This window comes from Neolamprologus brichardi, chromosome 16 (assembly GCF_056152115.1).
Source record: "Neolamprologus brichardi isolate AB-2024 chromosome 16, ASM5615211v1, whole genome shotgun sequence".
NCBI classification, from domain to species: Eukaryota; Metazoa; Chordata; class Actinopteri; order Cichliformes; family Cichlidae; genus Neolamprologus; species Neolamprologus brichardi.
This window is the reverse complement of record NC_142119.1, coordinates 25,627,084-25,699,172: the sequence shown is the minus strand read 5'-3', so window position 1 is coordinate 25,699,172 and position 72,089 is coordinate 25,627,084. Positions and strand designations below refer to the sequence as shown.

General features: G+C 38.4%; 1 protein-coding gene across 1 annotated transcript; it reads right to left on the bottom strand.

Moving 5' to 3' along the window:
* Positions 1 to 40,395: 40,395 nt before the first annotated feature.
* Positions 40,396 to 67,409, bottom strand: fign (fidgetin). Its single transcript, XM_035906814.2, has 3 exons — positions 67,255 to 67,409; positions 66,381 to 66,415; positions 40,396 to 47,147 (listed from the first exon to the last, which is right to left on the bottom strand). The coding sequence occupies exons 2-3, from the start codon at positions 66,403 to 66,405 to the stop codon at positions 44,911 to 44,913; spliced, it is 2,262 nt and encodes a 753-aa protein (XP_035762707.2). The 5' UTR covers positions 66,406 to 66,415; positions 67,255 to 67,409; the 3' UTR covers positions 40,396 to 44,910.
* Between the last annotated feature and the right edge of the window lie 4,680 nt (positions 67,410 to 72,089).

Sequence of the window (72,089 nt, the reverse complement as noted above, 5' to 3'; positions counted from 1 at the left end):
TTAGTAATTGGTCTGTTGGGTTACAGTAGTTTCAGGTTTGAGTGATTCTGAGAGTGCTTTAGTGAAGAAATAGCACCCAGTTTCAAAACGCTGTCTTAGATGGCATCCATCATTTGAGCAACAAAATGAATGCATACCTGCTCAGACAAAGACTGCTGTTCCACAGCTGTGGTTAACTGTCACTAGTAGGAAGGTGGAAATAGAAGTTGTGTATAAAAATCACAATCTTTGTGTCATATCAAAAGGGATTACATTGCATTGCATTATAGAATGGCATTCTTAAATAAATCACAAGGTGTTTTTTAACAACATCAAATGGCATGCATTTCTAGATATTGTATTGTAATTTTGAAAATCACACGCCTTTTCATTCATTCATTCAGTCATTCGTTGCACATAATCTCTGAGATTTTAGAGCAATCTGAGCCACCAGAGCAGCATGCACTGTCCAGAGCCTAATCCAGGTCTCACGGCAGTAGTGCGCTTTCTGTCTCTCAGTCTCCCTTTATCTTTTTTTTCCCTCTCTCCTTTTCCTCTCTGTGGTACAGTGACACATACGTACACTTGCACCGATGGTGCACACTTGCAGGGCTTACTCAACGTTCATATAAACCATTACGGCCCTATCTCTGAGAATAATCCACTACTGCAAAACATCAGAGTGCTATTGCCGCACCCACTGCTGTGCCTTACCCCATAAATGGCAGCACACGTTCTGCACCATCTGCCCCCAATGAGAAAAAAAGGGCCACCCTGCACTTTTGGCTTAGTATGTCACTTCACAATATCATTTAATCCGCCAGAGGTCAGTGCTTTGTCCCTTAGGCACTAGTGAAAATGTTAGACCTATTATACAGGCTGAAAAAAATGTGCTTTCATAAATGGTTTCTCCAAATTACATGAAAAATATACTAAACTAAAGCTTCGGCAGCTATGCTCTCTCGCTACCACGTGCACAAAGATTGTTTTGAGCATCCTGTATCACATGTTTCCATTAATTTGCAGGGTCAGAAGTACTGCAGCATCTGTTCCCAGTGTTAGGCCCTGTGTGAATACAGATGCAGTCTCTTGGCACAAGCACCATATGTTGCCACCAGCAAACAGGCAACGAAGTCATTTGATAGTGAATCCGTGTGGCTTGCTTTGCCGTTTGCCTTTGTCCAAGCTGTGACTGCTGATTCAACACGAAGCCAGACTTCTTGTATAGGTCAGCCATCCATTGTTGTTTATCAGAGTAGCAGTGGAAGGAGAATTAGTGGTGATGCATAAAGCTTACACAAGTCATGCCAGGGGACAAATTATATTTATGGATGGCTCACACATACTTGTAGGCTCTGTGTAAATGAAAAGAAAAGATTTTCCTCAGATTACCAAACAAAACAACAACAACAGATCATTAAGATCATAAGTGACATTAACGTCAGTCATCACTCACGCTGCGAAGTAATTGGGATGTATGTAAAACAACCTCAAGTGACATTAAAAGCCTTTCATCCTTTCCTAATGGTAGAAGTTCCCCACTGAGGTCACCAGCTTCAGCAGAATGACACTTTTTTGTGAGAGAAAATGGCTCTCCAAGGCTACAGCAAAATATGATTATAGATCATTTATTTGGATCACTAATGCCAGATGACATGCAAAGGCCACCATCAGTGAACCTTTTCCCACTAAGAAACAATTTACCTTTATGAATAATTAAAATGATGCCAATTAAAATCCAGTGCTGACAAACCCCCCCACCATTTGGAATCACTTTGATGACCTTCAGATTTGACTGTAGATTAATCACTTAATAGGAAATAATCAGCAACTGTTTTATGACTCCTGCTACTGCTGGCGCAAAAAAAAAAGTGCAGAAGGGAGAGGGAAGTAACAATTGTTTCTAAAGAGCTAACTCATTAGCTGGAAACACTCTCTAATATTAAAGTGCTTGTTTTTTGCAGCTCATGATAATGACTCACAGTCAAGTTGGGAAAAGACACGTTATAAAGATGCGATTACTCCAGACATTCATGCTTTGTTTCCTGCTGTGTGAAATCACTCCTATCACATGTTAAATACTGAATATGATATCACTGACACCATTGTATTCCTATAGGAAACTGTGACAGTGAATCTCACTGAATCTCACAAGAAGAAACTTGTAAATGTCATCAAGGTGTGCAGAAAGCTCTAGCTGTTGCAGTGCTCTTGCCAAGTTTGAGGAGGAGCAGTTTGTTCTCACTGTTGTCAAACTGCTGGCAGGATTCAATGGAGTGATTACCTCATTTCAGTTATCCCCTCTGTGATCAAAGGTTACCATGGAAACTGGTGTGTCCCAGCAGATGTGCTGCTGCCCCCTCCCCCTTTGCAATGTAGGCTTCTCAGTATGAAATTATTCTATAGCCCTGCCTTTCTCATATTTTTCCTTTTTTTTGTCATAGCTCACTATTGCTTGTGCATTATTTTACAATTAAAAAATAAACTACTTCTTTTAAGCAACAGCAAACGCTGTATAGATATGATTGATGGAGCGTTAGATCTGTCAGTATTGCAAAATGTCACCAATTGAGTCTCTATCATGCTTAACAAAAATGCCATCTCTTCATGAGCTGTCTGGTTGGCACAGCACACACAAGGGACTCTTACTGTGAGTAGTCTGGCTTCACAGCTCGGTTTCTGGAGGACAGCCAATATAAGGAGTCCATCTCCGCATCTGAACTAACTAATGCATGCGTAGACAGCCTGCGTAAACCATGCACAGGCTATCTTTGAGTAATTTCTCTCATGGATGAGCCAAAAATAACTAAAAATAAAAGCTTAGATCTTTGTCCATATGATTATGAAGATAGACAGCTACATTCATAGCTTTCCCTACGGAGATATACACCCACCAGAAGTGTAAATGCTGGTTTAACAGGTAACAGAATCATTGGGAATGAATAAGAAATTGCTCAAGGCTTCGTCTCTTCCTTATTTGCTTCAAAGAGAAAAAAATACTAACACCAACCACTAAAATAATTTTTAATTATTGCTCCCTTGTGAGGTACTGTACTTCTCTCAGATCTTCAATATTTTCCTGTGTAATATTCTTCTTCTTCTTTTGGCTACTCTCTTTAGGGATTGCCACAGGGGATCATCTGCCTCAATCTCTCCCTATCCCTACCATTCTCCTCTGTCACACCAACGCTCTGCATGTCCTCCTTCTTTACATCCAGAATACATCTTCCTCTTCTCTTCCTGCCTGGCAGCTCCATCTTCAGCATCCTTTGTCCAGTATATCCACTATCCCTCCTCAGCTTTGCCTCCCTAACTTTGTTTCCAAACCACTCGACCTGCCCTGCCCTGTCTGATATACTCACACTCATCCTGGCTGCTCCCCATAAAAATCTTTCAGCTTTGATGCCTCCACCTCTTGTCTTTTTGTTAGTGTTTTTGTTTTCATGTTTCCAAACCAGATATCATAGCAGTGCTGTCTCCTTCACAATAACATACAGGTATTCTGACTTTATTCAATACACTTTCATTCCTCTTCTTTTCAGTACATACCTCCACCTCTGCAGGCTCTCTTTTACCTGCCCCCTATCTTTAGTAGATATCACAATGTCATCTACAAACATTATGGTGCCCAGAGACTCCTGCCTGAATTCATTTGTCAGCCTGTCCATCAAACCCATCTGCCAGTTGTGATTACTACCACACACCTAAACACTGTCTTGCTGTCCTTGCAGTTCTGCACCACCCTCACATATTTCCCTGCCACTCCTAATTTTTTCATACAGAACCACAGTTCCTCTCTTGCAACCCTGCAGTCTGCCTCTCTAGATCCACAATGATACAGTACAGCTCCTTCTGACTTTCTGTGTACTTGTCCATCAGTGCTCTCAAGACATGTTATGTGTAACTCTTTCTTGGCATAAAGTCATACTGCTGCTTGCTAACACCTCTCTTTCTAACCTAGCTTCAAAAACTCTTTACTATGGGACTCCCGCATGACTCATCAACCTTTTCCCTCCCCTCTGTAGTTACTACTACGCTGCATTTCACCATGGTTCTTGGTTCTGGACTAATACACTAGTTGATTCCTCATTCATCCTTTCAGGATTAGACAAACTGGTTAAAAAGTCTGCTTTCCTCTCCTCTGGACTTAGTGCTATTCCACCCTTCATAACTGTCCTCACTTCCTCCTTACTAATTCTCTTCACTCCCTGATTTACCATCTTTCTTTCATCTGTCCTCCCCTTTCTCTTTTCCTTCATTCCTCAGCTTCCCAAAGTACTCCTTCAACATCCTCAGTGCTTCACCCAGTACATTTCCAGTAACTCAGTATTAGTTGTTTCCTTTGCCTTTGCTAGTTCTCTCTCTCTTCATCTCCTACAGATGAACATTTTAATTTGCTTTATTTTGCTATTCCAGCAACTATCACCTTGTCTTCTTTCCTCTGTCCAGAGCATAACTAAACACATTCTTGGCAGTTTCCCTCAACACTTCGGCTGTACTGTCACAGTCTGGCAGAGGTAGACTGTATGTATTATGAAGAGGACCCAAAATGCAGACACCATGAAACAAAACTTAAATGTTAACAGAAAGCGAGCCGTTTATTAAGGCTGGTGAAAACATTACAAAACAAAAGGCAGAGGAGAAGCTAAAAAATAACCTAAACTGGGAGAGCTAAGATAACACAGAAACCCAAAACATGAACACAAGTCTAGAGCACAGAACCTGGAAACATGACACAAAGGACAACAGATGACCCGACAGTAAATGAACAGAAACACACAGACTAAATACACACAAGGGTGATTAGGGGGAAGTGAAAACACATGGGGAAACAGCTGACACTAGTCTGACATAACGAGACAAAGGAACCAAAGCTGACTACACTGACATAGGACACAGACCTTCAAAATAAAACAGGAAACATGAGATGTAGACAAGACAATATAAACTTGAAAACATAAGATACGCAGCATGAAACAGGGAGAGGGAAACTTAAATACAGGGGTAGAAAAACACAAAGAGAAACTAATAAACAAATGAACTTAGCTAATCTAAAGAACTTAAAACATCCAAATAAACTAGAACTCAAAACGCTGGGTCAATAGACCCAGGAATGTGACATGTACTTTCTCATGTCATCTGGTTACTCTTCCCAACCACCCAGAGACACTCTCAGCTCCTCCCTAAACTCTGCGTTCACTTCCTTCACTCACTTAGCTCTGGTATTTGAAGTCATGCTACTAATTATCTGTGTTGCCCAGCTGCATATGCCCCTGTTACCACCTTAGCATCTCTTTCAGATTTCATCTTCTGCATAAGATGTAGTCCACCATCTGTCCACCTTCTTCCCCTCTTATACATCACCCTGGGTTCTTCCCTCTTCTTGAAATATATGTTGAACACAGCAATTCTTTTTGCAAAATCCAATACCATGTATCCTTCTGCATTCCTCTCTGCAAGACCATACCCACCGAACCCCTGTTCACCACCTTTATTCCTTTCACCTATGTCCATAGAAGTCTGCTTCGGTTACCACTCTCTCACCCCCCGGAGATACTCTCTATTTCACACTTCATCCAGCTTACTCCAGAATTCCTCTTTCTCTTCTGACATTCAACTTGTAGGAGATATGCACTGACAACATTCAGCATCAGTCTTCAATTTCCAGCTTCAAACTTATGATCCTGTCTGTAAACATTCTTACCACCACAACACTATTTATATTCTTTTCTTTCAAGATTATCTCTATCTATTTCTCTTCCTGTCAGTACCATGGCAGAACCGTTTGACTCCACCTCCAATGTTCCCAGGCTTGCTTCCTTTCCACCTTGTCCCCTGCACACACAATATATACCTTCCCTCTTTCAATTATATCATCAACTCCCTCCTTTTACCTTTACTCCCTTCATTTAAAGTCTCTCTCATTTCCACACTCTGCCTTTTCTTCTCTCACACTGCCTTTGAGCATGCCTTCCCCCTCTCCTTTTCCTTTGTCTTTGGCCAACAATAGCACAGTTTCCACCCGCACCATGTTGGCCGACAGCACTTGAGGCGGTTGTTGTTAACCCGGACTCCAACTGATATGGAAATCTTATTTTTGATGTTTGATTTGGCAAAGCTTTTAAATTGCCCTTCATGACACTACCCTTCCCATTTATTCGAGTATTGGATGAGTACGGTGGCTTGTGGCCCCCCTGTGGCAGGGTTATCTTACTGTGATATAAGTGGTGAAAATGCAATTCATTATCTTTAGGTCCAAGGTATAAAGCACACAGGGGTGAACTCAGGCTACATGCCTTAGAAGGCACCGGGAACAGAATATATCACTCTCAGCTTTGAATGATTATAGTTTTATGAAGTACAGTATTATAGCTTTAAATGTAATCAAAGTAACACATATTCTGAACATTTACCCAACTGTGTTCTTTAATGCCCAAAATAATTGTGTAGTCTCTACTGAATAGTTTAATGACACTTGCACAGTCTAAACGGTCTAAAGCATGTGTGTGAATGTTATTCCACTCTGTGTAATTAAAGTTGTGCACTGAAACATGACAGTAGTGCTCCAGGCAATGTTGTGCACTGAAACATGTCACTAGTGGCAACAATAAACCTTAAAACTTAAATAGTTTGAGGAAACAAATCTATGTCTGCAGAATAAAATCAATATAAGCTAAGGTTCACAAGTTTAATTATGACAATACATGGATTTAAATTGAGCAGGTTACTGAGTAGGGCGACTGAGAAGATGCACCTCCTGATATGTATAAAGCCACTGAGACCTGGATGTTTGGTAACCTCTTCCAATTTGCATGGTGAATATCAAGAACAAACACTTACACAAATAGCTTAAGTGGAATTGCTGAAATGCCACTCTTATTCTTTGTCTTACTATTAACTTTAACCTAGCTTATAGTTAGGGCTGGATCAAGTGACCTTGAACCACCCTTTAGTCATGCTGCTTTAGGCTTATAACTTGCTGGGGAACCACTCAATATGCTTTGAGCACTTCCACATACCCATCTTTTTACTTCCTATGTCTTTTTTTCTGTTGCATCAACTGTAATCTTTTGTCGATGTTTGAGAACGCTCTGTGTGCCTCTGTCTTCCTGCTTTTCCTTCACCTTCATCCTTCGCCCTCCCTGACCCCGATGATGCCAGAGGTCTCTTCCTGTTAAAAGAGAGTTCTTTCTCCCCACCATCACAAAGCGCTTGCTCACTGGGGATCATCTGATTTCTCTCTAAAACTGTAGGGTCATTACATTACAGTGTAAAGTAAATTTAGATAATGTTGTGAACTGGTGCAATATTAATAAAATTGACTTTTAGGGTAAATACATTTTCAAGGTTGCAGAATGACTGCATGTAGCACTGTGGTGTAAGTGGGAAAGAATGACTCTGTGCTGACATCATGTGGCCACCACAACAAATTACATGTAAGATTTTATTTTAAGTGACATGCTAAACTTCATGCTGTTGCTCTATTAGAAAACCCAGGACACTTGACATAAGCATGTCACCTCACCCAGCAGATATGAATGCACATTGTGGTCCTTTTTTTAAAACAATGAAAAAAAAGTAAAAATGTATCTCTTAAATTGCCAGTGATGCTCATTTGACCCTTTACAGCATATAACTCAGTGCAGTGAACATTAGTGTATTATTTGTACAATCTGTTTCTGTCTTCACTATGAAAATACAAAATAGATCTTGCATTAAAACCTGTTCAGACCAAAGAATGATTTTAAATAATTTTACAAACAGACTCCCCTGCCAGTGGATAATTTGTGGAATTCATGATTTCGTCTGTCTGCTTTTCGTCTGTGTATGGCAAAGAGTTTTTAACAGGATATTATGAATCTATAAGATTTATGGTGCAATTAATATTTAAACTTTCTACATAAACAGACTGTGTTCTAGTATATCTACAAAATCTATCTACACATTTGTGCAATGTAGGCACAGACACTGCACAGTACTCCATTGACCCTTTTAAAAAGCAGCTGAAGACATTTCTCTACAAATGAACTTGTAATTAATTTTTTCCATTGTTTTATATTATTTTATTTCTATTTCTGTTTCTGTTTTTGTGTGATTTTTATCTATCAAAAGCGCTATATAAATACATTTTACATACTTACTTACTTAGATTGTATTAAATTGTTGGCAAGTCATTCATTTTTAGTAAAATTCTTCTTCTTCGCTGTACTCTGACCAAAATCTGGCTCTAAGGACATTCAGTTGGGTATTAGTATAAAAAATGCCTGCAGAAACAGTTTGATGATCCTGCCTAAGATCCTTAAGACAAAGATACACATAATAGTCTCATATCCACGTGCAACAGCCTATGTGGAGTGTTTAAGGTTTCTTCTTGTGTTATAGAAACAGCAATGTAAATGATGCTTATTCATTTTTTAACATTTAACAGACTTATCTGTAGTTAAAATCTGAAACATTTCTTTTCAGTTACACAATGCCTACAGAGGCAGTTTAAGTTTTTTAATTTACAGGATCTGCAAGCAGTGTTAACAGGTTGTGCTTTTTTTTTTCTTTTTCTTTTTTAGTATTTTTTTCTTTTTCTTTTTTTTTTTTTAGCATTTTTCCTGCCATGTAGGTGCAAATGTACATATTAATGAAAAAAAAAAACATGTTAATGAAAAGGCTCTCTTTTTTTACAGTTTGTTTTGGTGCAGTTCTCACATCAGGAACGTCATTCTCACTATTCTTAATCCAGTTCTCAAAACAGTTAAGGCATTTTTTAATAACACAGACTCATGTGTTCAAAACACTAAAACAATTTTGCGTTAAGAGAAGTGATGTTACTGATGTGAGAATTGTGACCAAAGCTGTTGAGAAAAATTGTAAGTGTCTCTGAATGTGGCATCATTGTTGAAGGTAGTCTAAGTATTTCAGACTGCTGATCTACTGGGATTTCTCCACACAACCACTGGCTTTACAGAGAATGGTCTAAAAAGAGAAACTTTCTAGTGAGCTGCAGTTTTCTGGAAGAAAATGCCTGGTTGATGCCAGAGGTCAGAGGAAATGGACAGACTGCTTCAAGCTAAAAAGTAGGGAACAGTAGCTCAAATAATGACTCATTATAGCCAAGGTATGCAAAGCGTCTCTGAAAACACAGCATGATGAACGTTGAAGCAGGTAGGCTATAGCAGCAGACTCCTTTCACTTAATAACAAACGAATTTGCGTGGGCTTACCAAAATTGGAAAATAGGAGATTGGAAAAATGCTGTCTGGTCTGTAAAGCATGAATTTCAGCTGTGACATTTGAAGAGCAAGGTCAAAATGTGGCATAAACAACATAAAAACATTGGTCCTTTCTACGCAGAAAGTCCCTGATGCTGTCATATCAGGATGGAGACGAAAAAGGAATTATTTTTCTGCTTTCCACAACCAGACTTAAGAAGCCTTTGGTTTCACGCCCTCACGGCCAGCATCTATTGCTTCATTTAGAGATTGTTGATTATGAGGCTTTCAGTCATGCATCTTCTACCTCCAAGTAGAGAAGAATTCCACAATAGGGTTGAGGAATGGTGAATACAATGGCAGAAACACCATTATCACCTGCTGGTGAAAAGTTACATAGTCCCAAATCACCACATAAAGTAGCATGTTGGCTCTCACAATCGCCACTTTCATTTTCAGGAATGAGGGCATTTTAGTTCCACATGAATTACCACATGTTCAGCAATAGCAGCACGCTGGCCCAGCATATGTGATCATTTCATGGATAATGTTCATGTAATATCTCCCCACTTTATTCAGGTCAAATCCTTCCTCAACCATGTACACAAAATCATCTCATTGGCCTCCAACTCAAGCCATCTCTTAGCTGTGAACATTAGAAATATTAGCTTAGAAAATAGAGAAAACATGTCTATTCTTACCTGTACAGAGAGGCTGAGCTCTCTCATTGCTCCTGTTTGCAGAAGGACCAGTCTACTGGAAGTGGTGAGGTGGTGGTACTATTCTAACAATACAACAGTTATCAATTTATCAGTTATTATGCAAAGCTGACTTGAGAAACAATTAAAGTAACTTGAAGTAAAGTGAAAACACTAATGCAATGCTGGAAAAACAGTTGTGAGGAGTTGTCAGTCAGATGAGGAATGCAACAACACAAAAACAAAACATTATAAGCAGTAAAGTCTGCATAGAAGCAATAGTGTAGAAACACAGTAAGAAATGCTAATGTGGCTGGTGAGAACGACGTTCCTGATGAGAGAATTGCATCAGACCAATTGAGGAGTAGAATTGTAAAATGGCCTTTGGACATCAGTGTTTCTGCTATAAATAATGGAGGTGGTATCAAAAAAACCCATAAACTAAGCACAAAAGTCTCCGTTGGATGCCTTCACCATTAAATACTGTTTTCCTTGATTTAAGTGATTTGGCAAAAATTAAATCAAAGTTCTCCTGCTGCATATACAGATATTTATGAAGACATGTAAAACAGAAGAGGGCAGTGTTGAACAAGAAATAAAACTAGACCAGTCAACCAGTTTTATTTATGTTACAGTTGCTTCAAATTCTTGACTGTGAGGCATTGCCCATAAATTCCCCTATGATATGAAAAACACAAACAGTTTTTTAACATTTAAAATTACAGTTGTTAACACACAACAGGACACACTTGTGATCTATAGTTCCAGAACACAGGAAACAATCGTGCTGTAATGCTAATATGTTGCTGCTCATAAGACAGTGTCCTACAGTCTACTGTATGACTGATGAAATCATATTAACTAAAAAACAGAGGAAAAAAAAGATCCAGTGAATTACTCCTTTCACTGGATTGCAAAGTATGCATTGCAAAAATTGTGTAACAATGAGCTTAATTAGTTTTTTTTAAACATATTTTTGCAACAAGTGTTAAAATGAAACTAAAAGAAATCTAGAAATTCAATACAAAGCATTATCTATATCTATCTAGACCATATATATTATTTTCTTATTTAATACACCTGGGGAAAATACTGTTTGCCTGCCTGAACCATCCCTTACTATATTCTGCAGATATATCTAGACACCTAGCATTTCCTGCATCCAGGAGAGACATCTGATCTTGTGGCTGGTGAAAACAATGCCTATGCGGGGTTGAGTAATGTAGAGTACGGTAGGAAAAGTAACACCATCCATGGAACAGAATGTAGACTATGGTGTAAATGAAAGGTAGCTGTGAGCAATGGAAAATTATCTGCATTTTTGTCCTCGCTGACAACTGGTTTGTTAACTGCATGTTTTGAAAAATGAACTCAATGTGAAATAGGCCGTGTATCATGATGCATCCAAACATACATTGTGAGGTGACATGATAATTATGTCAAGCTTGAGGATAATAATGGTAATGCTGTCAGAGCGATCTGACTGGAAGGACTAAACCGATGGCACGGTGTCTGCTGGATTGCTACACTGAAAATTAAGAGATGAGAGTTATAAATCTATCAAGGCTTGAGGCTGAGAACCACAGAGACGCTAGATAGAGAGACAGATAGGCAGACAGATATCTTTCTTAGGGAACAGACTAAGTATACTTTGAAGTCTCTAAAATAAAATAAAAAAATACAGAAAGATGGAAGGTGTTAAAAGTCATTCTTAAGTGTGGCACTGATGATAGAAAGTTGTTCTTGTGAGGGGGGAAATGGTGCCATACCTATGTAACATTCATATCATTTGAATTATGAATCAGAGCAGGAAGAACTCTATGTTCTTAAATGATGAATATTTAAAGGATTGAGTATACACATCATCATATTGACAAAGGAAGAATACTAATGTCCTCTTCTCTGAGTCTGATTAGAGGTTAAGCAGAATGCAGACTGCATAATTCATTTTCATTCTTGCATTTTTCTGCCTTTTGATTTGGCTCTTCTTAGGTTTGATAACTTCTTTGTGCCAAAGTCCGGCCCTTTCAAAACTGAAAATGTGGAAAGGTGCGGAATGCTAATGAGGGATAATTGGTGCCATTTGTGTTTAGCGTGTCAAAGTTAAAGATGAATTTCAACTTTCATTGTGCATAATATTTAATGTGCAGGACCTGCTTGTTAATGAGTCTTTTCAAGGCCCAGTAGCAGTTGATGTACATAGACTAGCTGCCGTCCCCACTGACACAGACATTGTCCACAGTTTATTAAATTGAATGTTGTATTTAACTGGTTTGGAGCCAGGGCAAAGTTACATGCTTTTGTACCATTCAAACTCCTCTTTCTGGTGGAATGTGCTTATTTCAGGGGGGGAGAGAGAGAGAGGCTGAGAGAGAAAGTGGGAGTTAGAGTCCATGCAGGTGAGAGTGTCTAACAGTGAGGAAATCAATATGATGTAAATTATTAAGAGCTCAGGAATGCGTCTGACCCCTACTGTCTTGCAGCAGACTGGGCTCTGAAGGCTGGCAGGTGGACGCGAGCTTGGACTCTCCCTCTAACACTCATTAGTGGCTGGAAGCCGGGGCTCCTTGTGAGTGGGAAGGCAGGGATCACAGCGGGGAAGTGATGGCCCAGGCCTCTCACATCCCGGCTCAGCCTTCGCTCTGGCTTTGCCAGCCTCTCCCTGGAAGCTCATTAGTAAGTGCACTGATGCATAAGAGCTAGTCATTAGCTGGGCTTTTTTCCGTCTTCATCTCTCTTTCCCCCGACACCATGTCTGATCCTGAAGACCGGTGGCAGTGCTGGTTTAAAAGACAAGAGAAGTCCACATTACCGCAGGTGCTCTAGACATATGGATATGAGACAGTAGTAGCCATCTGAGTTTTGACTTTTTTTTCCCTCTTTTATTTCATGGAGGGTGTTGGGTGGGGGTTGCAAGGTGCGGTGGGGTGGAGAGTTAGGGTGGGGGAGGCAATTTGGAGTTTTTCAAATGGAGTCCATCCACAGCCCTTCAAACCAAAGAGTAAACATTAGCACTTGACCAAGGCTTTGGCTGGGCTCCCCTTTCTTCCTCCATGGTTGGTTTTGATCTGGGGTATTTGCTTTTGCTGCTGGCCAGATCCCCTCAGCACCTGATGGTTGCCCAGGCTTTGAGTAAATAAGATCCGGGGCCCAGGCCTCTTCGGGGCTGATGGGTAAATAAGGTCTCTGGTGTGTGTAGCGTGCCTGGCAGCAGGGTGAGCACTGGTGTGGAGGCCTCTAGAGACACACCATCCCCCCTTTCCTATATCTCGCTGTTTAATTCTGTTATCCTCTCTCTCTTTAACTTACTCCATTTTTTCTCCCTACCCACCAGCACACACACACACACACACACACACACACACACACACACACACACACACACACACACACACACACAAACACACACACACAAACATACACACACAGACAGCCTTCTCAGCAGGCGTACTGATTAATGTTAGGTGGTTGCACTTCCAGAGAACTTGTAGCAGGAATTTAACTTGACCGCTTGTTCAAGAAGACTGAAGGGGGGAATGAAACCACTGAGGTTATTCAAGTGTCATATACATAAAGTTATTCACATGTTTTCTCCATATATTCCTGTTATGCTTCAAGTTTGCAGATTGCCACTATAGAATTTAAAGACCCTGTAATTAAAAGTGTTTGAACATCATGTAGGATCAAGCGCTTGTCTCTGAGGAGCAGTTTGGCATTTAGTACGTCTTTAAATGTCAGAAAGATAAATGATGATAATAGCACCTGAAATAATGTAATTACTTTTTCAATGGTAATCTTCCTAGCCCACAAACAAATGGGTTTAATATACTACTGAAAGATTAAGCAATTTAACACCTGTTGTCTCGGTGATTTATTAAAACAACAACAACAACAACAACTACAACGAAAAAAGGTCCAAACAGTAGGGAACCTTTCGAATATAGCAGCCTTCATATTGCTCAACCTACATATTGTTTACCTTGTTGCTTTCAGCTCCTCTAAAGCTAATGGTCGTCTTTTATAAAGACATAGCTGTTGTGTCCTAGTTTTCCCAGTAGATGTATATTACTCAGCTGCTGATATAGTTTTACACAAAGTTTTTTTTCTTTTTTGTCTTTCACTGAGCATTAGATATGTAGTTACATTTACATGCTATAGTATCATTCAGTCACTGTAACAAGGGATTTGCCTTTGTGGAAGTTTACTGAGTCAAATCTCACCAGCTTAATGTGATCTGGCACTAACCATGTTGGATGCCCTTATGCCAATTAATGCAGGTTGTAACTCACAGACTCCTGCTGACCAATTCACATCCATTGTTGATAGTTTTTGGCTGCAGGAGCCTCAAACCTCCTTGTTAGAGCCAAAAACCACAAGAAACCCACCACCTCTTTCAGCCCCATCATATTGTCTGTTGATTGCCAGCAATTAGTAAAGCCAGGCCGGCTGAGAAATGACAAGATGGGGCATGGCTATTGCAATGCATGGGCGTTGTTGGCTCACACGCCAGCTGAAAGCCTCAACAATGTTTGTTAACCCTAGGGGTCACAACTGATTCACTAACTCAGACAGAAAACAAGATTCATGTAGCACAAATCAATACACATTCAGACTTTTACCATTGTGCAGTGCCAATCCAGACACTTTGCTCTATCAGTTTAACATGACACTAATATGTTTTTATTCCTGTTTAACCCAGCCAGAGATGAATCTGTTGGCAGGCCAAGAAGGAGATGGCGAGAAGCAGACTGCCCTTGATTAGCTGGGGAACACATGTCAACATGCAGAGGCTGATGCAGTGGCGTGTCATGAAGGCAATGACCTATCAGTTTTCAAGTTTCCTGCTGGGGATTGTTTATCCACTGTTTATTCATTCCGAGAGAAATCGGCAAATTTAATCGCAGTGCCTGATAGTGTATCAAATGAAATAATGGCAGTGTACTTGAGTGTGTATCCCACTCATTGCTGTCTTAAGCAAATTAGAATGAATTCAGGTTTCTCCAGATCGGCCCGTGGGGAGTGTTCACTAGCCAACCTAAGCGGTCCACTTTATTCTTGATGCCATCAGCTCTGATTTCATTAATGTTGCTTGTCAACCATACGCAAAAAAAAGGACACACACCTGGCAGAACACTCACTGCAAACAATTCCAGAGTAAATTGTTGTACAGTAGGAATCCTCTTACAAGCTGGCAGGCCAATAATGTAAAATTTGTTTAATGTCTTCCCCGCTTTCCATGTTAAAGGGGGAAATTGGAAAGTGACATGAGTGACGGGTGGTATTCTCTGAGCATTGACCAGCAGGCACAATAGAGGAGTTGAGTCTGGTGCCAAGTTCTATTTCAGGGGCTGCATTCCAATTGATTAGGAGGCTTGTGAAACAAACGGTGGTGACAGAAACAAGAGTATGGCCTTGGCAACTGTTGGGCAGAATGCCAGGTGTGCAGTCTTTCCTTGCAGCAACTCTCTTACTCGCTCTGTCTCTCATACACACATTAACAGCACATTAACGACACCCACAATGTGACCATTGGGATAACTTAGCGGCATTATCTCTCTGCATGTCATTATGCATTGGGCCAGCTTTAGCTTATTTTCTCTCACCGGCACAAAATGCGATTGCTAGGACTCTTCAAATGAACAACCTCTATTTTAAGAGAAAAAACTATTTTGCAGGACTCATGAAATGCACAAATATTTCCAGAATTGCATAAAACTTGGTCCTTCACAGTGAGTACTGAATTATGCTTCAGTCAAGTATAGTTCTGAAGTACTTTGAGTACTTTTGCACTAAACTTCAAACTATATAAATTTTTGTATGTGTATGAGTGTGTGAATATGTGTGCGCGAGGGCAAGTGGGTGCATTTGTCCGTGCATATGCCTGGTCTTAGCGGCAGCACCCTGTAAACCCCAGCTTGTCTTTATAGTGAAGTTGATGATTGGATAAACAGTCTGAGTCTGGATTATTGTACTGGAAAATGAAAGCATATGCACAATTTGCATTTTAATGAGCAAGTAAGCATTATAAAACAAATTGTCCTGGCAACAGCAACTCTTACAATAAAGCTGTGGCTTAGTATAGCAATAAAATATTTTATTAACCCATTTATAGATAAGTTATCATCATAATTCTATTTTAAAGTGCTTTTAGAGTATATTTAAAATTAATTTGAGCGCACAAAAGCTTTTTTCTTTTTGATTTCTGTTTTGGCTCATCATATGCTCAACCTACACCCAGTCACGTGTTGCGTCTTGCTCTTTGTAAATCTGTTTTGATTGGGACACGTATGAGGAAGCCATGCATAAAATTTATGCATGACTGATGCAAAGTTCAGTAGGCCTGTGCCAAACAAAACACTGTTCAATTAAAAGGGAAGTAATGGCATCCTATATAATAAAGGATATCTGAGCATACATAAACTGACAGAAAAGCATGATGGCTTATTCATGTCATGCTATGTAATTTAGTTAATGCATTTCCCCTTGCTCTTTAAAACACTTGCGCATTCAAATTTGCCATCATAATCTCTATGACAGAGGACATTAATTATGTTCGTCGGCTGATCTCTGTTTCTTCACAACATCTCTGATTAAAATTTCACACATTGTAATGATGTGCTTCAGCGCTAGAAGCTGTGAAATTTACAAAGCAGTCAGTGGGCTCGCGTTCCTATTCTTGGGAGGTTCATTCAGCGCACAAAATTTACACATGTACACACACATTCACACAAAGTATTTAAAAAAAAAGAAGCAGTGCAAAAAACAATGCATATAATCCAAATCAAAGCTGTTAAGTGCTTGAGGAAAAGCTTTATTTACATGCAAATGGCAATATATCTTAGCAACTTGTTCATTAAAATATTGTGCAAATGAGGGAACAACAAAGCAGTAACTTCTCTCCAGATATGTGGGTTCAAATTTCATATTTGGGAAGTTTAATTAAGCAATAGATTATATTTTGAAAGGAGTGTTCACTTTAATGAATCCCTAGGGACTGTAGATAAACACTGCAATGGTATCAAAGCATCCATCTATTTAATGGATGTGAAAATTAGGAATGTAAATGGCTTTGCGCCTTTATTCTCATTGCTCCTGGGAATATTTACCAGGTAAAGACGACAGTTATGTAACCCACATTATACATATACTTTCATTTTTGGAAAACACATGAATACTGCTGAACCATTTTCAAGGACAAACAGCAAACACTTATTTAAAGCATTCTTTTAACAGCCGCACCTGCCAAAAAAAATGAAACTAGCAGTTATTTTTTTTCCTTTTACCATTAAAAAAAAAACAAAACCCAGTTCCATGTAGATTAAATTACGCATACTTATCTTTAACATCACTGTACAACAACACTACTTTCACTCTTCTGTTTGGGTGAACTCTTGTCTGAGCGAAGAGCATATCTTCACAGAACCACTGGTCATTTCAGCTTTCTCAATAAGATGTTTGCCTGAGTGTGGCTCTCTATTCTGCAATCCCGAAACAGTGCAGAGTCAGTGAACCCTGGTACATTGTGTGATGGAGGAGTGCTACGTGCCCAACATTCACCTCTGTGAGGCCGGCTGTTGTTTATCCCTGTAATGTCCATTTTATTGGGAATCTCAGCGAGCCTTCACACTACCTGCTGTGCTCAGCAGTGTGGAGAAGCCAGGGCCAGTAGAGTGGTGGTCAGTGTCTGTCAATCACAATCACAAGGATCAGTTAGCAGCCATCATTCTGAGAAGCCGTACCCAGATGTTGCCTGTCTTCCATCTCTACCTCCACATACTATCCATTTTCCATTATTTGCAGTTTGAGCTTTCTGCCTTTACAGATCATAAACTAATGTGGTCTGACACTTTTGATCATTTTATTATGTGTTTGCGTTGGGTTATTTATTATTTAGAAATATAGAATGAAAGATATACCTGCTCCTAAAATGGCTGCAGACAATGTGTTATTTTCGACCTCATGGAAGGCTGTTTGTTTCTATATTTGTGTTGGAGTCTATAAAAGGGAGGGCTGATGTTGGGGAAGAGAGCAGTCAGAGGTGATAAGACGGGAACACCACAATATACTCCAGCTGTTAGAAAACAAACACAAAACATTGATTTTATCATCTTTACAGACACCCGAAGCTCACAGTGGTTGATGTTTACGTGACACGAAGTAAACAGCATATTGGACTGTAGACTTCTACTCTGCATTTCATTTGCTGCCTTGCCCTCAGTATATGTATGTCTTTGACCTGTTCCCGCCCCTAATTTTCCCCATCACATTCAGAACAGACCTGCCAACGGTCAGCTTCATTACAGCCAATATCTTAAATCACCTCTCATGTGTTACCCACCAGTTTGGAGCTTGGTCTCCTCTGAATCGCAGTCATTTAAATGTTCCTGTGCTGATTGTGGGTGCAGGTGGTAATACATTAAGGGACTGAGACAGCCAGCGGCACAGTGCTGAAAGACCTTTATCCATTTGCACTAAGTTTTCCCTCACATTCGGAGGCATGTCGGTCTAATTAGGCCAATGGTTTTGACTGTGGCCATATTCATATGGGACAGCTCACTTTAAGTTGTACAACAAGGTGATTCTACATCATATATACTCCACCAGGCCAATAGATTATGCCATAGTCTAGGGAATTTTAAAAAGAAATTGAACATTAATGAAAGCAGAGAATGGCTGTGGAGAAGCATTGCGACAGGGTTATTGCTCTTTTCCTCAACATCCTTTTAGTAGACGAGTCTCAGATCTCACGAGAGGTGAAGTTGTCTGTGGTACAAAACATTAGTTTTCTATTTGTGTAGATGAAAAAATGAAAATTGCTTCAAACTACTTCAGCAGAAGGTCAATATAAGTATATAAAATTAAATTTCTGCACCTTAATAAAAAGAGAGACGAATGTTTTACAGTGCTGAGTGTCAAGCCAATGGCGCTGGTTCAGTTTTATAAAAACAACTTGTCTCTGTGTTTGAAGCACATTGAGTTCTCAGTATGTCTCTGTCTCTCAATGATGAGCTCTTCAAGCAGGTAAAAGCTTCAGAAAGCCCTCGGTCCATTTCCATTCTTGCTTCCAGCAGTGTGAGTGGTGTGACAGCCTCTTGGGGCAAAGGGATTATTGAGATCAGGCCTCCCCCAGCTCTATGCCTCTGGCCCAGCCAGCCAAGCCAACCCAGTCAGTTCCTTGAGCCCCCCGGTGCCTTACGGAGCAGCCCACCAGGCGCACAGAGAGCAAAGAGGCACCAGGGACCCCTCTAATTGTCCATGCTTTGGGCAGCTCTCCGGCAAGCCAGCATGAAGAAGGCCCCCAGTCCCAAGGCTGTTCCACTGCTCCCCACTCAACCCTCACTCAGAGATTCTGAGGACGATATAGCGTCTGCTTTGAGGCTTTACGTTTCTGTGGCTGTCTTATAGTACAGCTGGCAATTTAAAATGTCTTTGAAAGTCTGCTTTCAACATGACCAGTGCTAGTATTACTATATAGCCCCATATAAACATATATATATATTGTAGCTAAGAGGAACACTAAACCTGGTACTTAATTGATTATTAATTTTGTACATTGATACTTGTTTACCCAACTTATTTTTTAATAAGAAGCACAAATATATTGTGGAACACTACCAGCAGAAAAAGTAGGACCCTAATAATTGAGAAATCAGTAAAAGTTGTCTCGTGGTATAGTTATGTATTTCTTTTTTTCATCAGTCTTTGAATATTGCATATGAATTTGTGCTTTATGTAAGTGGAGCGCTAAAGCCTTGAGCAGCTCATATAATTAAACCACATATCCACACACTCTATAAGGAAAAAAAAAGTTCATTTAATATATCTCTTTGTATTGTATCTTGGAAAACACGTTTTCAAGAGAAGCGGCTGTTAACCTACTGGAGGAATAGTAGAGGCCATGGCTGCTGGAAACTGGATGACAAGGCCACCCAGACAAAGAAAGGGGCAGCGTGTAGTCAGTCGGTGGGGGGATGGGCTGGAAAATGAACGTGTACAGAACACAGTAAACAGAAAATTACTTTGATACCCACTGAGTGGTTCATTTATGACTTTATCAGTCTCAATGGGTGTGAAACTATTGTCTTTATTTAATAGCATCAGAATATTAGAAAATTATGTTTCTAATAACTTCTGTTAACAGTTTAGAGATTATAATTATTTAATCATTTTCTGTATTCAGGGAGTACTGGACAGTGCTCTAAAAAGAGATTGGTGAAATATATATATATATATATATATATATATATATATATATATATATATATATATATATATATATATATTTATAGGTGCAGATTAAAAATATCGAGTCATATGCTAAGAGTGACACAAAATACACAAACACAGTGGTAAACACTTAAGCACTTTGTTATGCTTAAGAAATTATTGTGTATGCTCCAGCAGCTCATTAGCACCAGTCAGTTAAAATTATTGCAGTATTTACACTGTTGAATTTATAAATAGAAAAACCTTGCACCTGACACGACACGCAGCATGTTTCAGATGTTGTTTCACTTCTGTCATTTCCTTTCCAAACCCTTCATTTGGTATTGCACACACACAGTATTAAAAGGTGTTTGGGCAGGGCTGTGCTTGTTGTTTTTTTTTTTTGCCTTTATCTTTCGTTCTTTCTCTACATAATGTCTACAATAGCAAATGCGTCTGTGCTTTGAATATTGTGCAACTATTGGAAAAGTTATGAGCTCACTAAATAGGTAGTTAAGCATGCTGGTCATGCCAGTAAGAGCTACGCAAAGGATAGCTAGACAATAGCCCCTAACTGGACTGTGACAGGGTAATTACCGAGCTCACATAATAAAATTCTCTTTACATAGGTCACTCGGAAAGTGTAATTTAAAAAGCGTTATAGATTATTTTTATTGAAGCAATTAAATCAAAAAGCAAAAAAAGTAATTAAGTGTGGAGGTAATAATAGTGTTGGTCAACAGCATTTGTTTTGAAAGAGGGATTTGTCAGCCTCACCTCTCTAATGCAGTACAGACATCCTTTAATTTGCAATCTAGCATTTTATTATATTAAACCCTTTTTTTAATTGTAATTACAAGTATGTTATAATGCCAAAAACTAAGCAGGATTTAATGAAATCATTATCATGGGTGATAATTGTGAGTAAATGCTAGATATGAATTTTCTTCCTCTAAATTAATGAATCGTTACAATTTATACTACTGGTTTATAATTATGTTAAATTGGCTGTCTTATCAGCAGTCAAAGACTTAGGATTATCAGCGTCTTGACTATGTGGACTGTGCCAAATTCCTTGTGGATATACGCCTGTTCCCTGCACAAAGAAAAAAGGAGAGATAATATTGGGAGGTTAAACTCCACAATTTTCTTTTAAAAGATGTAAGGAGAGCTATTGCACAAATGCTCTCCTGCCTTATGAGGGAAATCAGACTGACGGGTCTGTGGGGCATTAACATCCACTTGACTTTCAGTGCAGCCTATTTTACGTACCAACACATACATGTAGCTGACACATCAACAGTGTTGATCTCTGCAATTGTGTCAGGTAACCGAATTCAGATTATATGTTAATGTGAAGGGGAAATATTTTGCCCTCGTTAGCATATGGGCCACTTACATTTCAGGAACATATTATCATTCAGCCTGCACATTTGCGAAATAACAGTAATAATCTAGTTGTCATAGAAAAAAATATTTAATGGACTAGGGGCAAAGATAAATTGGTAGAAAAAAAAGTCTTTGTTAATCAAACTCAAAGAATTTTTGCTTGGTGGGATATTATTTTACATGTTTCATTTCTGTTATAAAGGACATAGCTTTGCTGAAATGTATTAAAAATGTGACTGTTTAACACTGGGAAGCTCTGTATGTATACAACACTAATATCAGATCTTCCGATGCTTGAAAATAGCAGGAAAGCTTTACCAGCTGTGTAGCTTCCACTTTATGTTTATATTACCCACCTCTTCAACCTCAGTGTTGCCAATCACGTGAAGAAAAACAGGTGTAAAGTGTCACGTGCCTTTTGATTGCTCTACATTCAAGTAACTGTGACACACAGTAATAGAAGCTTAACATAGCTCAATACAATATTTTTTAAAAATCGTGAATCAAGCTAAGGAACAGGAAAGACAGCTGAAGACTGCTAAATATTTCGCATGTCAGACTTTGGACATAATAGTTGTGATTTCACGCAAAACTTTGTGATATCCCTTTGTTCCATCTGCTGTCATTGGTAATGCGAACAGCAGAGGGCAGCTTGAATACATAAATACAAACTAGAAGGGCGCATCTCCCAGATATCAAAGGCATGCTCTCTTTTACATCGCTGGTTTGCCAGCACACAGATCAGCTCCTGTCTGACAGCTGGCTGGTCCGCAGAGAGCCAGGGACTCTGATCAGCATCAGCCCTATCACAATACCACACTGGGGACACAGTGGAGGAAGTGGAGAATAAAAGAATTGAGAAATGTCAGGTAATTGACCAACACCGTCCAAGTAGCAGGTAATATTTTGAAAGCTCCGTGTCAATTTGGAAGGCATATCAAATCTCGAGCTCTCTCTGTTGTTTTCTCGCTCTCTCTCTCTCCCTCTCACTCTCCACCTCACTCTTTCCTGCAGGTTGCAGAGAGTTACAGCACCTGCTGCTGAAGAACAAACCTCAAAGACAACACTCTATGCTGCTTTTTTTGTTAAACCTGTGTTCAGCCATTGTCTACCCCCCTTCTCCCCCTTCCTGAGCTTCAGCTCTCCACCTCCTCCCTCTCTCTCACTCCCTCTCTTTCTCTCAAACACACACACCACCTCTCTCTAACCCTCTCTCCCTCTCTCACTGTGGCTCAAGATGAATCTGCCAGCATGTGCCCATGCTCTTCATCACTGTCAGGTGCCCCATGGTGGTCCTCCTCCTCTTTCTCAAACTGGGCACCAACCGCTGGCTAGAATTATTCCTCACCTCCAAAACTCTCCCCACTGTTTCTAAATAAATGTGGCTGTAGTAACCGAGGAGTGTTGCTCATCCATCTTTACCATGTTGTGTGTGGAGTGTGCAGTGTTTACTGAACTAGACAGAGACCCTAATAAGCCACACAGTAAGTGTAAAGACCCAAAGTAAAGAACGCAGCAAAAAGTATCAGATTTTTGGCATTGGCTTAGAGTACTCATTTGTTCCACATGGCAATTTAAAGAAATTAGATTTATTTATTAGTGGCAGCAGCCGAATTTGCATTGCGATCCTTTAAAAAAATGATACAGAGACATCCACAGTGGCTATCAGGTTCGTAGCAGCTCATTAGCAGATATTTGACCAGTTATATTAGACTCATCGAAAGGGTTTATTGATAAATAAGAGACTGTTTTTGTTACATTTGACACGAGAATAACTGCTAATGTTAAATTTGTAATTAAGGCACAAAACATAGCTGCACCATATGTTGTCAGAATTTGTTAGTGTCAGAATGCCCGATAAAGATGCAACACTGTGCCCCAGCTTAATGTTTAAGTATAAGACACCTACGCATGATGTATCATGGTGCATGCAGCTGTTGAACAAGGTGTGCAGCGATTTCTTTCTTCTGTGCCGATGATCAGCAGACAATTAAAGCGGAAGCATTAATTTGTTTTTCTTTGAGGTAATTAAGCTCTTCCACTTGAGTGGTATTGTCTTTATTGTCTCCAGCTTCACGCAAATGTGCTTTCCTTTCAATCTTTTGTTGCATTTACTGTAACGTCTTTCATGCAGCCAACATTAAATAATGAGGGAACGCAGACAACACAAACGATTTTGTATTTTACCTAAAAAATAAAAAGAACAGGGGTTCCGAGTCGCTTAAATGAGCAAAGCACCTGGAATGCAACTTAACTTGCAGTTAAGTCAAATGACCTGCAGTACCAGACCTTTAGTTGATCTCTGGTGGAGCACATTAGCTGGGATTCTTTCCCTTTTCAGAGTGAATCTCATTCCTCAACACAAATGCACATACTAAGTTCCTAAAGTTCAATTTTAAATGGTTTCGTAATTAACAAGTAAGCCAAGCTTTAAAATGTCACATTTATTGTATTTTCATATCTCTGAAATTCAGTCCTGAAACAGAATGATGTGTGTTTTATAGTGGTTATGATAAGAGGCTTACACAGTCAAAATCTCAATATAGATCATTTTGACAAACGTCTTTGGTGGCCACTCGTTAAATTGGTTTCACCCGCATATTTGGGCCTTATTTAAAAGATATCTTTGAATAATGGTAAGCAGTTTAGCTCCTCTGAAAAGAGGAGGGTGAAGCAAATGAACTCCATTTCACTCTGTTTTGTTTAATCTATAATGTTGTAGGTTTTCTGCAGTCTTTTCTCACTGAGTTTATAGCTTCCATATTCTAGTACAGATTAATACGGCTTAGGCATACCTATCTCGAATTTAAGGCAGTCAAATACTCCTTGTTGCATATCAAGGACGCAAGAACATATTATCTGATCACTCCTTGCATTCATTATATTAATGAATCAAACATGAATAAGTGTTGCTCTTCAAAAAAAAAAAGCGCATTACCATAAACATTAATATTAATGCCATTATGTGGTGATGCTGAGCTAAAATATCTAATGACATGTTTCAATATGCCAGTGTTTGCAAAAATAGAAGGAAATTCAAATAAATGTAATTGCTTCTTCAGCATTTATGACAATGATGTCTTTTTGTGAACGCAAACATGTTTTTCTCGTCTTTAAAAAAATGCTACAATGTGTTGTTTGTCAGGCAGGTAAGATCTACAATATATTCTCCACCTTCAGTGTTTTTGCTTCTCACAGGCATAGCTGTTTAGAATAACAATGTACATCTGCTAGAACTTAACAGATTTTAAAATGCTGCATTTTGGTTGTACACGGGAGCAAAAAACAAAAAAGGACCAAACAAAAAAAACCCCATTAAATATTCTGTGAAAATATATCATGACATTTCTAGAGGGCGAATAAAAAAGTATATCATATATTTCAGCAACATGGAGCCACACGTTGATATCGACACACAGTGACTGCGTTATATATCTTTAGCTTTTCCTCTGGAGAGAGCAAGAAAGACTCTGTGCAGTTAATCATAAAGAAAACAACAAACTGTGGCATACATCTGAAGAATGTGTCCCAAATATTTTGAAAAGCTGTTGCATGGTCACTTTTTTGGTACCAACAGGCTGGTTGTATTTTACTCCTGCTGCAACGTTGGCTGTCAACAGAGCTCCCATCAAAAGCAGCAGTACCATCCAGCGCCTAGAGCGTCTGGCTCTGTCCTCTTTTTCAGCCAGACCGGTCTCTGGCAGCTGCACGCATGCACACTGGCCGAGGTCAAAGCTGTCACTTCAGAGGGCACTGTCAAATCTCAGCCAACGCTGGATGATGTGGGAGTGCTCCCTACAATCACCCAGATGTTTCCAATCAGCTGGACTTCTCCAATACTCCTCCACCACTTTCTGTACTGAGTGTGGAGTGTCACCCTCTACCACTGGAAACATTTTATGAAAGTGTGTGAATGAGAAAATCAGATTAATTGAAAGCTCTGGTGACATTTCAAATAATAATTTGCATTTTTCCCCCCAATTCATCACCTGATCTCTTGGCACATTCCACTCCTTTAAAAGAATAAAAAGTCACAGTTAATACACAGAGTTTTATGAGCAAGTTTTCAGTGTAATGTTTCAGTGTAAGATTTTTAACCAATGACAGTGATGGGAATATAATAACTCACTGACAGGTGCCTTATATTGCTTTAACTCTTCTTAACCCTATTATTTAACTGAACTATATTTGTTTTCTGTCCATTTTAATAAATGGTAAGACAAAAATGTTACATCCTTCAAGGCTATTTTCAGAAGGACTGATAATTAATTGGCTTAATTAATATAACTGTTGTGCTGCAGTATGTATGGCTGCACAGTAAAAAAAAAAGCCACATGTTTTACAGCTTGTAGTATCTAAAACATAAAATATGATAACAGAAAATCTGTTCATTTACAACTTCGCAGTTAAGTAGGAAAACTGACATATTCTGCTTTGTCACCTTGTCTCCATGTCAGACGAAAATAGCACATGTACTTATAAATTATAATAGCAGGATAAAAGGAACCAGGACAGATGTAGAGGACTTTGGTGTTAACCACTTTTCACAATAAACTGGAAGAGACAAACTGTAGCTATATAGGCAAATGAGTGTTAGATTGTAAAGTGTTTAGAGAACTGTAAGGTCCTTTGTGTCCAAAAGTAATAAAAAATAATGAGCACTGAGAAGAAAAGACACAAAGTAAATCTTTGATTAGGCACAAATTGGGCAACTTTTAGGATTAAAAAGAAGAAAAAGAAAAAAAGCTGAATTTTTGTAATTAAAAGCCCATTTTTTTATGTCAAAAATGACTGGTCTTAATTTTAGTTGCACTGTATTGCATTACCTTTAAAGGCATTGCATTTAGTCTAATTCATGCCAAACCAAAGTTACAAAAAAAATGTATTTTAATATAAACCCCAGACCATTATTTGGCATAGGTAATGTTTAAAATGTAAAGTAAGTCAGTAGCTCAGATATATAGTGCGCTCTGTCCAGTGTGCTTCAGAGTGGACCAAGTGAGGGGATTTAGGATGTGAGAAGCAGGTTTCCCCCTATGGGCTTTAACAGGGTTTTCTAGTTATTCAAAAAACCCCAAAACAAAACAAAAAACACACAAGCTTGCCTATTACAGTTTGTCAGTTGCTCTGAAACACAAAATGAATCTTTTATTTATTTCAACTGTAGGAATTACACCCCCTGCAAAAGCAAATGTGTTAAACGTGCCGAATGGCATTATTTAATTCTAGATGTTTGTACCTCGAGGAGCAAAAATGAATGATCCTTGACTTCGCAACAGCCCAACAGCGAGACAAGGCGTGCCTCAACCATCCAATGCAAATTACCACAATTTAGAGTGTTATATTCAGCGGGAGACCATTGCTAAATGGTCAGACAAGCTAGTCACAGATATTAAAATAAATTATGTCTAATTTGAATTTTAGTCACGCTACATTAACTAATAGAAAGTTATTAACATTTCAAAAGACAGAAAAAAAGCTTTTGCCTGCAAAATTAACAGTGGCTGGGCTGACCTGTAAGCCATGCTGTCTGATCACTGTAATGACAGTGTAATGGCATATTTACATTAAAATCTGGTCTGCTAATATGGGATTCAAAATGGGAGGCTCAGTCAAGGATTATTTAGTCTGCCCTGTTGGCCTCTCGCTGAATGTTTCTTCCTTAACTTCAATACAAAGCAAAAAGTTCTCATTTCATGACTATTTATGTGGCTGGTCTCTGTGCTTTGCCTTCCCTCTCACCACCCTAATGTTCTCTTTAGTTCCAACCTTTTATCTTTCATCTCCTCTCTCTTTCCTCTCCTTGGTCTTTAAAGGCAATAATTATTTCACTTCAGAAATGTCAAAATACTATACTTCAGTTGTATCTTAAGGATCCTTGTTGGGATGAATGGAATTCTTCACCGACACAGATGAGTAGCCCTCTCCCACCATCCCTGAACCGTCTGATATTGCAGTCTTTGAAACAAGAGAATTTCTTTGCATTTTAAATATTCCCAATTCATTTCCCTCTACTTTGATATTCTCCAAGAAACCGCTGCGCTATTTCAAGATAGAAGATGTGAGCAAAGCAGTGATAGGATCACAGTGGCGGGGAGGCTTAAGGTTTAAGGTTTAATTGGTGTGAAAGCAGCGATGGAACGAATTTCTTGTAATGTTGACTATATTTTAGCTTTGAATTAGCCCGGCTCTGCACGAGTGCAAGGCTGAATATGAACGGAAACAACTTGGGCTGCAATTAATGATTAACCTGCCGATTTCTTTTGTTAATTGATCAAATCTTTAGATGAAAAAGAGTCAGAAAAAGTTGTGAAAAATACTGAAGACAGGTTCGAACAACACACCATGACCTTTTCAGATGTTTAACGCTCATGATTTAACAATATGAAAGAGAGTTCCAGGGCAAAAACTGCTGCTCACCAATAAGAACACAAAGCTTATTTTACATTTTTTTCACACTTATGCTAAAAATTGTAACTCTATTGCCATCTACGTATACAGAAATTCATATTAGACAGAAAATCACACTGCTTACAATCAGAAATTCTGAAATTTTTCCATGAATTGTGACACAAATAGTTGCTGCAGGATATTTAAGAGCAAATGCATGCACTTGGCAATCCTGCTTTTATATGGGAATAGAACCAGAATAAAACCAGATGCCAACCAGCTGACGTGAGTCTCTTATTGCAAAGAGACAGATGGGTTGAGCTCATCAGTGCAGACTGACTCAGACTGATTGCAATGTGTTGCCAATCTGTTTTTGTTTATTAGTATGATGACAGTTATTTGCAGATCTTTGCCAGTCTGAGAGCGATTGTTTGGAGATAGGTTTCCCACCAGGTGACGTGTGTGATCGCTTTGCAATTGAGAGTTGGAACGCAGAGTTTGAGGGTGTTACACGCTTAACTTCTGAGCAACTGGTTGTTCTACTACTTACAGTCGGTTATTTCTAGTTGCAAGGAGGAGACTTATTTTTAATCCAGAACGATTGAGTATTAAATACTGCACTAAGATATGATTACAGCATGAAAAATAATCAAATAAAAATCTACTCAAGTCAAATTTACTTTGTAACAGTAAGGAAAAACAAACTAATTACTAGCCCATACAACAGAGTATTGGAGACTGAAAACAAAGGCAGAATACATTCATTTAAAAGCATGCATCAAAGCCAGAATCAATGGTATTTAACACTCCACAAGTAAAAAAAATCAATATGTCAATCAAAATAGCAAATTTCTGAATGTTAACTAAATTTAACTAAAAGCATTAAATAGATCTTAAATCTTATAATCATTTGAATTCCTATTAGAGGCAAAAAAATGCCTTTGTTTTATTTGTGCAAGAGGTTTTACATTCAATAAATGCTTTATAAAAACCTTCATCTACATCATATCATATTCTTGTGTACATAATTTCCACAGCTTTGTTATGTGTACTTAACTACAAATAGGTAAGCTTGAGTGCTTAAAAAAAATCTTTGTTATTTTATTAACTTTTTAGGATTTAGAATTTATTCTCTGCTTTATTCATACTGGATACTTCAACTGAACACTAGCAGGAGGTGTTAAAATAAAATGTTACTCAAAAGACTTTAATGGTGCTTTGACTTTGCTGTCCTTGCTTTACTTTGTTGCCTTTTAGAAACAAATCCATTATTGCCACATGGACTCCACATGACTGTTGGCTGTGAATGTTGGACTCTTCCTTCCTGCAGGTGGGAGAAGGTGATATGTATTTAAAAAAGCAAAATGACATCTAATATTTAGCATTAGTGCTTGTTTCCCAGACCCAGAGTGGACCTGACCATCTGCTCCCCTGGTCAGATGGAGCTATGATTTTTGGCAGTACTCAGAGCTATTCCATTGGCCTCCATCTCAAAGGACACCAAGTATTATCAGATTTCTCTTTCCTAGAAAAACTGAGACAGTGGCACTATAAGAATAACAATATGCTTAGAGGAGGAAGGGGGTGGAGGATAAAATGGGTAGAACGGAGGGAGTGGGACAACAATAACAACAAGTTGTCTTGGTAGCAGCCAGATACAGTCACATTACGGATGGATTCACTTCAGAAACTCGGAGAATTAATATCCTAATGAAGCTTCGAGTGGCTATTAGGTGTGTGTAATGTGGCTCCAGGGGGCTGGGATAGATGTCCAGCAGCTTTAGGCCCTTATTTGCGCGCGGTCACCTCAGCGGTTGCTTTTATTAGGGTAACATTAGAGGAAAAGGGAGAATGCCACAGAAAGATAGCGTTTTATTACTCTGGTTCCCAGGGAGCCATGCTCTACCTGTCAGAGGCACACAAAGCATGCTGTTTTAGTTCATTTTTACAGCTAAATATCTCTGTTACAAATGTTTCTGTCTGTGGAACAACATTTAGGCTATTATCACCAAAGTGGTCCAGTGTTGCAGAAATGAGTTATTTGGTGTAATGTTTCAAACTGTGCGAAAGGATTTCGGTGCCGACAGCTGTGAATAAAAATTTCATTCACATTTTTCATTCGCATTAATATACTCACTTTCTCTCTTTTCTCCACCTCTCTCTCCCTCTCTTTCTCCTTCTTTTGACAGGCCAATTGCATGCCTCTGCTTTTTATCTCTTTACATTTTCGGGGAACGAATTGCTCTCCACTGTCACTGGGCTCTGGCCAAGAATTCATTTTTAGCGGGTCAAATGTTTCAGAATGTCATTTTTGACAGGAACCAACCAGCACAATGAATACAAGGGAAGACACGGCCTGCTGAGTTTTTTTTTCTTTCTCGATCACTGCATACACTTACAGCATGGCAACCATGTACTACACAAAGCACAGGCACAAATTGTCTATGTAGAAATCAATATTGAATTAAAACACTCCCCACTCATGAATAAAAAAAATGAATAATGGTAAGTGGCTATTGGAACAGCAGGACTCTACAGTCAGCTAATGAAGGTTATGTTGCATGGCAGAATTCAGTAATTGCGAAGCACAAGTGAGGTATTAGACAGGATGTAGCTAATGGAAAACAATCACATTTAACATGGCTCCTTGGTTCTAGCTGTTCAATAAGTGAGCAGCAGGCTGGCTCACAGCAAACAGTAGGCAGGGGGAGGGTGTGTGTGTGTGTGTGGGGGGGGGTGTTCTCAGACAGCACAGGGTTTTAATGTGATCGGACTATAACAGACAATCTATTTACAGTGTGCTCTGGGGAGCTAATAAACAAATGTTGAGTAATTTCAGCCAGCAGTAATTACCCTTGCAGCTGACAAGGAGAGTGTGATACTCTCTCCTTCACCTCCGGCTCAGTCCACGAGGTGTGGGCTCTTTGGAGCGGTCCTCCTCACCTCATAGATGTGGCTGCTGGCCAACAGTTAAACATACAGGATCATTTACAGTACACTTCTCTCTGAGCAGTGGAGTGTCACACCTTACGCCTCAGTTCTTGGTAATTGCAGTGCAGAAAGGAACAGTATGTACAGCAAGGTAGAGATTCACAAATTACAGAAAATTTACAAGCATGTGTTTCCATATATTCCAAATAGCCACAGAGTTAGGGAGAAGGTTGCGAGATAATTAATACTGGTCCGTGTTTTCATTGAGACTCCTCAGTTTAGCCACATGCTAATGCACTCTAACCTCATTTATAAATCAGCCATGGAAGAAAACAAATATTAAGTTTAGAAAGCAAATAAATTACTTTGCAGGTTAGAATGGAGCGAAGGCCAAAGGCATCTTTATCCAGAGAGCACAGACTTGACACTAACAGTTAGGTGAAATTGATTTTTATGCAAATATGTCTATTGATCTCTCTGCCTATCTTTGACAGAAAGGGATGGAGAGACTGCTTGTAGTTGGATCAAGATAATCATTATGGAATAAACATTAATGTGCCATGTTTCCATCGGCATATAAAGGTAGCTGTGTTTCATATAGATTCCCAAAAATTTGAACACTCTTGACAATTATTACCCGTTTCAGCACATTTGAACACAGATTAAACATACAACAAATTTCCTGTTCAGTTATTTACTGTGTGTGTTGTGAGCAACTTGTATCAAACACTGATGTTTCCTGTTGCAGATACTGCCTACAGTGCATTAGCCTTAGCACCCTCTGTCTTTCTGACCAGTCTGCCACAAACAATGCCGCATATCAGATCCCTGCGTTCTCTCCAGAATAACAAGGAGGGAGTGGAGCAGTGACGTGAGGGGTCCAGTCTGAGGGGCTGACAGACGGATAGTGAGCCAGCCTGTCCCTTATCCTCAGACAGGCAGATGTCCCCTCTCCCCGCGTGGCCGGCTGCTGACCAGGGGAGAGCCAGGCGGCTGCTGAAATGAAGAAACTTGAGAGCTCCTCAGGGGGTGAGCTGGTCATTTGATGTCCAGCACAAGGGCAGAGTGTGATGCTGAATGAGCTGAGAGAGAGAGACGCAGCCTCTGCAGTCTGTTACAAAGGCCGGTCTGATAGGTTGGGAAGGAGGGAAAAAATACTGTGCACAGACAGACCATTACTACATTTCATCCATTTTGTCAGAGAAAATGGTCACAGAGAACTTGTGAGAATTTGGTGTGAGGCAAACATGGATAAACATTACAAAAAATGATTTCACAAAATCAATTAAGAAAAATTTCTAACTCTGTATGTTTCACAACTGTTTTATCTATTAGCCTTTGTAAAACTTTACCAATTATCAGCTTTGTTATGGCTCATGATAACTCACTGGGCAGGGGGGAGTGATACTAACACAATCTACAACTGAAGTCCCATTGAAATATGTGAAGTACAGTCACTGAGGAACCATGGCATCTTTCTTACCTGGCCTGGGTTCAGTCTTGCAGGCAGTAGAGAGTCCTTTGAAAGCTACAGAGGGGAGATGAGAGGAAGCCCTGCCTGTAGAGGGATCAGCTCTGCCTAAGTGCCAGCACCACAGTGCTGTAATTAATCGCCAGCAATGGTAGTCTCAGTCTTGCAGCCTCGCTCAACTTTTCCCTCACGACAAAACCTGCGGTCAGGAGATGTTAGGCAACATTAACTGCCTGTACCATTTCCATTTTCTGAGACAGGGCGGGGGTATGTAGCGGGGGCGTCTGGTGTTGTGGGGTAGGTCTGTAGATATAGGACTACTGTGGGGGCTCAGGTGAGAAGAGCGACGGTGCATAAGCCATGGCTATGTACCTTTCATCTTGGAGGAGATTTGGAGAGGTTTCAGACCACAGAGACTTCTTAATTCTCACTAATTCATTTGCGTTCCAGATTCACTGGGCCTGGGATAACCTGAGAATGATAATGAACTCGCAAGGGGAGTGCATGGTCCCTTGCCTTTGAATGTGCTCAGAATAGATTCAGATAATCTTTCCTTTTGAATCTTTCTCGAGGAGAAGAATCCTATTAAGAGTGATTGCTTGTCATGAGATGTTCTCTTAAGTTGGGGAGGTTTGGCCACAGATACACCCTGCTCTCTGAAGATATAACCTTAACTTTGTGCTTCTTTTAAATCACAGAAATACAATATATCTGTGCTAAGTTTTCGATTTCAAAATCATACTTTATAATGAATTCTTACTTGCAAGCTGCACAATCCTCAATCAATACATTCTACCCACCAGCTCATAGAAAAAGTCTGGCTGTTTTTTTCCTCCCTAGAAATCAAACCTCAACCAAACACTGAATTATCATTACAAATGAGGTAGCTATCTATTTACAATTATGGATTAAAAATGCCACATTTTCAATACTGTACACAAACAACTAGGCTTGTCTGTTTAATGGCAAGAAAAGTTTGCTCTTCAGAAATTGCTTGCGCCATTTCTTCCCTGCGTTTCTGCTGCATTTACCATTGAAATACAGAATGTTTACAGTTACAGTTTGTTCAATAGAAAAAAAAATCCTTTACAAATAAAACTCTTTTTTTTCGCAACTGCACTCCTGACATTCACAAGCAAACAGTGTTTGTCCTTTGCTGTCAGATCATGACTGATATTTGGATTGAAAGAATTTTTTATATGCTTCTTTATAGCAGGCTGACAATGAATAGAGAGATTTTCAAGAGATTTATAGGTCTGTGGAGTTCTGAGGGATAGATCGCAAACTCTTGTGAAAAAAGGGAGGGAAAGCTGCCTTACTTCAGGGCTGGTCTCATCTTTGGTCAAACAGAAGTGAGCTTAATTTGTGGGTCTGCCTGGGGAATTTCAAAGGAAAAAGGCTTTGAGTGACGCCAAGCTTGAGCTCCCTGATGTTAGTGAGATGAATGAAAGCAGGGTCTAGAGGCTACGGGCCTTCTCACACTCTCACATTAACAAAGGTCTTTTAAATTCTCATCAGGGTAATTGTATAGGATGCAGTAATATGCAAACCAATGCTTTTGAGGAGACAGGGAGCACTTGTCTTATGTGTGATAATACTGACACATTAGAAAGTAACCAGCGACAACACACAGTATGTTGTAATAGATTACTGGTTTAAAATAACTAGTGGTTATAAACAGCCAAAACATGTCACAACACTAGTTGCACATAAACTCACATTGTGTCACATAACTTTTGAAGCTATGCACATTAACTATAAATTAAAAGGCAGTTTAACTGGATATCTGATCATGCACAACACACACACAACAGTCTTGCTAATTTTGTCCTTTATGCACATTTGGCCGAGAAATGACCTGATCTAAAATATAGCAGACTTTTATGATTTACTCACAATAAAGCTATAATATCTAGTTGTCAAAATAAAACAACTCTTATTTCCTAGCTGGTTCGTATTGCTGAAAATACAAAAAAAAAATTATTCTTTGGCTCTTGGTGTTTTTCAACAGAAGACTTACTGTGCTATTGTATAGAACTGACTGGCCTTGATAGAATGACCTAACATTTTGACAGGACAAAATATAAAGCTGCTCTTTATTCTGTGGACAATTCACCAGATGCAGGCATGTGAATAGTTTTAATCAATAGAAATGTGGGTGTACTCTATGATTTATTCCAGGCTTTGCTTTATGTACAAAGAAACCGCGGACATTGCTAGGAGTGCAAGCTGTAATGGGACCCACTCAATTTTCCCTGAAAGCTCGTGTTGTGATGGTTGTTGCCGTGAAGTATTTACAAGTGCTATCTGATCAGCCTCAGAAGGTTGCCAACGTGACAGATGATTAGGTATGGCAAACGAGCCTCATCACCAGCTAAATTGATAACTCAATGCTCGATGACAGACAACTCTATTTGTATCTAGATAAGGCCCTGGCAGCCTTGTACCAATCAAAATGGAGTTATTATTGAGCATAAAGAAAAGCATTTGTAATATCATTAAATCCAGATATGCCTCTCTTCACATCTGGCAGGCAGCCATGCATGTGAAGAAAGGATGGAGGGAGAGGGGGGGTTTAAGGGACAGAAAGAGAAAAGCAAGGCAAGAAAAAAACACTTGGGGCAATCATTCCTGGCAGTGTGCTGGCAGCTGCAGTGGTTTTTTGTAATTTCAATATGTTTCTCTGCACCTCAAGCGTGGGTGCAATAACTGCTTACAGATTGCTTATGTCATCAAATTTTGACAAACTTCTCAATTGCTTTTGGCCTTCGTCTGTAGCCATCTGCTTTCTTCTCTTCCTCCTTATCTCCCCCTGACCTCCATAGTCTATTTCACCTGACAGCAACTATACTTGAAGTGGGAAATGGTTGAAAACAAACCATTTTTGAAAGCAACAATTAGTTGTTATTTATCTTAGACTTGCAATGACTGGTGCAGGCGCAACAGAGAAAAGCTAACACAACAACTGACATCTGATCCATGTGCTCAACTTTTAAGCACAGTTGAATTAGACTTGATTTGAAGCTCGGGATCAACACAACACCCTTGCAATCGTTTTGTGATCAAAATAAATTATAGTTGAGCATAAAAATGGGTAAACTCATCAAATCCAATTAAACCAAAATCAAACCCTAGGTTACTGTTTTACAGATATACAGAAAGCATTGATATGGAGAAAATTTGGTTTTGGGAAATTGTCTTATGCACCAAACAGCTGAAACATGCGGTTTGCTTAATCTTCAGCATCGTCTGTGGACAACATCTCAAAGTTAAATTGTAGCCAATTCCAGGTAGCTGCTTGTTACCTCCAGTAATGAAATATGAACTATAAAAGCAGCAAGGCTAAAGTTGTGGGTTAAAATCCAAAATAATAAGCTTTAATACCCTAAAAATCCCTGTAGAGTTGAGTGGAATTGCAGGTCAGTCGATTGCTGGCTCACGCAAATTATTATGGCTGCTTTAGTATGATTATATATATGTAAGAGCCCTTTACATTACTCGTCTATATTCCTGTTATTCAAGTCAGTCAGTTTATTCCTTATTTCCTGTACTTGCACAGACTCAAAGCATAATAGAGACCTCTTAAATTGTAAACTCACCATGCGGCATTAAGATGTATCTTGTTCCATGAGCCGGTGATCAGAGTAAACAACACGCTCCGTATAATATAGTCAATCCACAGTTTGACATTTCTCTCTGCTTTTCATATCTTTGCTTGAAATGACAGTCTGTGTAACATGTGGAGGCTTTAAAAATGCCATGGCTGATATGAAATCAATTTGCATTTCCCCAGTGCCTGGATAACATGGCCCTGTCAGAGGACCCTGCAGATCTGCTGGAGATAATGACGTTATAGAGGGCGGCTTGCACTGTGAAGAGGATGAAATTGAAAGAGTGACGCTCTGTGTTTCCCATGATTGCCTTGACAGGGGGATGTGTGGCTATTGGACATGTACTCTTCTGTCTTTGCTCCCCATTAGGTCCACTTGTTCCCAGTCAGGGGTTAAGACAGACTAAAGAGATCCACCAATCTGACCAGTCAAAGGCTCTGTGTGTCAGTGATGGTATTTCAACATTATGAACTTTTATCCAAAGGAATGGTAAAAAACTGTCAACCTTATTAATGTTACAGTGCTGATTGTCGCTCAACAAATATCACAAATAATTCTTTAAAATCAGAATTTAGACAGCTTTCAGCATTATATACTATGGATGTAACTTAATACACTGACTAGTGAGCACTGAAAAAGAAAAGAATCTCAGGAGCTAAGGCCAGTTCAAAGGTATTACTGTTTAATGGTTAAAAGAGAAGAGAAAAATAAAAAGGGTCTCTCTTTTCTGCTCACTGTTATCCCACTGATTTTAGACAGCTTTATAGCTAGCCTGGTATTCCAGGAGTAATTTGTGAGCCCATCATTATATTTTTCAAAAGAACTCCTCTAATGGCAATACCAGTTTGGCTACTTTATGAAAATGTGTAAAGAAATTATCCACATACAGAGGTATACAACAGTATGCAACCTAGAATTTGTTTTGGAAACTGGAAGCAGAGAGCTGATGATGCTGACCTGAGGACATGTAAACTTGATGACACCTGTGGAGGGGGTCTGCTTGTTATCGAGCCCAGTGTATGGTAAAACAGAGGGACATCTCTCCCACTGTTGCAACACTAATTTAAGTTGATATAAACTATAGGTAATTCCAGCTGAGTTTTTCCTCACTTTGCCCATTTCAGGCCACCGAATCTGAAAAACTCTGACCTCAACACTGGAGTCAGTCTCTCTCTCTCTCTCTGCGGTGGCTGAAAAAGAAAATGTTATGATCGCTTCAGCTGCTATCTAATAATTTATTGTCGGCATCGATTAATGCGCTTTAGCAAAGACTCAAATTCTATTTGTTTCTCAAGTGTGTGCATTCTTCTTACCACCGTTAATAATCATAACCATCATCAACACGTAAATTCATGAAAATCACAAATGTTAGACCAACTGGCAAATGCAGAGCCTTCAAAATCATCCAATGGGATGATGTTACAGAGTTTATTTATTCTTATTTTTTTCTTTATTTATATTGCTTCCTCAGTTCCACTGAAGTCACGGCTGTCCTTTGCAATCAGTTTTTTCAAAAGCAAAACATGAGAGAACTGATAAACCAAAGCAAAACAGTTAAAAGTCATTTCTTGATAATTAGAACTGGCAGTCTGAAAAGCTTCTAAAGTAAATATTAGGAGTTCAAAATGTTTGCAAAAAAAAAAAAAAAAAGAAATCACACGGAAGACATACACATGCTAATTATATTTGTGCATTGCAGACCAACTTATTTTCTGCGTTTCCATATGCCCAATTATTATTGCTATTATTTTTTTTCAAATCGAGACAGAAATGCTTTGAATGCCTGGGGATTAAAAGGGTCATAGTATAAGTATCTAAGAGTGTATGGTGGGTGTGATGCAGCAGTGGGATCAGTGAAGTAGAAAATGTGATGCGCTATTACAATAAATACAAAAAGTCGACAATGTATGCACAAGTGGTCCGCTGGGCCTTATGTCTACCTTTGGCAAGCTGTCATCTATATTTAAAATACACTGCAGTACACTGGGATGCCAGCGTATAATAAGGAGTATACTTACAATATATGAGGGAGACAGGCTTATAATGAGACATCCTGGCTCTAATCAACCTTATAAAAGTCTGAAGAGGAACAGAGCTGCATCTGCCACACCAACAGTTTTCACACCCAGTTTTCAATTAATGAAAACATAATTTTGTTCCTCCAGGACGGGGATAACTTGAGGGCCTTCTATGTGGTGTGAACAAACCTTTGCGCTCTGTAGCTCTGTTGGTGTGTGCGAGACACATACACAGTCCAATTGTACTCAAAGACACACACATGCGCGTACACACAAAGCAAGAATTTATACTTGTCTGTATGGTTTGTTAGCACTCAAGAGATAAAACTTTACATGTTGCTCCCAATTAGCACAGCAGTGACCGTGCACTGTCTCCTGTGCTCAGCTTCCCTTCTGAAGAGGGTCTATTTATGTGAAGACTCATGAGAATGTGAGAATTGAGGCGAGAGAGAGGAGATATGGACTGTGTGAGATAGAGGGTGTGTGTGTGTGTGTTATGAAGGAAACAGGGTGAGAGAGAGGGAGTGAAAGAACGAGATAGAGAGAAAGGGAGAATTGAAATGGCTTAAGCATTCATTTTGAGTGGAGAGACAGGTCCTATTAACATTTAACAGCATTTGTGCAACTTGGTGCCGAGGTTATGATGCAAATGAGGAGGAATTAAAACTGGCCAGAGGTTTGTCATTGATGGATTGCAGTCTGGCAGTGTTCACACTTCCTCGTGTCCATCAGAAGCGATTACTGTGTAATTAAACCTTATTTCTGGACTTTCTAGTGCATAATTACTTTGTGAATGTAACCATCATCTAAAAGCTACAAAAATGCTTTACCATTTACTCTAGCAGTCAGTTTCATGGGCTTGTGTCAGATATAGCCATCAGACAGAGCAAAAGAACTGTCACTTTTAATAAGAGGAAAAAAATTAAATGAAACAGTATGCTTATTACAGAAAAATTAGGCTTTCAAGAGTCCTTTCTGTTATTTGCATAATTTATCCCCCACCCCACCTACCACACATACACACACTGCAAGCTTTAGGCAATTTCCCTCACATTTAAATAGATTGCACATTTAAGGCTACTTAAGGAAAATTATCACTTTGCATATTTTAATTGTTATGAAGGAAGTGATTTGAGAGAGGTCTGTGGCTCATCCTCTTGAGCCATGCGGTTGTGAAGCTGTCTGATTCGGCTGCTCAGCGCTGCAGCTCCACAGATAACCTCCGAGTTCACACACATCCACTCCAGTTTCATCAGAATGCAAATGAAGCACAGAACACTGGGACAAGTGGATCTTTGATATTTACAAAATAGCCACTAATAACTTGAGTGTAATTTGTTTGACTCAACTTTATTTTTCTCTTATCTGTCCTGATTTTTTTTTCCTGGTCAAATACCTCTTGTTTAAAAATTCAGAGAGAAGAAACAAAGGGCATGTTTGGTGCTAGAATTTCAGAGCTCACGACACTCTATCTATCTATCTATCTATCTATCTATCTATCCATCCATCCATCCATCCATCCATCCATCCATCCATCCATCCATCCATCCATCCATCCATCCATCCATCCATCCATCCAATTAAACAAAGAGGGCACAATAAATGAGGCAAAGGAAATAAATCTGAAGAGTATTTTTGTCATTCAGCCATAAATTAGATAAAATTATCTTGACTAAATTACTAAAGAATTATTTCCAGGTAATGTGCTAAAGCATAAGACCCATGCTAAATAATGCCTGAAAACAATTCCGTCCTCCAAGGACAGATCTCCACGGGAGACTGCAGTGTTTTAAGTGTTAGTATTCCTGCTTTGACAAGGTTATCAGTCCTTATGAAGTCAGATAGTGACAGGCACTGATAATACGGAATTCAATTTTTTTTAAAAACATCTTTTTGTTGGGTAATTTTACTAATTTAAATCATGCAAATCTCAAATCCTCATTTAGAACAGCTATATGGAAATTTACAAAATGTATGTTTCTCCAAATAATAAGGAATGAAGGACATAATACAAGCAGAATGTTTTTCACCCTGTCAAACCAGTGTCACTATCTTTATGTTTATAGTAATGAGAAAGACACATGTTAGATTTCATGATAAACTCACACACAAATAATATTAACATGCATACACAATTTAAAAAAAGAGAAAGTAGCCAGTACTAATAAAGTATCTTTCCTCATTCATGTTAATTGCACAGAACCTTCCCACGCATGTACCACCTACATCTTAATGACACCATAAAGTGGAACTTTAGCGTACCTGTTTGCTTTCTACTAAAAAAACATCAATTATGAATTTATAAATGTTCATGGATCACGAAAGGTGTTATTGATGGGCGGAGCGTAATAAAAAAGTAAGTTTCGAACTGCTGCTAACTGATTTATTTTACTCTAAAACACCAGTTAACTTAAAAAAAATTATCACGCTGTAATTGATTTAACATTGTCTTTTGAAATGAATAACTCAAAAAAGAAATAGCACAGTCTATCACACCGTTGCAAATTTAATCAAGTAAGTTTAAGTACAAAATGCATTCAGAGTTCAGGAAAAAAAGAAAACACCTTTATTCAGTATTCAATAACTTTTATGTACCTTGAAATTAAAATACATTTAAATCGACTGTACTGTAAGTATGGCAATACATACACACATATAAACATGTATGTGGTGCACTTCCGTATGTACGCTGTATATCATTAGCAAATGTACAATACATACAGCTATGTGCAAGTTTGTTTTCTGTACAGGTATATGAAAAGTAAAAATTCAGAATCATATTTTAATGTTATCCCTCACACTTGCATGTAGAATTGCAAGTGCACAGATATACACAATAACATGCGCACTACAACAATTCACAAAAGATTAAAGCAAGTCGTTATTTTTTAGGAAAAGAATTTGCATTGGGGACCTTGCAAGAGACAAGGTTAATGGAAACATAATATTGTGAATATACTGAACGTCAGTACTGTATGTGCAGGTTAATGTCATCTTTGTTTTCAAGGTGCCTTTTTTTTCTGTGACTAGTTCTTGACAGCGTAAAGACAGTCTCTGTGAGGTAGACTGCTCAAATTCAAGGGCAAGCTTTTATTTTATGCATTTTTTTTGTTTGTTTTAAATTTTTATCCACAAATGCATGACATTCAAAATGACAGGACATGAGTACTACATGTAAAATATGTAGCAATGAGGTAGAGAAGGTTATAAAGAATGCCAGACTGAAAAAACTCATAATGGAAACACCATTTTAAGCAGTTCAGCAAAATCAAATCACAGAAAAACTGAAAGCTATTGAAAAAGATGATACAAGTGACTGAGAGTCAATGTGCTTATCAAAGGTTCTGCTGACATGTTGTGACTGTATACCCACATCACCTTCAATACTGAATGATTTATAATAACATCTACAACATCTGAACTTTACAATGTATTTTGATAAATGTGTCTAAGTTTTCCTCATATCAGATCTTTGTCAAAGAATGTTTACTGTTTAGCTGTCATGACAAATAAAATCATAGAAATGTAACATTTTATGTGCCTTGTGTTACATTGTGCTCTATTACACATTGTTTGGGAGACAGCTTTCTCTAAAATGCACGAAAGATTACTTACATACAACTTAATTTGAGTGGACTATTCCCCCTTTCAATGTACATCTCTGCTGCTTGTAAACAGTTGATCTTTTGTACTTGTGAAATCTGTGCTTGTAAATCGTGCTCAAGGCTTCTTAGTACCTACTTGTTAAAAAAACACAACAACAACAACAACAACATGAAAAAAACTTCTATATTCAGTCTCATATTCCAGTGTGTCATTTTCTACCAAACTCTGTAATAAACAAGTTAACCATAATTGTATTTGTCTTCCATGCAGATATGCTATGTCCGTTCACTTTGATGGGGTGAGACTTGAAACTTATTATTTCACAAGCTCATGTATCTTTTAAACATTTAACATACTGTGATTCTGTAACTTAACAATGCCCAGTGAGATGGCTAGAGATTTTCCAATTATACATAAATACATCCGGCAATAAAGGTAAATTCGCAGTTTCCTTAAAACTGTTTTCATCTTATATAGGAGAGAAAAGAGATGTTTTAATCTGAATTTTTTTAAAAACAAAACAAACAGACGCATAAAAGGCAGTAAACACTTGATATGTAAGGGCTTTTACGAGTAGCATCAACTTTTTCCAATTTCATGTGTTTGCCCTGAGCAGTGGCCAAATTTCATGTAACAATGTTACAATGTTTTAGGATCATTTCATTTGAGAAAATGCATGTGACTGGTGAGTATGACTGTTACAATTGACATAATGCGACAATTATTACTACTAGTGTACTTACAATGAATGTATGTTTATTTTTTTTTTTATAACTTCAGGGTAATTCCAGTCCCTTCAAAGAACTGGTGTTGGAAATTACCATTGGTATTACATGTAGAGAACATGATCGATCCTGACTGTAGTCGTCCGTTACAAACAAACTACTGAATATAATAAATAAGTGAAGAGGGCATGAATATTCTTCATTACTGTTTCTCCAAATATGTGTAGGTCTACAATTTTCAAACTTAACAAATACAATGATTCTGTCCCTAAGCTGATCAAAATGTGTCGGGTTTAGTTACCGTTTTACCAGTTACAATTACTTGTATGGATTTAATTAAACTGCCTAGTTTACTCTTCTGTAAAGTATAGATTATATAAAACTAGAAACAGACTTTTGGTGCAGCTGGTAGATTTCTTGCTCTGTAATTGTTCTAAATGCTTTGAAAACATCCTGATATGGATCTTTGAAAATTAATGATATCATACCAGGTAGCAGTGATCATTGTGAATGTTGTCTAATAAAAGATAAAAGATAAAAGATGTGCAATAGACAACAACAACAAAAAAAAATACGGTCCTTAAGTGCCTCTACATCTACATCTACTTCAGTGGCATTTTTCAATGTGCGAGTGCTTTGCTTTCCTTACTACTATGAGTACATAATACATTCAATACTTTTACTTGCCAATTCAGCTATCAGATTGGCTCTTTTATTGTTGGAAATGTTGCATGGGCATGTAGTGATAAATGGCAGCAAATAGTGATTGAAAACATTGTATAAGTTTAAGTGTGAAAATTATAATGAAATAAAAACAATTTACCAGACAATGCAAGACTAGCCTTCGGAAATGTCCCTAAAAGGGAATGCCACTCAATTCATGGATGTTACAGTTATAGCCTAAGAAGGAAAAGTAAACTTCAACATAATGGAATCATTTTTAAGACAAAACATGTGCAGGCTTACACACGTCTATGTTAGACAAAGATTCAGGGGTCTAGCAAGGTACAGCAACAAGATCACTGGTGAATCTTGGTTAACGCAGAGCAAATTATCCTTAAGGCAAAGGCATAGTGTATCACAAACCTGACATTCAGTGGCATTCCCCTTTACGTATATCATATGGTGAGTAACAAGGTTCTTGGCAGTTATCAAAATGTAAAGCTAATAATTTTTTTTCAGAAATTGTTTTGTTCGTTTTCAAAGGGTTTTCTAATCGAACAAGCAGAAGAGATGCTGACATTTTGTTGTCCCTATGAATTTGTCTTTCAGAGATAACAAAGAAACTGAGGTAGAAAGAAACTTGGGCTATACATAATCCTTAGGTTTCATTAATGATAAAACAGCAGCAAGATGGAATGAAATAGCTTGGGGCAGTCGTCATTCTCAACCCCAAGATGTTTGTCTACACCCTTTGTATTTCTTTCAGTTCTGCATAACCACAAGCTGTGTCTGCAAACTGGGAACTAAACAACAGGATCATTTTATTTGATGTAAATGAAGATTTTTTTTCTTATGACAGCCAAAAGGGGAAAAAATGCTCCAAACAGAAATTTCTTTAAGGCTATAATTCAAGATACACAATGATTCCATTATTTTTAAAGGCAATTGTCTGATCATAGAACAAGTTTCCATTTCAAACTAATTTCAAAGTTAAAGAATCCTAGACAAATAAATGAGAATTACTCTCAAACATTCATTGCAGGAAACTTCTCATTTTGAGGTATTAAATAGCCTTTCATGGTTAGATGATGCGATTTTAAATGCAAGTCAGATGCTTGTGTATTGTGTAGTGCTTTGATACAAGCTCATGAGGTACTAGACATATCATCAACATCATCATCACTTTCCTGAGTTGTCAAATAGAGAACATCAAAAGAAAAAATGGTAGAATTTTACATTGTGACTATTCTGATATTTTAACAAGAATTACATAGTAATTTAATGTTGAAATTTAATTCACTGTGTCAGCTTTTTTTTCAAAAAATGTAACTGTCACTTTTATTTATAGCACATCAACCAAATTTAAGTTGAGTGAAAAACAAACAAACAAACATATTCTCCACCTAAAAATAATGGATATACCAAAGTTATGGTAAGTAAATGACTTACACATGCATAAGATCTGTGTAAGGTAATGAACCCCAACTAAAATTATGCCAGTAAATTTAATTCAGCTCAAATTAACCACGAGTGTTCACAGAGAGCACAAAACAGACACAGCTGAAGAACACTGTTCAATAATAAAGAGAAAGCAAGGTTTTGTCACATTGTAAAGCTTTTTTTTTGTATTAGCACATTTCACCAATGAAGATTGTGAGGCAAAAAAATACAACAAAAAACTTAAACAGCACCACCTCAGGCACTTGATAGCAACTAAATCTCAAGATCAGCAGAATAGTATATATATATTTAAATATATATATATGTATATACAAAAACGTGGGGCATCTTCTCCAAGCTGTTTGAGTTGTAGTTAACACATGGATTTAGCCATATAATTTTAACCAAAGTCTGACGTCCAGACTGATAACTTCTGTCAGAAGCCAAAAAAGGAAATTTCCTTTACTCTATATAGCATGTTCATGTCATCACTGTTTGTTTTTTTTCTTCCTCACTGAAGGCTAAACACTTATTTGTACTCAACAACTGGTTTTAAAGAAACTGTGTTTGATAGGTCCATTTCATTGACTACAACCAAACATTTTATTCCACTCAGTGTACACATCAAGTTCTTTTTGTGATATGCTGGGCTGGAATTTGCAAAACACATTGTCAAAGTCTTGGTAAGAGATTGGCCTCATCTGACTGGGGTGGATATTTGACAGGTCAGTACCAGGCATGCCATGGAGCGGACCTACGACAGCCTCTTGACAGAGTTGGACCACATCCAGTCCTGAAAAGCCTTCTGTCCTCTGAACAAGTAGTGACATCTCTTTGTCACTAAGACAGTAGTTATGCTGTGAGAGCAACTGACTGATTATCTGATGGCGTGCAGTCCCATCAGGCAAGGGAATTAACAATCTCTTGGTAAAGTACCTCCGCAGGGACTCTGGGATCTCTTCAGGCTTACTTGTGGAGCAGACCACAAGAACATGGTCCTCAGTAGAGGTCAAAATACTGTCAAGCTGTATGAGAAGCTCAGCCTTCAGGTGATTCACAGGACTCTCCTCACTGAGCTGGGCTGACAGCAGTAGGTCCACCTCACTGATGAAGACTACTGCTGGTTGGCGACAACGTGCCATGAGGAAAGAAGCCTGGATGATCTTGTCCCCTTCTCCCAACCACTTGGTCACCAGTGCTGAACTGCTTAATCGCAAGAAGGCAGCCCCCAGTTGGTTGGCCATGCAGCGTGCCAGAAGTGTCCTACCAGTTCCCTGAGGTCCAAATAAAAGGAGGCTCCGAGGTAACGTGGCCAGTCCGCTGAACATATCTGGCCTTAAAATGGGCCATAGTATCTCCTCTTTTATGGCTGCTTTGGCCATATCCAGACCTGCAATGTCACTCCAGTCCACTGGGGAGCCTTGCTGAAGGATTTCTGTGGTTACCAGCTCTACAAGGTTGGAATCACTATTCTTCAGCTGTTCCTCTGCAGCATGGATGGAGGAGGTAGCTGTACCTATATCAGACCCCGTTAGGGAGTGAGAGAGGTGCTGTCTGTGCTCTTCGGTTTGCTCGCTCATCATGGGAGATTCAAACTTGCTGTAGGGCTCAGTAGTTCTAAGATCACCTGCAGAGCTTTTTGTTGAGCCGTATGATGGAGGAGTTAGTGCTCTGCCAGAGTGCAAGTTAAATTTTCTTTGCTGATCAGAAGATATTGGCTGCTTCGTTGGTTTAAAAGCTAAAGATGTCGCTTCAGCATTTCTTTCAAAGCCACTGCCCCTGTTTGAGTCTGAGATGCTGCCATCTACTATTCTGTACATGGGGCTCTGTGCAGAGCGCTGTTGGTTGTAGCTGAAATTACCATAGCTTGAGTCCATATCTCCATGTCCACTCATGTAGAAAGCTTTTCGTTTTAATGAGTTGGATGTGCTGCCATTCAAAGGTGTTGGTGCAATTGGGGTATGATTATTGGACTGGTAGGTGTAGCCAGGCAATGTGGAGGGAGGGATCGGTGTAGGAGCTGCAATACCAGACGGCAGATAAGCAGAAGGAGGGGGTGCTCCCCCAGGGCTATAACCAGGGCCAACTGCAGCCTGCGAAGCATACCCTGTTGGAGGATAATTGTAGTTGGGAAGGTTTGGAGACCCAGTGTTGTAGCTCGGCACTAAACTAGGAGGAGGAGGCGGGGGAGGGGGTTGTAATAGCCCAGCGCTGTGCAAAGGAGAAGGATGTGGGGATGGGAGGGCGGGGGTACTCTGGCCGCTGTAGCTAGAATGCAGGTAGGAACCGTTGTAGCTGGCAGTATATTCCTGAGAGGGGAGGCCCGAGTGGAGAGTAGTGGCTGTGTGACTTCCACAGTTACTACTGGAATAGCTAGGCTCAGACAAACTGCTGGCCACCCCTGGGGAGCTGCCTATGCTAGCTGACACATCTGTAGGGGGTAGGGCAGCTGTCATTCCAGCTTTGCTCACAGATATAACATCTGGAGCACAGTTCATTGGGTAAATCCCCTCCTGCCAGGACTCATTCTCTGACTTTCGTCCATTCATGAGTCCAGTAGTGCTATCAGAGTAGGAGCACAGCAGGGTTCTTTCATTTGGGCCTTCTAGGATCCCAGAGTACTTCTCTGCATATTTCTTAAGCAGATTGGAGGCAGTCAGCGCAGAGATGTCATCATTTGCCCACGCATACTGGTATGTTCGCTGTAAGTGCCCCCTGTAGGCCTCTACTTTGTGTGCTGGCGAGCGAGTAGTGGATGAGATGTCAAAGTGTTGCTCTGCCCATTGTGTGTGCTCTGGGGTCCACTGCATCTTTAGACCTGGATATTTCACATAGGGAAGAAATATATCAATGTAAGCATTGAATTGTGGTTTATCATCATTTAAATGCAATAATATTCTACAGTCAAATTGTCAAATTCAAACACACTGAAGTCCATAGGTGTTTGTCTGACCATTTTGTAAGAGGAGTAAAAAAAAACGTACAAAGTAAAAAAAAAAGAAGAAGATATATTTGTTTAACCTATGGACTAAGAACCTTTTATACAATATCAGAAACATAATTTTTAATGCTATTTGCTTCATAATCTCTACATGTCTCTTATGACAGAAAACACTATCTGAATACACATCACAGACACTATGAGGATGTGGGACCCATCACTTGGTAACGGTGGTATAATCCACCCAACACAGAGCAGAGTGACACAGACATTGCAGGTCAGTCTATAATCCAACTCTCATCTGAGGCATTCTGAGACAGTTTCAAATCTGCTTGGAGGACAGCAGCAAAGCAATCTTCCTTGGCAGCGCTCTGTTGCTTTCATCACACAAACCCCTCAGCCCAGCATGAATTACATCCACATCGAGTCTGCCTACTGCTCCCTCATCGGCAGAGTGAGGATGAGGGAAAAAAAACAAAAAAAAAATCCCCATGCTTCACTTGTCTTTTTCTCCCCAGCCTCTCTATATAGCTTTAAAGGTTTGAATGACAGAAATAATCAAGTTAAATACTAAAGTAAATCTGCAAATAAAACTTTTTACTCACGCTGTCATCTATTACTCTGAGATTATCAGAGGGTGTACTATATCCCCAAAGAATTTAGACTACTAGAGATTACAGCTCAAGACAATCTGATAGTGTACACAGTCTCACAACTCTCATGAACACTAATCTGACCAAATACCACAAGAAGATATGAGAGAGGATGCATTCAACTCAACTGTTTCTGCCCATTAGAATGTCTGTCTTTGTTAAAGAGGCAGTGTAGTGTTATACTGTATATTTCAGTAGGTTAAGTCCATACCACAGGATTTGAGCAACAATCAGCTAATGTCCAGATTACAAATGCTGTCGATTCCCTTCTGACTCCCTCCCAGCTATTTGCCCACCAGCAACTCTAGACACCAGCAGCTAATTAGCCGGATGATGCTGCACTAATTGTGTTAATTTACAAGGTTTTAGTCAAAGAGATCCATGCTATAGCTCACAGCTATAGCATGAAAACCTGAGGCAAAAAGCCAATACATAAAAATAGCATAGCTATACTGTAGTTGAATAGAAATGTTTACCAACATGCAGAAAATGACATGTAAAAACAAATCCTGTTACTATGGAGAACAGTGATAAACTTTAAAATCTGAAACAATAAAATAAAAAAGTCATACATGTCATACCACAAAATCTTGCAAAAAGTGTATTTAATCTAATATTTACACTTTTGAGAATTCCAAAAGTAGTTACTGACTAGTCAGTCATTATATTCCAGATTAACTGTTTTGCTAGGTATGTAGGTGGGTCAAATGCAAATTAAAGAGTCTGCAGAGGAAAAAATATTTTTCCATTACAGTCTGACACCCCTTTTCTTTATTCCTCTCTGCTAATGTGTTTCCTACTATAATATAGTAGGAATATATATATATATATATATATATATATATATATATATATATATTTTTTTTTTTCTTCTAAAGAAGATATCACATAATGAAGACCTTGTTTTGAAAGTAGCAACTACCACTGCACTACCCACAAGTATCATGATGATGGTCTCTGTAAAATCATTCAATAGACTTCTTTAACACTCAAGGCACATTTTGTCAATAACAAAATTGCACGCAGCTTATTGAGTAAGCTTTTTCTATTACAGCTAATCCTCTCTGAACAATGTGCCACTTTGGACAAGCAAAGAAGTGCTTCTAGCGAAGCATACTTGAGATCACTGAACATCAAGTATTTTATAAAAAGGAGACCATTCAAGATGATCAAAATTCAATGCACTGCTAAAATAAAGTACATTTGCACTTACAAAAAAAAGAAAAAGAAAAACTTACACCTAAACCTGGCCTAAATAAATGGGTATTACATACACCAGCAATAACACGACACATTCCAGTCTTAATTGGTATCACTGGGTGTCTAAATTGTTTGAATGCATCAACCAGTTTAATTATACTGAAACATTTATAAACAGTAGTATTTTAACAAAAATCAAGCTTGATAAAGAACAAATGTTATAGAATGGATGATCAATGCATCCCAAGAGAAAGCATATGAATAAATACTATACATAAATAAACACTGGCAAATAATTACACATATAGACACTAATCCATCAAGAGGCATAAATTCATGTGTACACACACATAGCAAATTAATATAATAAGCTCCTACTTTGGTTTTACATGACAACGTTGTTCTTTATTCTACCCTCATAGAAATTCAAATACAACATCCACTAGATCCTTTGTCCTTCTTTGAAATGGTATAATTACAGAGAACTCTATTAGAGGAATGTTTTCAGATAGCCTCAGGGCTTGAGCTCAAATTCCACTCATCAGCGACTCACAAATAAGGCCTTTGTTAGACTTTTCTCTGTTTGTTAATTCATTGGTCTCAATAATCCTCTACGGCATATTTAAGATGATCATTGTAAGTAAACATTTGTATTGAAAATGTGTCCAATTCTGGAGTTATTTAGTTCATAAGACATCTGACTGACCCGATGATAAAAGCAAGAATTATCTGATAAAACACATAATTGTCCTGCACAGAATAATATAGAACAATTTTAGTTATACATTATAAATAAAATATCATCAGAGAAGATCAGAAAAAACATTCGGCATGTTATGCCATGCTGCGTTATGGTGTTTAATTTCAAGTTGAGTGATCATCATCGATGAAACAGAGATGCTGACCTTTTTGGGAACTATTAATCTGGTAGCCTAGGCCGTTTTTAAGCAAACAAGAGTGGGCCTCCACTCTGTCCATCCAATTTCCTAGTGCGTAAATTGGACCACCGCTTGCACAATTCTCTATTCATTACTGTGCTGCTGAAAGGAAGCACAGAGGTGGCAGAGTGGTTTTCTTTTCCTTTTTCTGTCTATGTGTGTGAGAGAGAAAGCAAAATGCCTTCCAGGAGGGTTCCCAAGCATAAAGAGCTGGACTTTCCTTCCTCTTTTTGGTTTTGGGGGAGGGGAAATCAGGGGGTTGAGGAGGTGGGGGGTGAAAGCTGTCGTAATTGAAACGCAGCCTAATCAGACTCATTACCATTTTTACCAATTTGCACCACCAAAGATGCTTATTAGGTAACTGTGTTTAATAAGCCGCTCTTTAGAAAACTAACTGTAATGAGCTCTTTAAAGTCAAACTTGAGTGTGATTATGCACTGGAAGTGTTTTGCAGAGCTAAAGCAGACTGGTACATTTAGTCATGTACAATGTCATAATTAAGCTGCACAAACTCTGCACTTCACACCACACAATAGTCCCAGCTGAGGCAGTAGACATGCTGAAAAGTATTTATAATTACTGATCATTACAACCCTGGGGTTTTCATCGCTGGACGTAAACATAATTATGGGAGCTTTTGCTTTTATTCTGCACACAGAGCTCTCTACTTGACAAGCGTGAAAATATTGCAGACAGACAGTAATTATGTTTATAAATAAAAACAAGCTGATATTCATATTCAAATTCACTGGAGATATTCTAAGTAGGGGTGGGGCAAAACATTCTAATACAATGTGAAATGGTAATCGGTATAGCTACAGTCATTCATCTCACATATCAAGTTAAGACTATTTAAACTCAATTTAGAGCTCCATGTAGCAGTAGCTCCAATCTTTGGATGGCAGAGTGCCATTTAACCCCTCATTTAGAAACGATATGCCTTCCTCAGTCACCGTCTTTTCCGCAGCTACTGCCTATACATTTCAGTCTGTCCACCTATAGTAGCAAATTACTACAGGTCTCCAGACTATCAAAGTCAAATGATGCCATATGATTCTATTCTACTCCAAACTTAAAAGGAGAAAAATGACTGTACAACGTGCTTATAGTATGTTTATGGCATCTTTTGAAAGTGTTTTTATAATGCCAATAATACAGGAAGATATGAGCTTGAAACCCATTGCAACAGAGCAAGCACCATTTCAAAGTAGCAAACAGGAAAACGTGTCTGACTTTAGCCTGAGCAAATGTATTAACATTATCTATCTAAAACTACTCAATGCTGAGCCATTTGCACAGTTCAGATAACTAGAAACAATGTAATTTATCAATGAACCAGCTGATTTGATAGATTAACAATGAATGAGATAATTTATGTATATTACAATATTACATAATATATTATATCTCCTGTCAAAATAAAATAAATAATGTAAAAAAAAAACAGGTTTAAAGGAGGATTTTTAAAATTCACATTTTATTATTTATTATAGTACTTTTTATCCATTTATTATTGTACTTAACTGGGTTGTTTCTGGAATATCAAAAAAAGACACTGACACCGAAAATGTAAAGAAAATGTACTGAATCGTGTTAAGAATCAAATTTTAAAAGGCAATAAAAATGTAGAAACGTCTTCCACACAAAAAGTTTTGCAAATTAAGTTTATTATTAAGTACTGAAATTAATTTGATATTTATTAAAAAATGTTGTAATTGAAATTACTAGGGCAAGTTGTCAATAATTCAAACAGCTACCCTAACTTCACATGAAATAGTCTTTATGAACAAGAATTAAGAATTAATGTAATGTGGATAACACACACACACACACACACACACACACACACACACACACACACACACACACACGCACACACACACACACACACACACACACACACACACACACACACACACACACAAAACAAGTTGCCATAATTCAAATTGCAAGTTTCTTTAAATAGGAGTAGTAGCATTTAAGAAATTTAAACTTGTGTGATTTAATTTCAGTCACGTATTATTCAGATAAATTAAGTACAAAGATATAAAACACTTCAGTTTGCTTAGAGAAAAACGTTTAATGCATCCAGGACATTTAACTTGAAATACTTTATAAAGGCTGGCAATGAGAACTCAAAGAAATTAAAACTTTAATATAATGCCACTAATCAGGATCTAGTTGGTGAAGTAATATATAAATATGGCATCAAGAATACATTTCATATATAAATTAATTATGCCATTATTATAACTTATGGGGCAACAAGTTACAATTCTTACAATTCTACAATTCTTTCTCGTATATGTCCATAGACATCTAATATGAAATTTAGAGGTACAAGATTAGTTAACATTTTCTTAGTTTCAAAATTGCACAAAGACTTCACTAGGCTTTTTTCTTTTTTCATAATTTAGTTTTCTATTGACCTTGTCACTGCTAGCTCCTCCCGGGAAGGGCAGCAAACAGACAGCTTACCTCCTTCACACATAACTACAAAGTCATCTTTTTCTTTGCACTGGCAAAAAGGGCACTTCACCAAAGGCTTAACACACACACAAAATTCATTTTACTCCATAAGATCTCAGTCCACTGGTAGGTGAGGATACTTCAAGCATCCTCACCTACCACAAAGAGTTTGTTGCGCATCATCATCATCATCATCCCTCACTGGTGTCCCACATGTAATCACTGCCTAACATGAAAACACATAACCAAACTGCATGTACTATTCCCCCCACTGAGTGACATTGTCTGTGGTGGGCAAAATAACATGTGGCCTTGAATAGGAATTCACCCAAAACAATAAGATCCATCCATTTTCTTGATCGCTTGTACAGCTTAGGTTTGTGGGAAGCCTGGAGCCTGTCCTTGCTGTCACAGGCGGGGTACACCCTAGACAGGTCATCGGTCCATTAGAGGCCTAACATAGAGAGACAGACAGCCACACATCTACACACCAACTCACTTGTATTAGCTAGTGTAGAGATGGCTGTCTGCTAAGATTACTTGGAATTAAGACTGTCATTACCAGTAGATTTTAATTAATAAAACTTTAAATCTAGAATTTTTGTAACTTATCAAAACTATTTTATCTCTGACAATTTCTAAATTGCAAAGTCATGTGGTGCACCAAAGCAAACCCTCTTTTGGACTATTGCTAGGTCCAAGTCTGCATGTTTTGCACCCCTAATCTAATGCACTGGTTGCTTATTAGGTTTTTACATAAGATTATCGGATTACCATTATGAGCCAGGCATGTTAGCTAAATTATCTCAAAAACTGGTGTGGTCTATTTTGCAGAGATAGAAACTAGCTGAACAAATGTGAGGCATACTACTTGTCTTTAAAGTCATACATAATATTTAATTTAAAAAACGGTATTAATGCCAGGCATAAAATTACCATTACAATACTAGTAGACCACCTATCAATAGTCATCACTACAGTAATAGCTTAACCAAAGTGGCCCTAGTAGTTGCAATCACCATTACTGAGGTAGCACTCATATTATGTTACTAACACTAAAGCAGACATTTAAAAACTACATCTTTCTCTATTGCTGTTATAATTGACAGTAAATTTGTCGCTTACAACAAAATCACCGGTGTTGTGATTTGGCACTATATAAATAAAACTGAACTGAACCAAACTAAGTCTAGACCTTCAAATGTGTCCATTCCATTACTCATTTGGGATCATAACATGGAACAGCGGTTTCTTAATCATGTAACTAGTGGTCTAGTGAGGGCTTTTAACATGAAGCCAGTCAGGATTGTCAAATATTTTGTCTTTACAGCTACATTTCAAACAACCAGTGGTCACTTGATTTCTGCATTACCAAGGCATGTAGAAGAACAAATGGAAGAACACCTTGTACCATCTTTACTTTCATGAAATATTGAAAATCCCAGCAAAACCAGGATTTCAAATTACAAAAACATTTTATATAAGTGCATATGTATCACTTTAACAGCATCAGACAAAGCAATTATTAAAAGGAGCAAGAGTTGGATGGATCAACAAAACGATTAAAGTAGACTGTTGTTTTTTTTCTGCTTTGAACCAGAATTCGAAGCTTCTTTTGAATACATGTTTATTAATGTAACCATAGAAAAGGTCAATAATGTCATCTGATCTGTATTCCCTGCTTACATGGCATGATGACATAATCGTCACATGTTTATCTTTATTCAGTGTAAAGCTCTATAATTTTGAAATTCAAATCTAAAAGCGTAATGCATTTTTACTATGTACTCCAAATATTCGCTCTTGGGTAACATGTATTCCACATATTTCTTTGCAATTCAGTAAATCATAGGTTGAGAAAATCTCTGAGCTGTCATTTTTTCGTCTAAATGATGCTCATTAAACCATAAGTCTTCAGGCCAAGAAGCCCCTGAGGCTACATCTTCCATTACTACCCTAAGTATAGCTAAATCCACACATATGCTAAACTAACAGCCCTCCATGCACAAGTAAAACTTGTACAGTGAATATAACTAAGACAATTACAGGAGAGAGCCTTCATAGTGTTCTGTAGTGCATAATACTGATGAATACTCAAATGGCTTGTTAGTCAAAAGAACACAGTCATTGAACTCAAGCACTGGGTGAAGCTTGTTTAACCATAGAGCACACATACAGTAGAAGCAGTGATCTTGCAAGCCTATATGAACTTTGCTACTCCACTCCTCAAGGGATCACTTACACACTTCAAAAGAGAAGAGAGGCAGATTGTGACCTTGATACACGAAGGCTCATTGACCAAAAGCTATTCAGTAACATTTTCATTCCCAAACGTCCTGTTACCCCAAGGAACTCCCCACTCCAAGAGGAACAAGAGTATGGAAAAAAGCAAACAGGAAGGTGTAAATTTGGGTTATTTATTTATTAGCTTGTTTTCTTGTTTCTGTGATTTTTATCACTTGTACTTTACTGTAAGGTATTGAACTGGTCTCGCCGAAAACCTGCTACTTGAATTAGAAACCAACAAGCTAAGCCCCTTTGGAAATTAACAGATTATCTTGTTCACTGGTCCAGTCACAACTGTGATTGCTTTCCACTTCCAAATATTAGGCTTTTAGCCATATTAACCTGGTTAAGACCTCAATGCAATGACATTATTAAAAAAAGGTCATTGTTCCCAATGCTGAGGCACAAATCAGAATTGTTTTTTGTTTTTCCTTTTGATCAAATTCCAAATGACACAATCAGTTGGGGTATTTGAATCATTCATTGGATGGCCGCTGTTTCAAATCGCTAGACTGCCAATGGGAAGCCATCCATTTTTATATATTACTGGTCAAAAAAACCAAAAAACAAACCAAAAATCAAAACCCTAAACCAAATCAAAAAAGGAGCGACAAAACGTATTTAAATTTGCCCAAAGTCATTCCCTACAGAATTCAATCCAAAAGCACTTATGGAAAAGGAAATGGCCGTTATTTTTGCATACACTAGAAATCCAAGGCCATCTGTTGTTCTATTTACCATTTCTTACACATTGAATTGATTAAAAGTTCAAATTGAACTCTAATTGAAAATAGCCAAGTGAACAGAAAAAGGATGTTTGCCTGTAACTGCTGTCAGCCTTTCGCTGAAGCATTCTGAAGCATTCTGTGATATCGACTGCAAGTCTCAAAGAAGGTCACTTCTCCAACACAGGCCAGACAAAAGGTGAAATGAGACAACTGAAGCAATCTTAGGTCAATATGAAATAGAAATCTCTCAGCTATACTGTAATAAAGTTACTGAAGTGAAGTAGTGAAGGGGAACTTTTACAAGGAAAGAGCTGTCCAGGAGATTGGATCGCCCACTGGCAAACAATGGCTTCTACTGTAAGAGGTGGCATGGTGAGCACAGTACCCTGGAAATGCAATAGGACATTTGTTTTTAAAAGTGTGTTTAAATTCAAATGGAATTTGGAAGTTTTATGCAAGTGATGAAAGCAATGCTCTGGGGAAAAAAGGGTGTAAATCTTTTAATATTCCACTGTAGTGGTTTTAAAGTGACAAACCAAGAATACCTGCTTAGATCAGCTCTTATTGCAGCTGCACCGTAAAAAGAAATCCAATGACAGTATAGGAGACATTTTGTTCAGTGTTTTATACAAATAACTTTAATATGACTGTTATATTTAAATATTGGTAATATTTACAGTGATGTGAGGGAGGATACCAACATCTTTCACTTAACAGAAAACAAATATTGGAACAAGCAAAACATAAAGACACTGACAACTTGAAATGTGAAAAATAAAAGACAGCACAACTATTTTTTATCTTCAAGCATATTCAGTTTAGATTATATACACAAACACCTGTTGAGTAAAATGCAGAGACACTGAGTGAACGTGATTTTCAACCTGCCCTTTGATGCACAGTGTTCTCCAACATACTTCCAGAATAAAATTCTATGGCTTGTTCATAACCAGAGTTTTGTAAGTTTTCAAGCTGACACAACCTCTTTAAGTAATCCAATGTGAAACAAATGAAGGAAGAACTTTTTTAAAAAAAAAAAGCAGGTGAAGAAAATAGTTCTTTTTTAAAAATCTGATATCAATTTAGAAAACACCTAAAATGCTTTTGCTGCCAGATCTCTGGATTGTTTGTTATGTGTTAGGGTTTCTCCATAAAGCAGGATCATATTTTGTCAAATCACAATTTTAAATCTTCTTGCTTTAATATAAAAATCAATTTAGAAAAAAAACCATTTTGATATAAATTTTGCATGTGACAATAGCAGGATAATATGACTTTCAACATAAGGTTGCGTTATGGAAAACGCATTTTGGATTATTGAAAAAGTCCATATTAGCATTCATTTTGTATCTCTGTACAGTACATATCATCATTTAAAATTCCCATTACAATGGTTCTACGGAAATTTCATGACATCAAATGAAGTTCAGCCCTGTAAAACTCAAAATCATGAAATTATTTTATAGGGCTTAGACGTTTGTAATAGGGTTTAAATTCCAGATATCTGTGGTTGGAATAAATGCTTATCTTCTGTATAGATGACTGTTGCAACTATATCCATGCTTAAGAAGGGTAATAGTGTAGTGTAGTTTAGTGTGATTCTAATACTTTAATTTTTCCAAAAGCAGAAATGAGTGAGGCAGTATAGTGCAAGCAATTGTAAACCAGTGTGAGGAAAGTGGGAGATGGGGAGCCTTCAGAGTGTTTTGACATAAATGAGACATGAATGCAGAAAGGGATGTGAAATGAGAATTATTCCAGAGCATTCCTTAATAGATTATGAAATGAAGGAAAGAAAAAAGGTCAATCTGTGTCACAAAGCAACTGTGAAAAATAAATGAGGTAATTAATAGAAATTGAGAGGTGCGCATTAAAAATATTTCTACATTTTCTTTGTTCGACTAACACTTTTCAAGGGTTATAAATCCATTCCTTGAGAAAGTTCAGAGATGTGAATTATACACTACAATGCATTAAGTATCACAAACAGGATGAACAGACACAAAGATCTCCAGCATTTCATTATGTCGACTTAATATGCGGTTCTTTATACCGTTTAAAATAATGATTGTTCCGCATTGTGCTGTATTCGCATGTTCAGAGATCAACCAATTTAAAGCTAATTAATTAGACACAATTCTATTAAGAAACAAATCCCATTCATCAATATACACAACCTAGGGTCACCCATTGCCCAAATGTGAATTGGGTCTTTGGACCACATGGACTAGAGAATAGCACAATAGCACTATTAGACCTCACAATAAACAGTTTGGCATGGATATATTCGATGGAGCACGAACTCATCAGTGCTGATGGATTTTACTTCCCTTGACAGAAAGCAGGACCGTCGCTTGGAAATATAGCTTTCTCTCCAATGGTCACTGTAAGGAAATTGGCGAGGAGTTTGATATCCAAGCTAACAAATGGCCGTGTCTTACTATATACATAACACAGCAGCACTGTGCTTTATGTTATTCATCATCAAATATTGAGAGACAACTGTTCGTCCCTCTGCTATGGTAAACATGTGCTAAGATTCTTCCTGCAATGTGCCAAACTACACAAAGCGCATTAAATTTAAAAAGAAAGAAATTAATTAATTAATTGAATTAATGTTAATTCAAGTTATACACTTTAATTAATTTACACATATTGTTATAATGTGTCTGAATTTAGTAAAGATGGGTGAGTAAAAGTCTTTTCAAAAAATACTGAGGATATATTCAATAATCTGTGTGATGTTGTGTCTTACATGGAGCGATCGTGGCTCAAAGAATTGGCAGTTCGTCTTGTAACCGGAAGGTTGCCGGTTCGAGCCCCGGCTCGGACAGTCTCGGTCGTTGTGTCCTTGGGTAAGACACTTCACCTACCGCCTACTGGTGATGGCCAGAGGGGCTGATGGTGTGATATGGCAGCCTTGCTTCTGTCAGTTTGCCCCAGGGCAGCTGTGGCTACAACTGTAGCTTGCCTCCACCAGTGTGTGAATGAATAGTGGAATTGTACAGCACTTTGAGGGCCCTGAAAAGTGCTATATAAAATGCAATCCATTATTATTACGTCTTCTGTTCTTAAGTTTTTCTTAACAACTATTGTGTCCTAAATTTTAATTAATCTGATTTATGTTGATACAGCCAAAAAAACCCCTAAACAAACAAGCAAACAACAAAAAAACAGCTTTGATTGTTAAATGTTCTCTGCTTTTTCCCATCGCCCGTGTGCTGCTTGTTCTATTAAAATGAATGTTTGAAAGAGGAAAGTAGGCACAAGTCCTTCTGGCAGAAATGTGCAATAAAAAAACATTTATTCCTCTGTTTATTTGTTTTATTTTTGTTTGTTTTTTTGTTTTTTTCCTTTTTTCCAGGTTTATGTGTGGATAGTTAAATAAATCTGCCTCTGGCTAGTATGAGCTCCCATGATGAATGGTGCACAGAGTGAACATACAGTAAAGTATACTGGTCCACTTTGTAGAAGGCAGATTGTACAGCCGTGCTCATTTGGGTATGCATGAAATAACAATACTCTACTGGGAGCATTCTAACTTTCAAACACTTGGGGTCAACTACACGAGCAGATTTCACATGTGCAGCCTGTGGCCACTGAGGTCTGGAATCTACCTCCCTCCTGGCTGGGTGACGTTGCATGTTCTATTTCAAGACTGAGGGTTGAAGTGAGGCTGCAGGGAGTGTAACACTGACCCATATGACCTGTGGCCTAGAAAAGCTGCCTGAAGCTCTGCACACTAAAAACTCCTCACTCCTTTGCTACAGCTTTTCAAAGGCAAACAAAACCTTTGCACATAGCATGTGTCTTTTCATGCCAAATGATTTGCATCCTTTTTATTCACATCTTTGAACTGTTGTCACTGTATTCCGCGCTGTTGTGGAGCCTGATGCTCACTCTCTGAGGTCTCAAGTGGGAAGAAAGAAAGGAAGCCAAAGCAAAACTGCTTTACTTTCAGGCTCAGTGTCTACAGGCCACATGTCTCCAGTCATCTGTCACTAGTTTACATACATACTATGACACTTCCTCTCTGTGGGAACCCGTTGTCACCACTTGGCCGCCAGCAGAGGCTGACTGGGTGCTAGATGGGTCTCCCCCAGGTACCTCTAGGGAGCCACATTAGGCCTAACTGACAGACTGACAGGCTCGCGCGCACACACACACACACACACACACACACACACACACACACACACACACACAAAGTCCATCCCTTGCCCAAAACACTCCCTCCTCCTACAGTACACCAGCTCGCATGCTCCCAAGGCATGGCACACTTTGCATGAAGCAGTGACTTTGCTTTACATCAATTTTTTCAGACATAAAATTATTTTTTCACCCCTCTAGCCTCTCCATGCTACATGGAAGTTTTGAAATGAATAATGGAAACAACAGAGCTGAAGACTCATGGGATCCATTTAAAGATGTGGGAGAGGCGATGCAGTCAGGGGCTTGTGCTGCAGAAACATCACGCTCCAAGTAAATAAATTTACTATTGTTCCGTACCATATAGAAATGCTGCGTGCAGGTCAAATAAAGCCAACAATGATATAATAATATATTTTCCTTCCAAAGGACAACATTAGAGTAAATATATATCAATAAAAACACTTCAAACTTATATTTCCACCAAGTAAAAAGATAATCTGTGACTTTGATCCAGTGCAGCAAACGGCGTCTAAAAGTATGAAACCATTCTGCTGTCTACAGCTACAAGACTATACTACAAGCAGGTATCGCAAACAGAACACAAGGTTTTCTTTACTCACAGCAACATCCTAGACAGACAAATGGACAAATGGCTTGATTTCCATTGCGAAAGTGGGAGTTTCAACTATGTTTAGCTATTCTCAGAGAAACCTTCGTTTGGCATTTCCACCTTGCCTCCCCAGATACTTGCGGTGGATGTGAGCAAGCGAGTGTGGGGCAGTCCACTATAACAGCTATTTTAGAGCATGCAAAGTCAACACGACTCCCTGAGGTGATTTCCTGATAATGAACACAAAAGAAGTGTCAGCCCTCATAAAGCTCAGTGATGATGCTGAACTCTCGAACGTTCATTTCTTGCGCTCCTTCGTCTCCTGATTTAAATTAATCTAATACCAGGCGGACTCTAAGGGGGACTGTCAAATAGGCCATATGCAAGACAACAAGGCTTTCCGGGACTATTCACTTAAGAGTTAGAAACAGCTTTATGAATTTAACTTATCTACATTTATTATTAAACAATAGTCACACAACGAGTATTTTTTTTTCTTTCTGTCCCCACGTATCCAGTCTTCCCGATTTACTTCTGCGCAGACTGCTGTGGTCACACTACAGTGTCACCGCAGACACCTGCTGCCTTTGCCGCAGCCTGACACCTTAAACCTTCATGGCAGCATATACTCAACCTTCTATCCCCCCTTCCCTTTCCCTCCACTCATCCTCATCTCCCTCCTCTCCACATCATCAGGCAAACTTCAACGCACGCTCTCGACCCTGGCACTCAAGGCTCCCTCTGCTAGCTCCTGGCACAATGCCAGCCCGGCAGTCACCGGACTCCACGGAGGATGAGTGAGTCGCTAAGAACTTTAAGGAAACCACTGATAGCTCACATCTCATCTGATCATCGTTTTAGCTAAATGCCTCAAATTGATATCTGAGACAATTAGCCTTAGGTGTGATGAAAAGGGGATGAAAAAAAAAAACCCCAGTAAAAAAGATGAACTCATATTCAGAGCGAATGTGTGCATGCTCTTGAATATAAATTTTGAAGTTAATACAAGGATGTGTTCCAGTCTATGAATTATAACACTATTATATTGTCATTATGACAATTGCAAAGTAAAATGGTTTTGACACATTAATAGTCTGTGAGAGAAATTTATTTAAAATGACTTAAAAAAGAAAAAGAAATCCAAATTAAATTTAGAGCAAGCTACATTTAGAATCACAGTAGCAGGATCAAAGCCAGTCAGCTGTTATCACAATTAAATATTGATTAGGACAAGCCAACACCAAGACAAATGTGACAATTTACATAAAAGAAGTAGGGTATTTACCACTAGGAATAACCTATAATGGGTCTGACAAACGTGGTGAAATGAAATAGTATTTAAGGTTGTCTAGTTGCAAGGGCTTTCAGTGAAATCCGTAGAATGATGGCCTCGATTACCAGTTTAATCAGACACTGGTTTGTGAGAACACAAGTGGAATTTCAATACAGCAAAAATATTGAGTTTTTTTCTTATCCTCTAGTGAAAGGCTTGCTCCTCTTTCACAATAAAAAAAAAAACTCCCCAACAGCAAGCACAAAAAAGAAAACACCTTGGAAGAAGGACAGGAACAAACACCACTCTTCACCAAGGTTATTCAGTGATAAGCAACAGTACTCAGGCACACAATGACAGCTCAGAGTGCCAGCTATTTTCAAAAGTCATAGAATTGTAGATTTTGTTAATCATACTCCTTGAGTGTTGGGTATTCACTGCTTCTGAGTAGCAGTAAATTATCTGGCTAAAGAAATAAATTAAAGTTATGGAAGCAGATTCAGTCATAAGGACATAATGTTGTTATTTCTCAGAGAGGAATAACATCCTCCAACTGTCATCTAGAGTTGTCCGCTGCCTCTTCATTCAGACCTTCATAAAGCACCTGAATGTCAATCAATTATAATTTGTATTATAAATGTAATTATAAAACACTTGAGAGATGTAAAGAAAGCTACATTAACAGATGAAAAACATGGGAAAGCAACAGTTCTCATTGCAAGACGCAGACACTATTCAGAAAGAGCCACAAAACAGTCTGGGCAGAAACCAAATCTTTTTGGTCGGTTAGAAATAAAGAATTTTGCATGACTAATTAAAATGTAAACAGTGTAATGAGGACATCAGTGATTTAGGCAAACGTCTCTGTGGCTGCCACTGGGGGTATGATAATTACAGAGGCAAATCTATGAATGCACATGAATCTCCTACAAGTCCAGATTAAAAGCCTTAGTGCTAAACCTAGTTTAGTACACCTGGGAATTGTCTATTCTAGCCAATCCCCAACAGGCGCTGAACTGCCTTCTCTTCTTATGAGTGTAGAGACACCTCATGTGAAGGAGATGAAACAAAGCCCTTGTTTCAGTGTGCTGGGAATGAGAAGAACAAGGACTTTAAGGCAACAAATGCTATACTGTGTAAATAAGATGCCTGGCAATGAGGGCCTAGACAAACCTGCCCCTGCAACGTACCCTATGAATGTGTTGCCATTATAATTAGCCATTTGCTGAATCCTAAGCTCTGTAATCATATTATGGTTTATGGTATGGATCGTAATGACATTATAGCATGTTTATGTGAGGGACCAGTATCTTTAAAGATAGAACAGGGCACCATGTCCATCCTCAATATACACAAAGAAAAACAGACTGGCTGACCTGCAAGCACACAGACACACAAAAGCGCCACTGCACATTTTTTTTGACTAAAAAAATAAAACAAGCTGCAATAAACAAAGGAACTCTAAAGGGCCATTTAAATTACAGACAGTGGTAAAGCAGACTCTGAATATCTGTTTGCTTCTTTAATATAAAGCCAGCATTGTTTTATCAATTACTACCTGTTAAACTAAATTAATGTCAGAGTATTTAGTTAGAATTAGAAAAAAATGTGACAGGCTCGCAGCTAAGAGACATATGAAGGGTAAGTACAAGCAGCCAATAGTAGGCACATGCATTTTAGAAAATGTCTATGCCATATGCTGTCACTCAGAGGGAAAAAAAAACAAGTCTGAGCAGACAGTCACTGTGTCTAAATGAGATGGTAGGAGGAGGAGGAGGGAAGAGAGAGGGAGGATGTCAAGGATTCACGGTCCTTCATCTTTGCAGTAGAGCAAACACGTCCCTCAGTATAGCAACAGACAGCTGCCTCCACCTTCTAATGCAGTCCAACTTAAATCACTGCAAGAATTGTCAGTGCAGAGTGAAACACACACAGATAACATAGCAAGCTGCCATAAGGGAAATGACAGAGATGTGGATACAAGTGAGGAGACAAACGGAGAAAGAAACAAAGAGAGAGGGGGGGGGACATGTTAAAGATTGGAGGGTTTTTTTTTTCTGTCCCTTTGGCTTGAGTCTTACTCCGTTGGGGACTCCCTTGCTTTTTATATGAAAAACAGGAAAGATACCACTTAACATATTTTCTGAAAGATGACAATCCTGCACTGATCTGGTACAACACACTGTAGTCAAGGGGCTGAATGGGATTTCATCTAGTTACCGACAAATAGATCAGTCTGTAAAGATGAGCATTTCATCTATTTACAAAAGCCCTGCAGACATCCCACGGGGTGTTTACAGAGAGTCAGCTCAAGGTATTCAGGGGCTGGCTTTAATTGTTGTGATTAGTACATATATAAAGTGTCAGTTCCACCACACACCACTTCCCTAAGGTAATAGTTTAAACCGTGCTGTCAATTTTAGTGATCACTAGTAATGTTACACACTTTAGATTATAGACAGAACATTTAGAGATTTAGAGAAGCTAAATTGATTCACAAGGACAAGATGCATTCACAAGATGCACAGTAATAATTATTTTTTGCTTTATGTTTGTGTACTTATATTACTTAATAATAGATGTACTCAACAAGAAATCACCTGTTGTTTTAATTTGTTTACACTGTGTTTCAGGAAACCTGTTTAGATTTATGTGACGGTATTAGCACATATAAAGAAGCAGCAGTAAAATAAGCATGAAAAAAAAGTAAAATATCCAAATTGTTTTTAAAGTATGATTAAAAAACCCAAACATTTTATTACATTGCACTGCAGTATGGAAAAGAAATGTATTTCTTTGACCACCATTAGCAAGGAATCCCTTTGTCAATATTTCTATATCCTTCTGTCATAAAGTACATGCAGTTTTTTTTTTAGTTTACTTCATGCAACTTCTTGTTATTCTTTGCACTCACTCTTAAAAGTGTGAACATGTGTGACATAAGGCAAAGTAGGTGATGAAAGCAGGAGTCAAAACTGAGACTTGTGTCAAATAGCAGCTTAGGTTGTTATCATAAGTGCTATCCTATCAGAAATAAACAGAGCTGTCAGCTTCTTTTCCATGCACAACAGAGGTGTCTGAGGTTAAGTAAGGATCTGCAAGAATCGGCTAACACGCTGCAGGAGCTCATACATGGAACCCTTCCAGGGTTTGAATCCTGATAAGTATGCTCAGGGCGAGTAAGAAGGCCATTTTGTGTGTACAAATACTGTAAATTTATCAAGATAAAACCTCTGAAGTCATAACATCCACAAAAATTATACTGTAGGTGTAAACCTCCAGGAAAATGCATGCGTTGCGATATATATATATATATATATTTTTTTTTTTAAATTGTCAGTTAAATTACACAAGTCTATCATTTGAAATCATACATTTAAAGATTGTATACACTGTACATGACATTTAGATTACAAGCTCTGGCTACAGATTAAATAATATATTTTTTAATGTTTAAAACAAAGTGTAGTCTCAGCCAGTGTGCATGTCAGAGAAGCTCAGACCAAAAGTCTGCAATAAAAATACCTACCACACATGAGGTATAAATATGAAAAACATTTAAAAAAAAAAAAAATCAAACCGACAAAATTAATACCCACTTAAAAAAAACACATTACAACCAAACACTCAAACATAATGAACGTGGCGGTAATGTACATTTTTTCCACTGAGTGACGGATGCTGGAATGCTGTTATTTTTGAAGAGGAATGAAAACATACTTCAGCTCACTGCTGATGATGTTAATTTCCTCTCAAAGCAAAACATGCAAATGAAATGTGCGAACACAATTAAGTAAATTGTTCTATGGAGGTGGAAAAGGTTCACTTAGGACAAAGTGTTTGCAAAAGAGAGAAAGCACACAACTTGTTACTTCACTGACTTTGCGTCCATTTACTGGCTTTTCACAAATCATTTCCACTTTATCATAAATGACAGCATTTTTTTATACATTGCTTGTAAACTAATTTGTGAGGAAATACGATATTGTTTCACCTGTAGGTCTTTTTGGATTGTGAGAGCTAAAGATAAAAGCAGTGTGTGTTTTCCTTAAACTTGGGTTACTTGGGTTATCTCATCAGGTATTTTGTAATGTTGAAACAAGACAGCAAGCTTGTATTACCAGTAGTTTTGTTGTATAAATTATTTTAGATCATGCTTCATAACTATAGTATATTTGTGATGCAACCTGATTACTGTGGAACCATGACAATATATTTATGTTGTAACAACTCTAAAGATACCCATTAATTCAAAGCCATGTCATAAATCTGAAAATAAACTATGTTTAAAAAAATGCAATTTTATAGAAAAATCTTTATGGGCAAATATTTCTATTTATGGTTAAACTATACTATAAAATCAGACTCCATATAGGAATTGCTGGTAGGTTTGAAATGAGAGCTCTTAATACTAATTTGTAACCCTAACAAAAGAAGTCCAATTGTTAGAGTTATGCATGCAAGGAAATGAAAGCAGGGAAAGGACAAAGAAAAATGAAAACTGAACATCAAGTATGTCAATTACAGAAACCAAACCAATTAAAATGGGGGCAAATTTCTTAACCTACACAAGGCACTTTGAACTTAATTGATAATGCCACTTGTACAAAATTAATATCACAATGTACCCTCGTCTATGATCTACAGTCATTAAATTATTTAACCTAAATCAAGTAAACTTCTGTAGATGAACCAGGCATGCACAAAGAAAAACACACACACATTTACTGCAATGGAAGCCTTTTTTCAAATATGACAATTAAAAATAATAATATTAAAGATAATTACAAATTGAACATACCATATATACTGGTGCTAGTGATCATGTCTTCAAGCCTAAAAACAAGAGGAGAGGGAAAACAGCAGAAACGGAATTTTCACGAGGAGGAATTCCAAAGGTTGCTTCTCATTACAGCCACTTTTTGCTCAGCTATCGGATTTCACAACTTTCAAAACGCACGGTCCCCTTTTCTTCCTGTAGGTATTCATTTAGAGCGTACGAAGACGCTCGAAGAAGAACGCATCGTGCGACTCATATTTTTCGAAGCAAAAAAAACAGAAAAGAAAAAAAAGAAAAAGCCCTGGAAGGAGACGCAAAAGCCACACAGGCGCGGCTGGAGGCTGTCACTTCTTGCGCGAGTTGAAACAAGAGAATAGGAAGCATGTGAGAGGCTGTGGATGACACAAAACACACATTCTTCATGCCGCCCATTAGAGGAAGAGGCTAAACCAGCGTGATGCCCCCTCCCTTTACTTTTAAAATAGATTACTTGCCAGCAGTTGTCCCACTAAGCGCGCAATGACAACCCATCTATTAACCACCCGCCTGCGGTTATCGCGGCAAGTTTTATTCAGGCTGACATGCAAAAACTTCTCGTTGCAGGGAAGTTATTTTGGAGACTGGATTCAGCCGTGCGTGTAACCTTCGCTTCACACAACGTAGTGTTGCACGTTAATTGTAAAGTCCCTTTCCAACTTCATAATCTTCTTTTGGCATTTTCTAAAGCAGCGGCCGATAATTTTGATTCGAAGAACGCAGAATGATTGGCCACAGACTGCGCTGCAGCTCTGTGACGCGCGACACCGTCTCTCTCGCTGCGAGCATTTGTGCGTGCAGAGCTGCTCCGTTTCTCTTTTTAATTGTTCGCATCACTGAGAGACATAACAGGACTTACCTGTGTAGGTGACAGGGCAGCGTCAGGGTTTATAGTACCATCGATCCAGTGAGTGTGCAGATGAATGGCTCGCTGGGGTTAAGCGTGGCTGCTCACGATTTGAAACCATTCCAAGTTAGTGAGGTGAAGACTGACCACAGCCTCTGCCATGTTGGAATTCCAAACCCTGGACAGCTGCTCCACTGACTGAAGGCAGTACGCTGCACACTGCGCATGTTCTGTCCGGCGAGAGCCAAATTCAAAGAGAATGAGCCTTAATGAGGAGCAGTTCACTTGTAGCCTATCATGGCAAAAATTTTGCTTTGGGGCAATTTGACGTATTAACTATCTAATTATACTTCTGCAAGCGCTGCTGAGAACTCGTTGGCACTGTGTATGTGTGCTGCAGTAAACACTCTTCTGAGCCACATGTGTATTTGCACATTTATTCAACTGTAGGTATGATGCGTAATTCGTTTGGCTTTGCATACGTTTTACATATACACAGTCAACAGTGAGAATGAAAAGCATCTGTTGTTTTCTAGGTCATACACCAAGTGTTGTTTTAAACGTATCAGCTGCTATTTCTGCCATTGTTGATCCAAATGATGGCATGAATAGTGTGAATAACCACATGCAGTGCATCAACAGTCCACTGGTTTAGGGCAAGAAAATATTAAGCAATACGTAGACATATGCATGTTTGCTGGGAGTACGAATTTACAGCCAGCAGCAGGTGGTTAGACACTGTAGTCTATGCAAAGTGCCTTGCAATCTCACACTGAAAAGAAGACTGGAAACCAGTGCATCAAGCCTAGAAGAAATCACATATTTACCCTTCACATACCTCCCCATAAAACTGAAATTCATTTACACTATTAGGTATATATATAGATCTGTATATTGTATATAGATATATAGATTGATACAAATCAATGAGCTATCAGTGCTGGTGCTGGTAAATCTTTTTAATTTCAAACAGAACTAACATAGTTGCTTCCCCTTGTTTCATAAAATGAACTAAAAGCCATCTTATTGTAATTTGTATCAAACTGGCACCTACCAAGGCATGTTTTTGTGTGGCGTAAACTGTCATCTTCCTTTCATTGTCATGATGTATATTTTAGCAGGTTACTCTCAAACTATTCACTATGATCTGTATTATCTGTGGCCTTGAAAAAAGAAGGTGATCTCTTTCCATTGGGGTAGTGCTGCAGAAAGACCCTGGTTAGACACATGATATGAGGTTTGGCACCAGAAGCCGCATTATGCCCTCTCATCTCCATACTCAAGGCCCTGGGAGTGATGCATTGATTTAGCCTTCAGTACTCCCTTGACTGCACCATGCTAATTCCAACTGCATAAACTCTTTGGAGAAATCCTACCCATAAGGCAGGACATGGAGCAGCCACTGAAATTCTCTGGGAAATGACAGTTTAAGCTCATACACTCCAGAATTGTTTGCTACTGCTGCATGGAAGTAAATCCTGTTAGAGATGATATGAAGAAAAATGCCTTGATGACAGAAGTCAATTCAAATACATTCTGCTGCTGATTATTGACAGAGGGGGCTCAGATAATTTTCTAATAATAGGAGAACAATGTCTCAGATGACCAAAACTGAGCGTCCATGCTTGTAGGAGCGGCCAGTGAAAATCTCTCTGTGTTGTGGAGGTCACGGTGAAAACAACAGCAGTGCATATCCATGTGTAGCTTTGTCCGGTGTCTCCTTCCTCATATGGGCATGTTCAGTATGTGCCTTTGTCCTTGTGTCAGCAGGCAGGACATTCTAAATTATTTTGCTCAGCTGCCTCCCTGAACTCTTGCTACAGCACGTCAATACACACATCATGCAGACACCTGCACATACAGCTACATGGAGCACAGTTCATGTCCATCACACACTTGAATCCTTGACACATATCAAACCCTCAGAAAAAATAAGGTTAGCCAGATATGATTTTATCTATCTATCTATCTATCTATCTATCTATCTATCTATCTATCTATCTATCTATCTATCTATCTATCTATCTATCTATCTATCTATCTATCTATCTATCTATAAATTTATTTATTTGAGTTTCTAAAAAGGATATATTCAATATATTCATTTATCTCACAGATTAATATCAGTTTAAAAATTATAATGCTCATGCTTGAACACTTTTGAAGTATAAAAAGTTTATAAATTTAACATGCTCACACAGACACACAAAAATGTACACACACACATAAGTGCGCGCACGCACGCACGCAAGCACGCAAGCACGCAAGCACACACACACACACACACACACACACACACACACACACACACACACACACACACACATGCAAGCTGAAATTGTTCATTTCCCCAGGAATGAGGTTAGGGGTTTACATGGCATGTGACTGGCTGTTTTTTAACCTTCTGCCTACAGACTCTTATGTCATGTGTGATCACTTCAGCAATGTTGCTGGGCATTTATTTTTCTCTGCCATGAAACACTGACTCTGGAGAAACCAGCTACATGAACTGGGGCATACAACTTGATGTAACAGTTTAAATTCCCCAGATCAGTGGTTTGGAGAGTTATTGACTGAGCTTTACTGCGATTGTTGTTTCACAATAACCATAGAACAGGTAGTGTCACATCTTCTAACAAATGTAAAAATATATTGAGTTCTTCCACCAGCTCTCAAACAAAATGTTTTCCTTGCTTCACACTGTGTTTATGTTCTCTATCATTACACATATTAACCAAATTTGATTTGGGGCTCTTCATAGTGTAAACAACATAATTTGCAGAGCTACTGTACAATATCTCTATCAGAGTCAGTGATTCTCATCTTCAATAGAGATTTTACACACACTTAAGATGCTGTGGCATTGAAACATTTGGCTATTATAGGGAGAAAGATGTGTAAATAGTGGAAAATTACAGACTTGATTTCCCACAATATTTCAAGATGTGTATCCAAGCCCCTTTATAGACTTAGGCTAAAATCCTAATAGCGACAAGCTTGAAGTGAATAGAGCCCACAAGAGGATAAGCTACTAAATCTTGCAATAAAAGCAATGTGATTTACAGTAAATTCCGCAAGGCTGACAGTGCCAAAGCTGAAGGCATAAACACTCTTTTCAATGCTGCGCCTCAGTTCTGTCTGCTGTGAACTACAATCACACAGGCATGCTGCTCAGCAGCAGTGACTTTGATAAATCACCAGGAAGTCCCACTGTTGGCTTAAAACTAGAACTTGTTCAGTTGCAATTCTGCATTTGTCCTTCTTTAATGTGTATGGAAGTGGCTTTAGCAGTAATCTGTCAGTGATTGATTAGGTGTGGCCAAATCCCCTTTCCGTTCTCCTCTGTTGACTAACTGTTCAGCTACTGCAGTGTATTTACAGAAAGATGGCAATATTAAGGAAGAGACTGCCTTATTTACCTGCAGCATAAACAGAATTACTTCCACTTGGGGGACTATACACTCAAGATGCCTACAAGTTAAAGAAGAAACAAAGAGTGACATGTGTTGTTGTTGCTAAATTTATGCACCAATAGATAAAGAAATAGGCTTATAGACCTATGACTCAGTTCCTTTGGGAAGCAATAGAGTCTGAAGCTGTCATTTAGGCTTGTAACAGCAGAAAAAGTTCAAATTATATCTCAGTGCATCACAACCACGGTTTATCCTGTGTTATAAAAACAGAAGTGGAACATGTATGCAAAGACTGAAATATATTTATTTTGTATGTGACTCGAGAGGTTGAAAAAGCAATTTAGACAGGGTGCTGGATATTGATCACACTTACCAGCAGATCCATTTTAATTAAATATTAAGAGAGTGTGCTGCATTGATAGCAACTGAGCAGCAACTGTTTCTCGCTTTTCTTTTGTCATCACTTAAAAAATATAAAAAAACATACAAACTAAAAAAGAATGCATTCTAATAGCATCCATGTAATTATTTTTGAAGTGTGAAAGCAAGGCTGTGTTATATCTGATGCATTTTGTATTCAATGAATACTTTAGTTATTTTTAAAAGAAGGTCTGAGTATGAACATCCGTGCATGAATTTTAATGGAGATACTTAAATGGTAATTATTCCACTCAGGCTCAAACGTAGGTAACAAATGGAATTCAATCAGTGTCCGTGCATAATGATGGTCATTAGGAGAAAGAAAATAATAATGACATCCTATCTGCATTAAACCTGCAGACACTTTACACAATGATCCTGCAGCCATTATTGATCTCCATGGAGATAAGCAATTGTCACTTTTCAACATTGTGCCTGAATGTTAAATACAGCTCATTTTGTTTTTCCTGCAAACTATTTCAGCCAACACTAAATTTTCATTTAATTTACTTCACTACTTGAAATCTGTGGTCTAGTTTCACATGATTGTAATTTGGGTTCATTGTCACTGCTGCCTCTCCAGTTCTCACTATTTTTTCCCCCTCCAATTCAAGGCTTACATGAAAAGAACATCACACCTGTATGTGGCTGTAGTCATATTTCATGATCTACTCTTGTGTGTTCACAAAATGTTAGTATGTTATATGCGATGCAATGCTGCTTTCACATAATCAATGCACACATAGAAAATGCTGTAGCTCCCTCCTACTCACTGCTGAATTATGTTTTGCTAAGTAAAAGTGAAGACAAAATGCCAAATGGTTAAACCAGCAATCATTAGCGCTAAAATTGGGAGTTAAAAAAATGAAGCGAGAGCACATTTCCAGCATTTTATGTTTGCTTTTTTAATGTATACTCCCCCCCACCGCAAAAAACAAAACAGTGCATAAAACACAATTAGTTTTAAGTAACTCATTATTAGTTGAAGATTGTAACAGTTGCTTACACATATTG

Coding starts and splice junctions, on each gene's coding strand:
- fign (XM_035906814.2), bottom strand. CDS start 66,405: ATGATCACTAGCACCAGTATATATG. Junction 47,148..66,380: donor CACTAGCACCAGTATATATG/GTATGTTCAATT, acceptor TGAAATATCCAG/GTCTAAAGATGCAGTGGACC.